At 49.5% G+C, this 70,601-nt stretch overlaps 4 protein-coding genes across 6 annotated transcripts; 3 read left to right on the forward strand and 1 right to left on the reverse strand.

Annotated features, from left to right (window-relative positions):
- Positions 1 to 18,810: 18,810 nt before the first annotated feature.
- On the reverse strand, positions 18,811 to 20,675 carry LOC112899402 (glyoxylate/hydroxypyruvate reductase HPR3-like). Of its 2 annotated transcripts, none has more exons than XM_025967855.1 (3): positions 20,548 to 20,675; positions 19,727 to 20,294; positions 18,811 to 19,637 (listed from the first exon to the last, which is right to left on the reverse strand). In XM_025967855.1, exons 1-3 carry the CDS (start codon positions 20,607 to 20,609, stop codon positions 19,113 to 19,115), a joined length of 1,155 nt encoding a protein of 384 aa, XP_025823640.1. In that variant the 5' UTR covers positions 20,610 to 20,675; the 3' UTR covers positions 18,811 to 19,112. The 2 variants fall into 2 exon arrangements, with proteins under 2 accessions (XP_025823640.1, XP_025823639.1); XM_025967854.1 differs by having other exon boundaries at positions 20,556 to 20,575.
- LOC112899404 (glyoxylate/hydroxypyruvate reductase HPR3-like) lies at positions 20,616 to 24,205 on the forward strand. 2 transcript variants are annotated; one of them, XM_025967858.1, is made up of 2 exons: positions 20,616 to 21,086; positions 23,413 to 24,203. In XM_025967858.1, exons 1-2 carry the CDS (start codon positions 20,649 to 20,651, stop codon positions 23,932 to 23,934), a joined length of 960 nt encoding a protein of 319 aa, XP_025823643.1. In that variant the 5' UTR covers positions 20,616 to 20,648; the 3' UTR covers positions 23,935 to 24,203. The 2 variants fall into 2 exon arrangements, with proteins under 2 accessions (XP_025823643.1, XP_025823644.1); XM_025967859.1 differs by lacking the exon at positions 20,616 to 21,086 and adding an exon at positions 21,096 to 23,253 and having other exon boundaries at positions 23,413 to 24,205.
- A 15,071-nt stretch (positions 24,206 to 39,276) lies between these two features.
- LOC112899405 lies at positions 39,277 to 42,580 on the forward strand. Its single transcript, XM_025967860.1, has 2 exons — positions 39,277 to 40,208; positions 40,285 to 42,580. The coding sequence occupies exons 1-2, from the start codon at positions 39,864 to 39,866 to the stop codon at positions 40,339 to 40,341; spliced, it is 402 nt and encodes a 133-aa protein (XP_025823645.1). The 5' UTR covers positions 39,277 to 39,863; the 3' UTR covers positions 40,342 to 42,580.
- Positions 42,581 to 45,451: 2,871 nt separating this feature from the next.
- LOC112899403 lies at positions 45,452 to 48,640 on the forward strand. The gene is made up of 4 exons (XM_025967856.1): positions 45,452 to 46,074; positions 46,156 to 47,865; positions 47,948 to 48,136; positions 48,217 to 48,640. The coding sequence occupies exons 1-2, from the start codon at positions 45,852 to 45,854 to the stop codon at positions 46,932 to 46,934; spliced, it is 1,002 nt and encodes a 333-aa protein (XP_025823641.1). The 5' UTR covers positions 45,452 to 45,851; the 3' UTR covers positions 46,935 to 47,865; positions 47,948 to 48,136; positions 48,217 to 48,640.
- The last annotated feature ends 21,961 nt before the right edge of the window (positions 48,641 to 70,601 follow it).

The raw sequence follows: 70,601 nt of genomic DNA on the forward strand, positions 1-70,601 counted from the left end.
GCACATTTGATCATTGTATGCCTCGTATATGGGAGCAACTTCAAATGACAAAGTAAGTACAAGCTAGATTGCACGGTTACCTGCTGTTTGAACCAATGAATGAAATCGAGCGCTCCATTTCCAGCACCCTGGCTAAAAAGGGTATCACATTCCTGTTGTGTAGGTTCCCTTGATTGATGCCAGAATTCATGAATAAATTGCTTCATGTACGGCACCACCTCGTCAAGGTTGGTCAACACATATAGCATTATCTGGTGCCACTCTTGATGTGTCAATGTCTTGGTGGTCGAACCACTTGCACTTCCGAGTTGCCCTAGGAAAAGGCTGAGGTTCGAGTCATTTTCACTAGCATTGTAACAAGGGGGTGGATTGTGCACACTAGGGAGGTTGTCACCATAGTATGTTGTTGTGAAGTTCGACACCTCCTCCAGAATGTATGCCTCTGCAATGGAGGCCTCGATTTTACATTTATTTCCACATTTCTTCCGAAGAACCTTTAGAGACCTCTCGATTGGATAGCACCAACGACCCTGAACGGGCCCCCCCATTCGTGCCTCATACGGGAGGTGCAATATCATATGCTCCATCAGATTGAAGAAGCCGGGTGGAAAGATCTTCTCCAACATACAGAGCAACACCGGTGCAATTTTCTCCAAGTCTGCCACCACGGTTCGAGATAACTCCTTGGCAAAACGCTGGCGGAAGAAATAGCTCAATTCTGCAAGCACTAGCCAGACATGCTCAGGGACATAGCCTCAAACCATCGCCGGAAGAAGCCGCTCAATCCATATGTGGTAGTCATGACTCTTCATCCCTAAGACTCGCATAGTAGATAAGTTGACCCCCCTACTCAGATTAGCTGCATACCCATCAGGGAACATCAACCTCTTTATCCATTCTAGTACTTCCCTCCTTTGGGGCTTGCTCAATACGAAATCGGCCTTAGGCCTTCTCCATGTCTTTCCGCGACCAGGAGGCTTCATCTCTAGGTTCGGGCTATCGCATAACATTGCTAAATCCACTCTAGCCTTAACATTGTCCTTTGTCTTACCGGGAATGTCCATGATTGTTGCCCAAAGTGCCACAACGACATTCTTTTCAGTGTGCATCACATCAATATTGTGTGGAAGGAGAAGATCATCATAATAGGGGAGCCGAGTCAAGCCTGACTTATGAGTCCACATATGTTGCTGGCTATATCCCACAAAGCCACCTTCTGGATTCAGCACGAGGCCATCTATCTGCTGACGAACTGCGGCACTAGTCTTCATAGGAGGTGCAAGGTCTGTCACTACGACACCTTTCATAAAGTTTTTGATGTCTCGTCTGAATGCATGATCAAGAGGGAGGGATTGCCGATGTTTATCAAACGCTGAATACTTGCCACCCTTCTGCTACCAAATGAACCTAAGACCTTCCTTGCATACCGGGCATGGATACTTCCCGTGAACACACCAGGCGCTGAATATCCCATACGCCAATAGGTCATGAAGGGAGTATTGGTACCAGACATGCATTTTGAAGTTTGTCTTTGTAGCCCGGTCATATGTCCATACTCCTTCCTCCCAAGCACGGACCAATTCATCAATTAGAGGCTCCATGAACACACCCATGTTATTCCCCGGGTGTCCAGGAATAATCAACGACAACAATATGTTCTATCATTGAAAGCATACGCCTGGAGGGAGATTGAGGGGGATAACGAATACTGGCCAACATGTGTATGTTGCAGCCATCATTCCATAAGGATTGAACCCATCTGTTGCCAGCGCAACACGTACATTATGAGACTCTCTGGCTTTCTCATGATGAATGCTATCAAAGTGGGTCCATGCTTCACCATCGGACGCATGTACCATCTTATCACAATTGTATCGTTTTCCATTTTTGTGCCATGTCATCTATTTTGCGTATTCCTCTATCATGTATAACCGCTGGATCCTCGGTATGAACGGAAGATGACGTAGGATTGTCACGGGGATGTTGTTGTCGATCGAAACCCACCGGCGAGCAGCGACAGGCAACACGAGGAGCCGGGAGGCTTTCGGGACGGCTGGTGGGCCCCGGTCCCTCGGTCAACGGCCCAGCGATCTGGCGCACACCCTGGCTTGGAGTTGCTAGGCGTGCCACCTGATCCTGTACCTGATCAGGAAGGTGTGATTTGTGAAATTCCTGTAAGCACAGACACTTGTAAAAATCAGTCCGAGCCGTGATCGGCTCATCACTCCTCCCCGGTATCGGCCATAAGGAGCCGATTGCATCATTACCGGATCGGATCTTTGGGTCAGACAACATATGTATATAATAATGGGATAAAACTTGCTTTAAAGATATTAATCTAATCCAATCTACGACAGCTAAGCCCTCACTACACAATCAGAACGTCCTACACGTGATTGAGCCTAACGAATACGCAAAGCATCAGAACAAACACCCAAACAGAGACCCTAAGAACAGCTAAAGAGCCGATTCCTTAAGGAACCCTCTATGCAGACTAAGATCCGATACTATCGTATTGCCGGAACTTTCAACTCGTTTGCAAGGCCTAATCATACATATATCGAGCTAAATCCCTAACAAGTAGGAACTAGCCATAACAGATTGGATCTATCAATAAAAATAAAGCAAGACGCGATCATTGCATCCATGAACGGGTGCAATGATCGCGAAGCACGCAAGAACAATGAACAGAGCAAGATCATGACATAAGAATAACATTACTCTATGCGCGCTATGATAACTAATGCTACTCGCCATCTACAAGGCTTCAGAACGAGCAACACATAAAGCAACAAGCAAGAGCAATGCGCCCCCGATCACGCGAAGCGTGATCAGGGGGCAACACGGCACTTACCCGATGAAGAACCCTGGAACAGGGGAGGCGATGCGCCGTGAGTTGTTGATGAATGAATCTCTCCTCTTGTTTATTCATGGTACATATTTATAGTCCGTAGACTTGTTCCCCTTAACTAACCCTAACCAAACACAACACGAATCCTAACTGCCTAAGCCTGAGTTTACACGGCCTTACTGGCCCCAAACACCCGTACAGGACCCGATCTGTAATCCTACCATCACCTTTCCCTAGGCCTGTTTTGCTCCTTGGCCCACTTTTGGCCCGTCCAGAATATGGCGATAACACATGCCTCCCTGGTTTCGGCAATGGTAGTTCCGAAATCATTTATTTTAAAACCATCTCGACCCTTCGGCTTCCAATCTGTATATGCCTTTTCGACTTCCAACCGATATGACTGCCCTGTACCAATCTCCTCGGGAACTGTCACAACACCGATTCACCTTTCTCCCTATTTTACCTTTATAAGCTTACCCACCGTGACTTCCCCGGTCATCTTTTCTTACGGCCATATCAATTATACTGCCTCTCTTCTTCCACCATGGCTTCTTCTTCCTCTGCCTCTTCCACCATTTCTTATGAATCCGAGTCCTCTCGAGAGCCAACCCCGGAATACGACCCAATCGCTGCTTATGAGGTCCGTGCTCCCCTGCATTGGGACACAGAGGAGTGGGACTTCCGTTACCAGTCAGAGGATGATGAGTCTCTGACTGATGGTGAGGACCTCGCACTCCTCCTCGGAGCCGAGATGGAGGAAGATGAAGACGACACGTCTTGGGGGGAGGACCTTTCTTCCTCGGAGGAAAGAGCCGATTCCTTCTCCTCCGAAGAAGATCCGATGGCAGGTACTTTCCTTCTTGGCAGGTCATCGGACGATTCCTCCGACAGCAGCGCAGGAGCCGAAGGCGACGACAGCTTCACCAGCAACGATGGCGGGGACGACGACAACAGCGGCAGCAACACCGACGACAGTGGCCCAAGCATTACTCCGTCGCCCAAGCGCCGCAAGACTTCCGGCGTGTACTGGTGGTAAACTGTAGTGTCCCCGTTAGGCCATCTTTAGGAGCAACTAACTCCTCTTTTGTATTTGCTGTCTCGCTATGAATAAAGTCTACTTTTGTACCAGCAATTCTTTTTGTGCGTAATTGTCTATTTCGAGAGCCGATGGCAACGCATTGGCTTCAGAGTAACCGGTCCGGATTTGAAATAGCCCTTCAATTTACTTTACCCTTCCGCTGGCCTTTTACCTGACACAAATCTCCAAGGATCCTGGGATCCAGATCAACTCCGATCCCCTTTTCTCACAAACCCTAGCCGCAAGGTCCTCCCCGGTCCTTGAGACACATATCCGATCTTGCGCCACCAAACCTAGATCCTCCCTCCAAGATCCCGATTCAAAATCCCCGATGGAGGAGTCTTCGCGCACCGCCGCCGATGTCTTTGGTCTGAAGGTAAACTCCGACCCCCCATTAATTTTAACACAGCATCTGCAAGTTTTACTGCACGGTTGATTAATTCCTCCTTCGGCAATCTCGTTTTTCTTGGGGTTTTTTCAGGCTTCCGATATCTTCTTGCCACACCCTTCTTCCCCCAATTCTTTCTGCCTTGGGCCTCGTTCCTATGAGAAACCCATAGATTTGATCTCTTGTGAAGCCAATCGGATCCCCTTTGTGAGTCAGGATATAGACCTGGAATCTTGGTCGGATAGCCTCCGCGCTTGGCCAAATCCACCTGAAAACTGGATAGTTTGGTACAACAGAGTAGCGAGCGCTTACCAGCCCTTATGGGAATCCATCGGGATAGCCGATGCTCTGTCTCTGTCTCTCTCTCCCCTTGAAAAAGACGAGAACCTTCTGAAGACCATCGGCTATTTCTGGTCTGACGCCTTGAATTGTTTTCTCTTCGGACACAGCCCATTAGCACCAACATTTCTAGATGTTATGATGATTACCGGCTTGGACATATCATCAACCTGCCCCTCTGCTTACAGCCTCCCTGTGGTCCCTTATAAACTGTCATCCAAAACCGAGTGCACTAACTGGAGCACATACTTGAGCCAACACCAGAAAAGCAAGGGCCCTGTATCTGAGAAGGAGCACACAGCCTTTCTGAACCTATGGCTCGAACATTTCCTCTTCTGTGGCCCTTCTCTTGCTCCAACCAAGAACTACCTCTCCTTGGCTTATGAGCTGGCCAGGGGTCAATCTGTTGGCCTTGGTAAGCTATTTCTCGGGGAACTTTACAGATATCTTCATTTGATGACTTCTAGCCTTCTTTCTCAGAAGAAAATCAGGACCGGTGGCCCATGGTGGTTTGTCCAGTTGTGGGCTCGTCTTTATTTCCAAAGTTCTGACCCTGATTTTCCTTCCTTAGTCGGCAATTCCTTCCCTGACCTGAGTGGGAGACAGATTAGGTGTACTAGTTTCGGGCAGGCCTTGTATAGTCTCCCTGGCGGGAAACTGAACCCTCTAGATGCTTCCCGATGGTTCCGGATTTTCTACAAAGGCCTTGACAACCCAAACTTCCTTCCTTATGCCGATTCCAAGCTCTTTGAGAACCCGGCTACCTTCCGACTGGCCGACATTGCCTATGACGCCGACACCAGGCACCTTTACTCTATCATGGTTCGGCCCTGTCTCCTCCCAGTTGGCATGAGCACCTCCAACCGAATCCTCAAGCCTGGTTATGAGTTTTACTAGCCGGTCGTAGCAGCCCGGCAGTTTGGTCTTGCACAGGTGCCTCCCCACTTCCTTCTTCACCTGTTGACATCAAGCAGGGTGGACCTTCCTGACGCCTTAACCACCCAGAGGTGCTACAGTCTGTTCATAGACCTTCCCTTGTCTGTTCCCACCAATCTTTCCTTTACTTCTTCGGCCGTCGACTTTGAGGGATGGTGGTCGATGTGGAAAACTCACGTTTTCCGAAGAGCTCTAGGCCCGATGCTGCAGCAAATCCATCCCGGGTATGATATCCCGGCTGGAGAGGTACTGCCTTTGATTGGTATTTCTTCTTTTAACCTTTACTGGACCCCTTCTGACACCATTTTCTGCTTCTGCAGCAAGAAGACGGCCCAGAGCCGATGAACGATGATGGCTCGCCCTTCTGTTTTCTGGCGATTGATCCTGTGGTTCTCTTCGGTAAGAATGCGCCTCCTCCCTCAAAAAGCGTGATGCAGATTCAGCCGAGCACTGCTAAGCTGACCCCCAAGCGAAAACGGCTTTTGGAAGCTGTTGCCCCCCGAGCTCGTGCCAAAACGAGGAAAATTCTGGTCAGAAAGGTCCGAAAAGAAGCCACACCGTCTTCTCCTGTTCCGTCATCTCCAGTCGTCGCCCAGGTTTGGCCCCCCCTCTCGCTTTGCAATCGGGCCTTCGTTCATGTCTCCTTTAACGGTACTCTCTTCTCTTGCAGCCTGCCGTTGTAGAAGTCTCCAGCGGGGAGGAGCCCCCATGCCAGAAAGGTTCATCTTTAGAGGCGTCAGAGGACGTGAATGCGCCTATCAGGGCCCTGATTGCTCTCCGTGATCCGGGCGCAACAACCTTGGAGGATCCTTCTGCGTCAGCTGTTTCCCCAGCTGCCTCACCAAGCCCGCAGGCGCCGATCGTGACTCCATCCTCTGCCGGCCCCTGTTTGGAAGGACCCTCTACCGCTTCGGCCACCGCCGATTCCCCTGCACGAGAGGTACGTCCCGCGAAGCCGATTACCATCTCATCGGCCATCCCTCTCGCGGAGCCGACTGTTGCCCCGTCGGCTGTTGCCTCTTTTCCTGAGGGTGCGGTTCAGGCGACCTCTGCTGCTATCGTTTGTCCTTCGGAAAGGGTGCACCCCCGGGAGCCGATCGTTCCTTCGTTGGCCATCGCTACTTCCTTCTCAGGACAGGTATGACTTTCCCTTTTCCTTTGCAATTGCTTTGGTCTCCTCCCGCAATATCTTGCTTACCCTCTTTTCCTCCAGAACCTAGATCTTTCAGAACTCCTTGCGTTTGATCCTGCCACGATTGGGTCGACCATATTGGAAGCCGATGGCTCTTCCTCGGGTCTGACCGGTACTGGCGATCGGCTCCTCCGCGTGAAGGAGCTTCTGTTGGGTCCGATCTCCGCGCTGATTCAAGACTCCAGTGCGGTTAAAAAGATCCTTGACGAGGTCAGTTCCCAGCTCCCGGTGAGTCTCCAGGCCAAGCTCTTGCCGGCTGGATACCTTTCTTCCTTCCAAGGAAAAGTGGCAGAAGCTCGCCGCAGGATCGAGACTCAGCGTTCCCAATCACTCTTAAGGACCATCATCGCTGAGATGTGTCAGTCGATCAACAAGAAGAAGGCCGCACTCGACGCGAAGGTTGACACATCCGCTTCTGCCCATCGGCTTCGGCTTTTGGAGAAAGAATTGGAAGACCTTGAAGCCAAAGTCCGGGCCACCAAGCAGCGCATCCAGGAGGAGAAGGATCTCATTGCGGGTTCTAAGCAGGAGGCAGAAGCTTTGACTTCCGAGCTGAAGGCGGACTTGGCCGAGCTGAGCAATTTGAGCAAACAAGTAGTGCCGGGGGCGGACGAAGATGATGAGGCGGTACTTGTTGAGGTCGACCGTATCCGTCTAGATGCTATTGCTGCTATAGACGCCTTTCTTCAGTAGTCCTGTTTAGGATAAACCTTGTACCTTTATGTAGTGAACCCATGTAGTGAACCTAAAGTCGATGGCGGCACATCGGCTGTTTGATAATTTGTGATGCTTTGATTGCCATAAGCGAAAGCTTCTAAAGTCGATGGCAGCGCATCGGCTGTTCTAATCCTTTCTACTATCGTACGGGCCGATCAGCGCTCATCGGCCCTTTTCCCGTTTCTTGCCTTGCCAATGCTAACGTCGTCGACTCAACCTTCACCCCCCTACTTAACCTGCTGGTTGCATCGGCTTCTTGCCTGATGGGTGCCATCGGCTTTACTGTTCGTCAGCCCACATACTTGGGAAATATTTCTTAAGGTGTTGGCCGTTGACCGCTACCGGAAACTTGACGCCGTCCAATTCTTCAAGCATGTATGCGTTCCCGGGTAGGACCTGGTCAACCCTGTACGGTCCATGCCAATTTGGGGACCACTTGCCATAGGTTGCATCTTTGGTTCCCAACGGTAATACCGCTTCCCAAACCAAGTCTCCTACCTGGAATTCCTTTGGCTTGACCTTTTTATTATATGCACGGGCTACTTTAGCCTTATTCTCCTTAATCTTCTCTAGTGACCATAGCCTGAGTTCCGTGAGGTCCTCCACATTATCACTCATCAGAGTAGCGTACTCTTCAGCGGATAAATCATTCTGGAACTCTATGCATCTGGACCCAGCTGTAACCTCCCACGGTAACACGGCTTCCTGCCCATAGACCAAATGGTAAGGGGAAGTTTTTGTCGCCCCGTGACAAGATATGCGGTATGCCCATAATGCTTCCGACAAGACTTCGTGCCAGCGTCTGGGATATTCGTCGATCTTCCTCTTAATCAATTTAATAAGGCTCTGGTTGGATGCTTCGGCTTGCCCATTCGCCTGGGCATAATAAGGAGATGACCTAATCAACTTGATACCCATATCGGTAGCAAACTTCTTGAATTCTTCTGAAATAAAGACCGAGCCACCATCTGTTGTTATAGTCTGCAGAATCCCGAATCTGTGAATAACGTGTTCTTTGACGAACTGAATCACATCTTTGGATGCTACTGACTTCATTGGGACAGCTTCTACCCATTTGGTAAAATAATCCGTGATAGCTAAAATGAACTGATGACCCTTGCTAGACGGAGGATTGATTTTGCCGATCATATCCATGCCCCAGCCTCTGAACGGCCACGGTTTAACAATGGGATTCATCACTGACGCTGGCACCATCTGGATTTTTCCGAATCTCTGGCATGCCTGACACCCTTTATAATACTTAAAACAATCTTCAAGCATAGTGGGCCAGTAGTATCCTGTCCGTCTGATTAGCCACTTCCTTCGTGAACTTCATGCAGGAGCCGATTGGACTCGGTCGGCCCTAGACATTTGAGCAGCAGCCCCTCCAAGGTCCTGTAAAACATATCATCTCCTATCAGGACGTACCTCATGGCTTTATATCGTATCTTCCTGGGTGCCCCCCGAGCCGAATCCTTCAAGTAGTTGAAGATATCGGCTCTCCAATCTCCCTGGTCCAGGAAGTATACCTGATGTCCGGGCCCATCGGCTTTGTATCCTGAAGCCAGCTGCGCGAGATCATTGGCCTCTGCATTCTGAGCTCTAGGTATCCAATAAAAATTTATATACCTGAACTGGGCTATCAGTTCCTGGCATTGCACCCATAATGGAAACAATAACTCACTTTCACACCTGTAGTCCTCGGTGAGTTGAGAAATTACCAACTTGGAGTCTCCGAAGACCTCTACGGCTTCGGCTCCAGTTTCCAGAAGCAACTCCATGCCTTTACGCACCGCCTCATACTCTGCAAGGTTATTAGTACAAGTGGCCGGTAACCTAATTGAGAAAGAGTATGTTGCCCCCCGAGGCGATACCAGCAGGATGCCGATTCCACATCCATCTCCACAGACGGATCCATCGAAATACATGGCCCAGGCTCGTATGGAAAGCGTTGCTATGTTGGTATTAACCCTCTCAGCAATGAGATCTGCCAGTGCTTGCCCCTTAACTGCCTTCGCGGGTTGATATCGGATGTCGAATTCTGATAATGCAAACATCCATTTGCCCAATCGGCCTTTCAACACAGGAGCCGATAGCATATGCTTTATAACATCCGATTTACAGATGATGATTACCTCAGCCGACAGCAGGATGTGACGAAGCTTGGTGCATGTAAAAAATAAACAAAGGCAAAGTTTTTCCATGTCAGAGTACCTCGTTTCGGCGTCCAACATCCTTCTGCTGAGATAAAATACCACCCGTTCCTTGTTGTCGTATAACTGCACTACCACCGAAGCGATAGAGGTGTCACCGACCGATAAATATATGTAAAATGGCCTGTCTTGTTGCGGTGGCACCAACACGGGTGGTCTCGACAAATAGTCTTTGATTTCATCGAATGCCCGTTGTTGTTCTGCCCCCCAGCGGAACACTTCATTGGTCTTGACTTTTACCAGTTCCATAAAGGGCTCAATTCACCCAGATAAGTTAGAGATAAACCTCCTGACAAAGTTAATTTTGCCAATAAGTTGTTGGAGTGCCTTCTTGTTGGTGGGCGGCACCATAGTACGCACGGCCTCCTGACTTTTTAGGCCGATCTCTATTCCTCTTTCATGGACCAGGAAACCCAAGAACTGCCCAGCTGTTACACCAAAGGTGCATTTTTTCGGATTCATCCTGAGCCCGAATCTTCTGGTTCGTTCCAAAACTTGCCGTAGATCGTCTAGGTGCCCTTCGACCGATGCTGACTTGACCACGACATCATCGATGTAGATCTCTACCAGATTGCCGATTAGGTCATGGAAGATGTGGTTCATGGCACGCTGATACGTTGCTCCGGCATTTTTTAATCCGAAGGTCATAACCACGTACTCGAACAGTCCCACCGCTCCGGGTACTCTGAACGCCGTTTTGTGTATGTCTTCAGGAGCCATGAAAATCTGATTGTACCCAGCATTACCATCCATAAAGCTCAAAATCTTGTGGCCGGCAGCTGCATTGATTAATATTTCCGCAACAGGCATCGGATATTCGTCCTTCGGAGTGGCCCTATTAAGATCTCTGAAATCCACGCAAACCCGCCACCGGCCATCTTTCTTTTGCACGGGTACGACACTTGAAATCCATTCAGCATATCTGCAAGCCCTGATAAATCCGGCTTCTATCATTTTTTCTATTTCCTTTTTTACTTCGACCAAGACATCGGCTTTCATCTGACGTATCCGCTGTTGGAATGGTCGAAATCCACTTTTGAGAGGGAGCCGATGCTCCACTATGCTCCTATCGAGCCCAGGCATTTCCGTATAATCCCAGGCAAAGCAATCGGCATATTCTTTCAATAGGGTTATCATCGGCTCTCGAAATGACGGATGTAATTTCTTACTAATGAACGTTGGCCACGGCTTATCCCCGGGACCAATATCGATCTCTTCAAGTTCGTCAGCCGATGTGAAGCCATATCCTAACTTCCCGTCTTCTGTTAGATCAATGCTGCAAATAGGAAAAGAAGATAACGAAACGATCTCCAGCCGATCGGTGGTATTGGTCGGTACACATATTTCACTACTTTCCAAGTGTTTAAGAAAAGAATCAGGCCGGCTGTCAAAGCTGGCCATCTCACAACAGCTACGTAAAGCACCTATCACCAAAAATTCATTTTTTGGGGGCCGATTGCGCGAATCGGCCTCAATGGGTATATTATTGTGACTTCCTTCATGCAACTTTTCTACTCTGTAAGGCCAGTGGATAAGACCAGCCTTACTCCGTTTTTTGTAGCCTCGATGCGGTCACACCCTTCTAAGCTTATCTCTGAAATCGGCTCTTGGTCCTCCGCATCCCAGATGCTCATGGCAGCATGCGAAATCTCGATTGAATCGTCTGCCTGGACTACCTCCACTTCGTCTCCATCCCACTGGATCAAGCATTGATGCATTGTTGAGGGGATACAACAGTTGGTGTGAATCCAGTCCCTGCCGAGTAGGATGTTATAGGTGCTTTTGCTGTTGACGACGAAGAAGGAAGTTGGGACGGTCTTGCTCCCGACGGTGAGATCTACACTGAGGACACCCTGAGCTTCTGAAGTCTGCCCATTAAAGTCACTTAACGTGACATTAGTCTTGATCAAATCCCCGGTGGATCGCCCTAATCGGCGCAGAACTGAATATGGCATAATGTTCACCGCCGCTCCCGTATCCACCAGCATTTTATTAACGGGCTGACCATTGATATACCCTTTGAGATATAATGCCTTCAAGTGCTTGTAATTCTTGGCTTGCGGCTTCTCGAATATCACCGGCCGTGGTCCCAAATCAAGCTGGGCTACGGATGGCTCCTCGTAAGCCTGAGCATGGAACTCTGCAGGAAGCACAAAAACCATGTGTGCGTCAGCCGATACCTTCTTATCGGCTTTTGTCGGCTTGGGCAGCCATTCTTTCCTCGAAGCGCGCGGCTTCTTTTCCTGCTCATAATGAACTTGTTCTGCCAGATCCGGTCGCGCTTTTCTCAATGTCTCGATGTATCTGGCCTCGGCTTCCTCCAAGCTCCGTAGCCTCTGAACTCGACGCTTCTGTGAACGATTTAGTCCATCCGGGCACCAACGTGGGCGATGATACCTATCCCCCTCTTCATATTCCCCTCGTGGTAGTTGAACCCGCCTTTGCTGAGTTGGCGCAGGTCCTAATCTCTCAAAAACTGATTCCCTTGCCTCTGTCTTCATAGGTGCACATTCTGGGCAGTCCCTAACAGTAGGCAATCGGCTCATACCGGAATCCCAACAGTACCTGAAGAATGGGCAGTACCAATGATCACGAGCATCCTCGTGCTTCTTCAAACGCTTTCCGGTGCGATGCTCATATTCTTCGTCTTCAGATTCCCGCTGGAGGCGCTGTTGGTACTGATACTCATATTTCCTGAGAAGGTCAGAAGAAGTTGGACGTTGATTCCTTACATACCTTACTCGCTCTTCCGTGACATATTCTTTTTCCTCTTTTTGGGGCCGATTGCTGGAACCAGCCTTCACATTTTTGGCCTGATGTCGCGATGCTATCCCTGCCATGTTGATGCCGAGCGCGAAGTTCAACTGCCACCTTGCAGACCGATCATTTTGTTCTACCATGTTTACACCAGGAAAAGGCTGAGTATCTACCTTCATGGCGGTCTTCCCCAAGATCAATCGGCCCTGTTCAATAGCCGACTGTATTTGCCGACGGAGTTCCTTGCAGTCACTCGTGCCATGGGTAAAGGAATCATGCCACTTACAATATAATCTCCCTTTTAACTCCTGTGCCGTGGGAAGCTTATGTCCCTCTGGAAACTTCAACTGTTTTTCTTTCAGTAATAAGTCGAAAATTTGTTCGACCTTACTCACATCAAAGTCAAACCCTTTTGCCGGACCAGTTTGCTTCAGCCACTTACAGGGTACAGGATTTGCACCACGAGCCCACTCAGCAACCAATACCTCCAGTTCCTCTTCGGAATCATCGGCTTCTTCCGTTTCGGCTACTGCCACCTGACGCATGCATTTTGAAGTTTGTCTTTGTAGCCCGGTCATATGTCCATACTCCTTCCTCCCAAGCATGGACCAATTCATCAATTAGAGGCTCCATGAACACACCCATGTTATTCCCCGGGTGTCCAGGAATAATCAACGACAACAATATGTTCTATCATTGAAAGCATACGCCTGGAGGGAGATTGAGGGGGATAACGAATACTGGCCAACATGTGTATGTTGCAGCCATCATTCCATAAGGATTGAACCCATCTGTTGCCAGCGCAACACGTACATTATGAGACTCTCTGGCTTTCTCATGATGAATGCTATCAAAGTGGGTCCATGCTTCACCATCGGACGCATGTACCATCTTATCACAATTGTATCATTTTCCATTTTTGTGCCATGTCATCTATTTTGCGTATTCCTCTATCATGTATAACCGCTGGATCCTCGGTATGAACGGAAGATGACGTAGGATTGTCACGGGGATGTTGTTGTCGATCGAAACCCACCGGCGAGCAGCGACAGGCAACACGAGGAGCCGGGAGGCTTCCGGGACGGCTGGTGGGCCCCGGTCCCTCGGTCAACGGCCCAGCGATCTGGCGCACACCCTGGCTTGGAGTTGCTAGGCGTGCCACCTGATCCTGTACCTGATCAGGAAGGTGTGATTTGTGAAATTCCTGTAAGCACAGACACTTGTAAAAATCAGTCCGAGCCGTGATCGGCTCATCACTCCTCCCCGGTATCGGCCATAAGGAGCCGATTGCATCATTACCGGATCGGATCTTTGGGTCAGACAACATATGTATATAATAATGGGATAAAACTTGCTTTAAAGATATTAATCTAATCCAATCTACGACAGCTAAGCCCTCACTACACAATCGGAGCGTCCTACACGTGATTGAGCCTAACGAATACGCAAAGCATCAGAACAAACACCCAAACAGAGACCCTAAGAACAGCTAAAGAGCCGATTCCTTAAGGAACCCTCTATGCAGACTAAGATCCGATACTAACGTATTGCCGGAACTTTCAACTCGTTTGCAAGGCCTAATCATGCATATATCGAGCTAAATCCCTAACAAGTAGGAACTAGCCATAACAGATTGGATCTATCAATAAAAATAAAGCAAGACGCGATCATTGCATCCATGAACGGGTGCAATGATTGCGAAGCACGCAAGAACAATGAACAGAGCAAGATCATGACATAAGAATAACATTACTCTATGCGCGCTATGATAACTAATGCTACTCGCCATCTACAAGGCTTCAGAACGAGCAACACATAAAGCAACAAGCAAGAGCAATGCGCCCCCGATCACGCGAAGCGTGATCAGGGGGCAACACGGCACTTACCCGATGAAGAACCCTGGAACAGGGGAGGCGATGCGCCGTGAGTTGTTGATAAATGAATCTCTCCTCTTTTTTATTCATGGTACATATTTATAGTCCGTAGACTTGTTCCCCTTAACTAACCCTAACCAAACACAACACGAATCCTAACTGCCTAAGCCTGAGTTTACACGGCCTTACTGGCCCCAAACACCCGTACAGGACCCGATCTGTAATCCTACCATCACCTTTCCCTAGGCCTGTTTTGCTCCTTGGCCCACTTTTGGCCCGTCCAGAATATGGCGATAACACATGCCCCCCTGGTTTCGGCAATGGTAATTCCGAAATCATTTATTTTAAAACCATCTCGACCCTTCGGCTTCCAATCCGTATATGCCTTTTCGACTTCCAACCGATATGACTGCCCTGTACCAATCTCCTCGGGAACTGTCACAACACCGATTCTTATAAATTGAAGTTAAAACATACGATGCTTATAAATTGAAAGCTCTTCAAAAAGATATATGATTTCATGTGATATCCGATTAAGTGTTAAACATCGTAGATGTCAAACTTTCACGAAATCTTATACAAATTTTATCATAGTGTCCTCACATGATAACATGACATCTCGACAAGTTTCATAATTTTCCGACCAAATTTATCTTTTATACAATTTAAACACGATTTGAACATAATTTAGTCGCCATGTTTTGTGAATAGTAGGTTTGAAATTTGTGGTCCTTTCTTCGTTAAGGCCTCAAAGCATGCTCATTAACATGAATAACAATTTTTCATATATTTTTTCCACTATTCAAATGACCACGCAGTTCAAATTTGAATTATTCAAGAAATTCACTACAATAAAATAAATTATCGAAATATAGCAAACACTTGGATAAAAGAATCTAAATTACATATCTTGTTCAGGAGACTGTAGGAAGACAATAGAAAAAATTTTAGAGAAATTAAAGAAAAAAATTTTATATATTTTGCCGAGTGTCTGGCCGCGGCACTCGGCAAAAGCTCTCTTTGCCGAGTGTCTTGGACCAGACACTCGGCAAACAGTCACGGCGTGACCTACCGTTATTTCCTGACGCCTGTTTGCCGAGTGTCATCCTTTGCCGAGTGCGCGGCACTCGGCAAAATGTTCTTTGCCGAGTGTTTTTCTTTGCCGAGTGCCCGACGCTCGGTAAAGGATGAGTTCACCGTGTGTTTTCTTTGCCGAGTGCGGCACTCGGCAAAGCATTTGGCGCTCGGCAAAGCATTTGGCGTATATTTACGCACGTGCAAACAGTCTCTTTGCCGAGTGCCTGATATTTTGCACTCGACAAAGCATTTAGCGCTCGGCAAAGTGCTGGTTTCCGGTAGTGCACGTGCACGTGGGTAAATATACGCCAACGACAGCACAAAAGATTCGATGGAGCTTTACTGAGTCGTCGGCGTCGATCACGTGAGCTAGCTCTACTGAGCGCTAGCCGGCCGGCCGGCCGGTGTGGCCATCACGTTCGTGGTTCGTCGTCTGTGATGATGGATATCAGGATATACTTCACATGCTGGACTCCTCATCACGAGTCTATATATCTCGCTGCCACCTCAACATATACCGGAATGCATGATGTATGCTGTTGCATGCACGTGCACACGCAACGCAACACAACAACCCGGCAGGCGGCAGCAGCTCGACGACTCTCGGTCATGGTATGTGTCCACGTCACTAAAATTCGTCTTCCGTTAGTAGATTTCTTTTTGAAGAAAATTATATGCTCACACGAACTTTCAAATCTTTTCTCTACACGGAATACATTATGATATGTGAATTAGTGTAGCTCAAATGGTAAAATTTTTTATGGTGTAATTCAAGTTCTCGATTTGGCATATATGCTCGTATTTTTCTGGATTACTTTTAAAATTTAACAAACACAAATTTTTCGACATCAAGGTGCATGTGGTGACTTCATCAATCTCGAGATATATACGCTGGCTCAATATTTCGGAGATGTGTGTATTCATAACAAGGATGAGTGTGCGTAAGCTAGCATCTACTCATGTTTCGCAAAAAAAAATATTTTGATCTGCTCCGTTGATCATGCATGCACGTGAGCTTGGCATCCATGATCCATCCATAGAAACGCTCGTTCCGCTCATCATGTGGATGATGGACGACGTGGGATGAACTAGACATTTGAGGTACGAAAGTACAGCAGCTCACATGGACGATCGTCATGGTGATCACGAGTCTGACGAGCTAGCTGCTGGCTCAACATACATACAGAGATCGTGTGCTAAAAGAACTCACAATAATGTTTTGATGGCTGGGATGGTGTGGGCCGCTGCAGGCCGTGCAGGCATATCTGGACGGGGGGACAAAGCAGGATTCAGGAAGCAGCAGCGTGCGAGGCGTGAAGGGATTCAATGCTGGCTAGCTGTAGCTGCATGCATGTAACTGAATTACATTCTTCCCGCTCTATTATGGGAATGCACTGCAACAGTGCCTGTATTATATGGGTGCAATGCAACAGTGCAAAACTACATCGCTTTGTATATCTACAAATAAGGCGAGAGAGAGACAAAGGCGTACACATGCATGGAATTCAGTGCCTGCATACTGATGGGAATGCATGCATGAGCGAGCTAGCATGGCTCCAAATCAGCTCGTACCTGTGAATGGATCGGAGTTGTTAGACCCACAGCAGGTCAGCAGCAGCAGCAACATGTACGCTGCTGGCGGTGCCGGTGGGCGGCCAATTCAAGCCCGTCCAAACGATGGAGCCTCTGCGTGCCGGCTGGTCCATCCATCGTCTCATGCATGCATGCATTGTTCTGCTGGCCGGTGCATGCAGAGGACACTTTTCGCTTCCATCTCGCGTATGAATGCCTGGCTGTCGATCTGCATGCCATGCACCGGAAAACAGACTCTTGTCTCTGCTTGCACTGCCTGCTCGTCCGGATCGCATTGATCGTCGGATGCAGCTCATGCTGATCTATAGCGCGCGTCTTAGGGGTTGTTGATGCAAAGGTACGGTACGGTCTTCCTAAATCGATTCGAAGTTCCAAGTTTAAAGCTTTTTTTTTTCCGAACGAATTTATTTCAAAGCTTTCACAAATTTGTTTACTACTAGTAAGAATTATTAGTAACACACTAGGTAGTGATCAAAATGCTGAGCTGAGGCAGACGGCCGGCAGCTAGCAGGAGTGGCAGAGGGCAGAGGCCATAGGCAGGGGCGATCGAGGGGGACAGGCAGCGCGCGACGCGTGAACGGATTCAATTCCACTATTTATTCCAGTTGTTCTCAGTCCCATCGGATCCACATCCAGGCCAAGGAGTTGCAGCGGCCGCGGCTAAATTCCCGCGCTCCTGAGTCCCTTCCTGCATGGATTTGCGTAGCTGCACCGACCGCGCTGCACACTACTGCTCATGCACCAGCAAATTAAAATGCGTGCCAACAACCTTAACTGCCATGACTGCATGTCGCCATCGAGAGAGAGAGAGAGAGAGAGAGAGAGAGAGAGAGAGAGATGGCCATCTTGTTGATCAGTACGTACTAGCTAGTATGGAGCGAGATTAGTTCTCGATCTAATAGTTCACGGCATAACCTGTTGAAAACTCCTGGAACAAAGGGATGACTGCATGCAGCAGAGGATGCTGAGCAGAAGAACAAGCAGCTAGTGTGAGATGTGCGACTGGATTTACTGATCGATGTTTTAGAACTACAGGTCGCAGGCCTCTCTCATTTTCTTTGAAAACAGGACTGTAAACTGTTCACAGTTCAGTGCAAAGCGACAGTCTGCTAAACTGCCAGGACAGCCAATTTCTTTTACATGGTATCGCTGACCGTGTTCAGACACTACAACGACTTGTATTTTTTTTTAAAAAAAAGAGATATTATTGCTGTGTTCTGACCCAACGCACCAGAAACTTTATTACATCGGAGAGCCACCAAACACCTGCGCTTGTACCAACTTCAAAACGACACTTCGTTAGACTTCATTTACTTGGTCAGCGGCTAGACTGCCTCGAGCTTCTTTTACATGGACGTCATCTTCAGCGGCATCTTGATTTGGGTATCCAGAAACCCACCAGCACAGCTCCATCTCTCTTACAAAAACATGCCCTTCAGGTAGATGCCAGGCACGCCCTCAGACTCTTTACCACAAGTCTTTACCACAAGTCTTAGCATCAGTAAGTGATGGATGTCGCACTTGCAGCATCTGTCGATCTCAATTCGGTCCAGCCAGCATATTGGGTCCACCTAATTAAATTAGGTGCCTGCATGCATTCGCTGCAGTTCAGTTACCAGCAAATTAACATACCTAAACAAATTCAGCAGCAGCTGTTACCTGTAGCTGCTGGTGAAGAGCTAGTGTGGCAAAGGAGCTTATGGATGCTAAGAAGCTGGAAGCTGTGCAATCGGGTTCTGTTCTGATACAAATATATATTTGGTTTTTCTCCTCATTATGTATTGGCTGGATACAATTTCTTGGAAACATATACACACACACCGTGTGGTGCCGTGCCTCTGCACTGGACTTATTCATCATCTTAAACACATTGTACTACCCCATTGATCACAAGTTCACAACTGAAACAAAAGTGCTACAGCTTGTAACTACCTAGTTCGTGTAGCAATACCGAAACACAATAGGATCTGTTGGGTCATGAACATTCCGGATGGTGCTTTCACCTTACACTGAAACATAGATGCAATGCACTCCACTTGCAGTAAAATAGAATCAACTCGTGGAGTCTCGAATGGATCAGTTAGCTATGTATACTAGCTATGGAAGAGCCACGGGCGTCAGCAACGGTTTCCCGGAGAAGAAGGCCTCCAGGTTCCCGATCATGAGCTCGCGGAGGTCAGCGGTGGACTCCTCGGTGAACACCGCCTCGTGTGCCGTCAGCACGACATTGTCCATGTCTCGCAACTCCGGCGGCACATGCGGCTCGTTCTCGAACACGTCGAGCCCGGCGCCGGCGATCCTCCCTTCCTGCAGCGCGGCGATGAGCTCCTGCTCGTCCACGTTCCCCCCGCGCGCGACGTTCACCACCACGCCGCCCGGTCCCAGGGCGTCCAGCACGCGCCGCCCCACGATGCGCCGCGTCGCGTCGTTCAGCGCGCACGCGACGACCAGGGCGTCGGAGTCCGCGGCGAGGGCGTGCGCGTCGGGGAAGTAGCGGTAGGGGACGGAGGCCTTGGGCGCCCTCGAGTGGTAGGAGACGACGCAGCCGAATGCCTCGAGGCGCTTGGCGATCAGCCAGCCGATGCTGCCGAGGCCGATGATGCCCACGCGCTTGCCGCTCAGCTGATCGATCGTCAATTGGAGTGGAGAGAAAAAAAGATTGTATTTTTGTCTTGCTGTTCTACATCCAAAAAGATGCCAAGAAATCGAACCTTGGAGGTAAGTGGGTAGTCCCCTTGAGCCGGCCAGAGCCCGGCGCGGACGTAGCGGTCGGCGGCCGAGACGCGGCGGAGCACGGCGATGAGGAGCCCGACGGCGTGGTCGGCGACGTCGACGGAGAAGATCTTCCCCGCGCCGGCGACGATGACGCCGCGGCGCGCGCAGCCGGCGAGGTCGACGTGGTCCACTCCCGCGCCTGTGGTGACGACGCAGCGGAGGGAGGGCACGGCGTCCATGAACGCCGCGTCGACGAGGACGGCGCCGCCGGCCACGACGAGCGCGGCGCGCGGGGGGTCCGGCTCCGCGGCGGCGGCGGCGAGGAAGGCGCGGAGGGGCGCGCCCAATGCGTAGAAGTCGTAGACGCGGTAGCGCGCGCGCAGCGCCGCGGAGAAGGTGGCGTCCGTGCGGCGCAGGAGGAGGAGCCCTGGCCTGCCGACCGGCGCCGCCTTGGCAGCCATCCTGATCCCGAGGATTGGGTTCGGGCTGCGGTGGGCGGTGGATCTGGTCCCACTAAGCAGAGCAGGCCCGCACGCTCGCCGTCGGATCGCGTGCCAACGGTCACTGAGGATCGAAATAAAGTAGTAGCAGTCAGCATCAAGATTTGCAGTTGCAGCTCATCAGTTGAATATGCCGTCAGTTCTTGAAAATTGTTGACACAATTCGTCCTGATCCTTGCAAGATCCATAGCATAATCGACCATTTGCAAAGGAAAAAACTTGTAGCATAATCGACCATGATTTTTTTTAAAAGATCTCCTTACTAATAGACAACGAATAATTAATTGATCGGTTCTCACTGAATTATCATCACCCACCCACCCACCACATCACCATCAAAAAGGACTTCGCGATTCCTGGACTTCTTTCCTCCCCCCATCAGAGCCTGTCCTCTCACCGATCCAAGGGGAACGGGAGGATGCCGCCGCCGGCGACCACCGCGAGCGCGGACGACAAGCCGCTGGTGCTCCTGGCGCAGCCGCTGTTCGTGGACTTCGCCGCGGCGCTGGAGGGCCGGTACCGCTTCGCCGTGCTCGAGGACGCCGACGAGGCCACGGCGGCCGAGGCCAGGGTTCTGCTCGTGCCGGGGCTCAAGGAGGTGACCGCCGAGCTCATCGGCAGGCTCCCCGCGCTGGAGCTCGTGGTGGCCACCTCCGTCGGGCTGGACCACGTCGACCTGGACGCCTGCCGCCGCCGCGGGCTCGCCGTCACCAACGCCGGGTGCGCCTTCTCCGCGGACTCGGCCGACTACGCCGTGGGCCTCGTCATCGCCGTGCTGCGCAGGATCGCCGCCGCCGAGGCGTACCTCCGCTGCGGCAGGTGGGCCACGGACGGCGAGTACCCGCTCGCCTCCAAGGTTAGTTTGACTTGTCAAACCACGCCACTTCCTGCTTGTTGACCACGTCAGAGACAATCTAGGCCGTTCAGTACGCTGAGAGAAATTCGGGATAGCGCTGAAGAATTTTTAGTTTTCATTTCCAGGAGATATACATGTAGTATAACGTAGAAATTCGTATCTAGGACCATAGGAATTTCTAATTTCCTCTCCGAGTTATGATATTAATTCTGATTACCAAGGAGATGTCAGTCAACTCAGATCCATCTATGCATAACCTAATGAGTGCCCAATTGATGAGAGGTACTGTACGAGCAACAAGCTTTAAGAAAACTTCTGTTTTCAAAAATATATAAAGCTAGTAAATATAAAAAAATTCTATCACTACTAGAAAACAAGCTTTACATTGGTCCACCCCAAATATACCGGTATGAATTGAATCCAGTACTAATAGTAGTAGAATTGAATCCAGTACTAATAGTAGTAGCATTAGCACGGGATCTAATGCTTACCGGTATATTTGGATGTGGACCAAAGGGTCTGGGCACCAATTGGTACTAAAACCTTTATATTAGTATCCGTTCGTATTTTCACCGGGTAGTTAATGCTTCCCCCCACATTAGTACCAGTTGGTAACATCAACAAATTTTAATACCGGTTGGTATTTCTACCCGGTAGTAAAAGATCCTTCATGAGTTACTTTAAAAGAAAAGTATCTCTTTTTCAACCACAACTGTTGTGTAGGTGAGATGGTAAGTAAGGTACACGCGAGGCAAGAGGTCCCGAATTCAAATCCCATCCACAGCTGAAAAATCATATGACTTGTGAATTGGGACGAGTGTGCGGGCCTCTTTCCAGATTTAAAATATTCTTTTAACCCAAAATGCTTTAGCATCGGGTGGAAACATCACCCAATACTAAGGGTTCTTTTAGTATCGGATCATGCAACCGGTATCCGATACTTGAGACTTTTAATTCCGGATGCGTAGTACCGGTTGTATAAACTGTACTTATAGCGTTTTTCAACCGGTGCTATAAGCTTTTCTAGTAGTGTATTGGTGTTTGAACCTGAGAAAAAAAGCAGAATATCTGATGCAAGCCTAGTGGTGAGCGTCGAGCGAGATGGATGACAAGAGGAGACGTGATGGCGGAGAACTGGAGATTGGCTGCGAAGCATAATATGTGGTCAAGCTAGGTGTCCAAGTTTGAGGAGAGGATTAATAGGGCCTTCGATCGTTGGGTGTGAAAAATAATTTCTTTTCCAAATATGTAGGAGAGATGCTTATCGTTGTGTTAAGTAGAAAGTGAGAAAAAAATCAATTACAAGCCCAACGCTGAGCGAGGACGCACACCACTCAGTCCAGCCTCAACGGCAAAGCGAAGAAAGGATTCCAGCCTAGCGATGCAAAGCTACTCGCATTTCGGATAACTCGGGGGCGAAGCCAGCCGGGAACGGCGCCGGGGTCAGCTCCATCGAACGATGGTGTCAAGATATAGATGAACGGTAAATAGCTAAGGAATTGTAGAATTTCAGCTGACCACCCATGAAAGCCTCTAGATGCGCCCCTGAGACAACCTAGTCTTGTGGAGTATAAGATCTACCACCATGGAATTGGAGGTGACCACATCATAGCTGATGTTGCTGCAGTAGAAGGTCGCAATCTTCCCCGGGATTCCTGAGCTAATTCTTTTTGTTGGAACTTTTGGCATAAAGGTTTAGCTCTGAAATTTTTGCAAAAAATAGAAAAGATAAGCTTGGAAATGGACCTCTCTGGGCCAATCTCTGTGAGCTTTCTTGCTTGCGAGAAGAGGCTGGGAGTGGGCCATTGGGAGTGCTAGTAGTAAAGGAAAGAGAGGAGCCAATGGCCCTCTGAGCCCAATAAGGGTGAGCATGCGGCCCATGAGCGGCCCACTGCGTCTTTTTCACTCGCTTCGTCGAGTCGACGCTTCTGGCTGCTTCCGAGACCGCGACAGAAAACGCCGCCGGGCTGGGAATTGGGATAAGGGTACTGGGGAGTGTGCTGCCGTCGCGAGAGGAGATGGCGCCGCCGACGACCCAAGAAGCCGCCGCTTCCGGCGACCAGGACGGCCCCTGCAAGCCGCTGCGCTCCGCCGCGTTCCCACCGCCGACGCCTACGTCCGGTGCGGCGGCTGGGTGGCCCACGGCGAGTACCCGCTCGCCACCAAGGTTCTCGATCGATTTACTATGCTAGAATAGAGAATTGCACTGATTTTTTCTGCCAAGAGCTGCATTTCCAACCAATCAAGACCACGAACAGGGGTATCATCAAAACAAAACAGAAAAGAAAAATAAGCCGCAAATTTTGAGCTGATTCGTTTGCTGCAGGTGAGCGGCAAGCGCGTAGGGATCGTGGGTCTCGGCCGCATCGGCTCGCTGGTGGCGCGTCGCCTCGCGGCCTTCGGGTGCCCCGTCGCCTACCACAGCCGGTCGCCCAAGCCGTCGTCGCCCTACAGGTTCTTCCCCACGGTGCGCGCCCTGGCCGCGGACAGCGACGTGCTGGTGCTGTCGTGCGCGCTGACGGAGGAGACGCGGCGCGTGGTGGACCGCGAGGTGATGGAGGCGCTGGGCAAGGGCGGCGTGCTCGTCAACATCGGGCGCGGCGGGCTGGTGGACGAGCCGGAGCTGGTGCGGTGTCTGCGGGAGGGCGTCATCGGCGGCGCTGGGCTGGACGTGTTCGAGAACGAGCCGGACGTGCCAGCGGAGCTGTTCGCCATGGACAACGTGGTGCTGTCGAACCACCGGGCCGTGCTCACGCCGGAGTCCATCCGCGGGGTCCTGGACATCGTCTCCGGAAACCTCGAGGCATTCTTCGCCGGGAGGCCACTGCTCAGCGCCGTGACGCTCTGAGCTCGATCTGAATCCACACATGGCGACACCTGATGGTCATGTTCACCGAATGGAACCGAAACGGGAAGGACCAACCGATGACAGGTCCAAAGCGATCTGATGTTGGTGGGAAATTCCAGTTCTATCTCCCGGATTTTCCTGAGACTCACCTGTTTCTTGTGCTCCTCCGACAGACAGGACATAGATCCACCACAGATTGAGCTTGCCACACTGCTTGAGACATACAACAACCAATAATGAAAGAGAGAATAATAATATCCATTACAAAACATTTCCGAAAATTTCCTTAGCGTAAACTGACAAAATAACGGCATTCAATGGTTCCCAACCTAACAAGACCAGTAAAAATTGTGTTTTTCTTTAAAAGACAATTGATATATGGGTCAAAGTTTTTGTTTTTGGAGGGAAATCTTATATAAGAAGAACATTTTGGACCCAAAACACTTCAAAAATTTCGATCCCAAAGTGGGTCAGCGAATACAGTTTTTTGATGTTTATAGAAATGAGAGCAGAGCATACCTAGGTTGTTTTGCATCTTAGATTCTTAGTTTTATCGTGTTCACCTGTATTCGAGCTGTGGATTTGGCACACGTTCCCCTTGGATTTATGCTCTGGGGAGCAAATAGTATATGTATATGGACTGACGTGTGCTGTCATTGCCAGCATATATAGATGTACACTTGAATTTTGAAAAATCTTTTCTTTAGCTGAAGTTGATGAAAGTGTTTTTTTTTTTCGCGACCGTGCTTGAGCCTATTTTTCATTAAGAGAAGAAGAATTACTGACGGAAAGTACCATGGTACCTCAAAGTGCGGCCCTTAAGGGCCTAAGCAAATATTAGCCGGCCGCTGTCAGGTGGCTCGGCCTACCAGGACGGAATCGCGGTTAGCACCGGCCCATAAGTAGGAAGAGGCGCAAATGTCAACGTTCTGGGCATGTGGCGCCTTCCCGACCCACAACGTAACCATAGGGTCGGGAAGGCCGAGCCGACCCTAGAGAGGAACCCGACCTTGAGATCTCTCGGGGAAGGAGCAAGGAGGCATTACTACGCTAGATTCGACGCGCCCCTCGCCCGATAGCCGGGGTAGGGGCACCACCTACGGACTGGTGGACCGGCGGGGACACCCCCGATCTCTCGGGCCATCATGACCCCGCGACCGGCACTCACGCCGGCCGCGCCCCTCTCCGTCAGCTTGACAGGACAGTTTGTACCGGGCCACCCTCCGCCGTCAGGCGTAGGGCGAGGCGGGCGCGCCAAGCTAGCGGTGTCGGTGTTTTACCGCCACGCCCACAACGGAGGGATACCCCCGAGGTGGTGAGTTTGTTGGTAGGGTGTCGCTGAGATCAGGAACTCGAAGGTGCAAAGGAACATAAGGTTTTAGATAGGTTCGGATCACCGAGAGCGTAATACCCTACGTCCTGTGTGGATTGTATTGCCTTTGATGATGATTGTCCCTGAAGAGGTCCCTGTCCGCCCTTATATAGTCTAGGAGGATAGGTTTACATGGAATTCCTAGTCGGGTATAAGCCCAGGAGTCCTACCCGAGTACTTCTCGGGTAGTTCCCTACCGTGTCCGACTAGTTTCACTACTGCCTACCGTGTCCGACTAGTTTCACTACTGTACGAGTAATCCTACTGCATTACGAGTAGTTATAATAGATGTAGGGCATAAGCCATGTCCCATCCCGTATCCTAGCAGAAGTGTGTCACGTAGACAGTCCCGTGTGCCCGGGACTGACAAGCCCCCGAGCCCTTCGTAGTCGAGTACTGCAGGCGTCCGAGTACTTCAGAAGGCGTCTTCGAGTTCTCCCGAACATCATCTTGAAGGTGTCCTCCGAGTACTTCCCTAGCTGTGTCGAGGCTGTGAGGTGCTCATGCCCCGAGTAGTCGTCCAGTCTTCTTTATATGGGGTGCGATTAAACTCGCACTCCATATGGAGTAGCCTCCGAGCCTTAGGTTGACTCGTAGAATCAGGCTGCGGGTCAATTTAATCTTGAGTCTTCTGTCCTTATCTTCCAGCAAATTTGAAAAATAAATCGTTGATGATACCTATCCCGAAGCCCCCGAGCATTTAATCCAAATTCCCAAGTTTTGGAATTAAGGATTCAAAGAATCGTGGCATGCAATATACGACGGTAAAAATTTGATGGTGAACATGGGCAAATTGGTGTAGTAAATTTCAAAATCTCTTTTTTTAGGATGAATTCACAAAAAATGGTTAAAAAATAACATCTTGAAAAACACCCAAAATTACCTCTCAAATCAACTTTGGTGCCCTGAACCAATGACTAAATAAGTCCCCTAGGTAATAATTTGAACAAACCCCTTATTTTGGAATAAAATCTCTGAAATAATTCTTAACAAACATCTACCCAAGATAAATCTTAAAAATCCTCTTGGATCGGGTATTGTTGAGTAATTGTACAGCATCCAGCATAGAAACATGAGAGCTGTCTCTTGAGGCACACTGAGTGACTTGTCCCATCAAGCCCCTGAGCCAGGAGCCAGATGATAAGCATAAAGTAGCCGTAGCAGAACTATGGCGCTACCCCCCGGAGTCCAGGCATTGGGCAAATAGCCGCTGAGGTATGAACAATTGATGAAGCCATCCAACCGGAGTTGGTCCCGACTAGGATTGTAGTCAAGATGAATAGCCGAAGTAGTCAAACATGTGTAGAACATGTCGTAAACTAGTAGATTTCTTATCATGGGAGCGAGACCCCTTCAATAACATAGTGTACAAGTTGAGAACAAGTAATATGTTACTGGAAAATAAGGGAGCGAGACCCTTTCAATAAACTTGCGCGTAGTAGCAGTCATAAATAATTAGAACGGTGTTGTACTGGAAGTATGAGCACAAGGTCCCATCAGTAACCTAGGAAACTAGTCAGAAACTAGTAATTAATTACTGGAAATATGGGAGCGAGGCCCCTTCAGTAAACTTGCGCGTAGTACCAGTCGGAAACCGGTAAAACGGAGTTGTACTGGTAGTATCAATCTCCAGGCACCAATAGAAGATGTCCCCAGTTGATCAAGGATGAAACCGACGTAAATGTTCAATATTCCAAGAATTTGGTACCTCCTGGCCATCCGAGTACTGTAAGCAACAAGATCCAGGGCCAGTAATCTTGTGCACAATGAAAGGTCCTTTCCATCGCAAGTTTAGCTTGTGTAGCCCAGTATCATTCTGGATTCGCCGAAGAACCATATCGCCAACACTGAAAGAGCATCATTGAACGTTCCTGTCATGGTAACGACGAACTCCTTGTAAGTAGCGGGCCGACTGGAGCAATGCATTGCATTGGATTTCCTCAGCTGAGTCAAGCTCGAGATGTCTTGCATTGTCAGTCTCACCTTCTTCAAACATCTCCAGTCGTGGAGACTTCCACATCATGTTAGCTGGTAATATAACTTCAAACCTATAGATGAGAAAGAAAGGTGACTATCCTGTAGCTTTGCTTGGTTGTGTGAGAAGCCCCCAGACTACCGATGGGATCTCATTGATCCACTTGCCGCCCTTTTTGCTGTTCGCGTTATGGAGTCTTTTCTTCAATCCATCAAGAATCAAGCTGTTGGCGTGCTCAACCTGGCCATTGGCCCGTGGGCGAGCAAATGAAACATATTTGACTTCAAATGGAGCTGCGTTCGTAGAAATCCCAGAACTGATGTGAGTGGAAATTGGATCCCAAATCTGTAATGATAGTGTTGGGAAAGCCAAAATGATTTAAGATGTCGCAGATGAAAGTAATCACTCGATCCGTCGTGAGCGTTGCAATTGGCTTATACTCGATCCACTTGGTGAACTTTCTACCAACACGTGTGTAAAACCTCCTGGCGCAATTGTTAACGGCCATATAATGTCCAGGCCCCAGAATGCAAACGGCCATGAAGGCGGTATGGTGATGAGGTTATGAGCCGAGACATGAGGCTGTTTGCCAAAGAATTATCAGTTGGCATACCGGTGAACGAGTGCTTCGACATCTACCAAAACAGTTAGCCAGTAGAAACCAGACCGAAACGCCTTGCTGACTAGTGTGCGAGAAGCCGCGTGGTTCCCGCACATGCCTTCATGAATCTCTTGGAGTATCTTTTTGCCCTCCTTACTGACACGCTTCATGAGTATGCCTAAAGCTGATCCACGTTTGTACAGGTTACCCCCTGTCAGACCCGGGGCCACGGGGCTGTGTACATCAAGTAGTCCATATTGGGCTAGGGGATAAGATGTGTCCTGTACCTTATTTATGTTGTATTCTACCCGCATGCGGAGTAGAACTAGTCAATACAGTAGGAAACTACTCGAGTTGTACTTGAGTACGATTCCTGAGCTAGTATCAGGCTAGGATTCATGTAACCCTGTCCCCCCGGATATATAAGGGCGGGCAGGGACCCCTCTCAGAACATAAGATCACCGGATCAACATCAAGGCAATACAAACCATCATACAGGACGTAGGGCATTACGCATATTGCGGCCTGAACCTGTCTAAATCTTGTGTTGTCTGCAACTTCGAGTTCCTGATCTCGGCGCATCCCAACCTAAAACCTACCACCTTGGGTATACCCCTCGGTGGGCAGCCGGATAAAACCCGACAGCTGGCGCGCCAGGTAGGGGAGCGCATCAGAGATCCGCTGGAGAACTCGATGGCTATTTTCAAGTTCCCCAGTCCCGTGCTCCCTGAGGGCACGACCTTTGTTTTTGGCTCGTGGGTCTGCGTTGCCAACGGCGCAGGCGGTTTCCGTCGGCACATTGTCGACGACACCATCAAGCTAAAAACACTCGCCTCAAGGCTCGATGACTTTGTCGACAGTCTCGACGAGTGTCGTTCTTTGATTCTGCCAGGGAAACCGAGGTAGAATCTGTCACTACTGTTCCTTTTTCCATGTTGGAAAAGGACTTGGACTCTTTGCTCCAGGCTGGAGGCTCCGAGGCCACCGTGTGTCGGGGGGCTGAGGATCACCTGGCCACTTGTGGGCTGATGATCACCACCACCTCCGAAGGATGAATCGTTCATTGGAAGGGGATGGATCTGTCCGATCTACTCGGACATGAGGACCGCTTGGTAGCCCACCTTGAGCCTTTGCCTTTTCAGGAAGGCAGGGCGCTGGCTACCATAACCGAGGGCTCGACTGAACTAGTCGAAGCCCCCTCTGAAGAACTCGCAACTCGCCAAGTTCTGATGGCGGAAGAGGGGGACGATGATGCTCTCATCCCCATCGGCGCACTTGACGGGATATCAGAAGATGAAGACACCGCTGAAGCTGTGGACGAGAACGACGCCGAGCGCGATGCACGACGTGCAAGGAACAGAGCTCGTGCGGTTCGTAGAAGGCGGGCCAACGAGCGCATATGTTCTGCACAGCGCGAACTCGACCCTGAATTCGCCGCGGTGGATGAACAAGGCTTCAGGACTCCTGTGGCCAACATTGCTCGGGTAACAGCAATGACCCCAACGTTCGACAAGCGCTCCTCTACGCCCAACGGGCGTGGGCCCAGCTGGACCAGCAGGCTCCGGCATCACTCGTCAGGGACGAGCACGTCGGAGACAGCCGAAGCCAGGCCCCAAGTCGAACAACAGGTAATCGCCCGCGACCCCAACGCAGCAATAACAATGACGGTGTGGGTGGGAGTCAGTTCACCGGTGGGAGGCGGCAGCCACCCCCGGCAAACAACCCGAGGCAGCCCAACCCTTCACGTCAACAACCAGACCTTCGCTAGAAGATTAATGAGGGGCGCGATGCCCGGTCAGTCCTCAACTCGAGGCGACGGGAACACGAGGTAGCCGAGCGAGACGATGCTGACTGCAGCGATCGTTTTCCTGCGTTCACTACAAGATTCAACAGCTATAAGTACCTGGAGGGTTTCAAACCGATTGGTATTACCAAGTATGACGGTAAGCAGGACCCCAACAATGGCTCCGCTGTTACTCCACTGCCATTGAGGTGGCTGGCGGCTCCAACACTACCAAAGTCGTCTACTTTCCGATGGCTTTGGAGCCTGCACCGTTGACTTGGTTGGAAAGCCTCCCCAACGGCTCCATCGACTCCTGGGAAGGCCTCAAGAAGGTTTTCATCGGCAACTTCCAGGGGGCGATATCCCGAGCAGGAACCCGGCACGACCTCGCCCAGTGCAAGCAAGAGCGTAATGAACTCCTCAGATCCTACACCCGCCGTTTTTTCGATGTGCGGGCCACCATCGCAAACATCTCGGAGGAGGACATCATCGACTGCTTCTACAACAGCCTAACAGACCCAGGTATATATCGTGATTTTGGGCATAACAGGCCGAAAACGGTTGCAGGACTACGCGACATGATGCACGACTGGTCTGAACAAGAAGAAAAGATGCGCGAGAGGTTTCCAAGACGCACCGACCTCAACCAGAAGCGCAACAACGACAACCGGGCTGACAAAGGCCAGCGGGACTTTTCGGGTTCTTCCCGAAAACGCAAGCCAGACGATCTCGTCGCGGCTGTGGAACGTCCTTCGCGGGGCAAGAAGTCGACCACGCAGGAGTAGTTTGAAAAACTCCTGCAGAAGAAGTGCCCGTGGTGCGTCAACTCCAAACACGCAGCGATCGACTGCTTTCAGCTCAAGCGCACCTTTGGCTCTCCTGGAAACGGCAAGAAGAACAAGTCGACGGGCAAAGAGCCCAAAGACGAGGAACAGGAAGACAAATCTGAGACGCCCAAGTTCTAGGATGCCTCCAAAACCGTCAATGTCATCTTTGGTGGTGATGAAGATTTTTGCTCCAAGCGGGAACAAAAGTTGCTGCTACGGGAAATTCTATCCATTGAACCGGCGGTACCACGACCACTCCGATGGTCGGAGGTCCCCATATCATTTTCCCGTGATGACCAATGGACCAGCTTTTCTGAGCCTGGGAAGTTCCCACTGGTGCTGGATCCAGTGGTCGCAGAAGTCAAGCTTACTCGGGTTCTTATCGATGGTGGGAGCGGACTTAATCTTATCTTCACCAGCACGCTGAAGAAGATGGGTCTGGACCTTACCAACAAGCTCACTCCGAGCAAAGCTCCTTTTTACGGTATTGTCCCTGGCAATGCCGCGCACCCGCTTGGAACAGTCGTTCTCCCAGTCACTTTTGGGACGAGGGAGAATTACCGAACCGAGTTCATCAAGTTCGAGGTGGCCAACTTCGAATCTTCCTACCACGCTATACTGGGGAGGCCGGCGCTCGCCAAGTTCATGGCAGTGCCGCATTATGTTTACTTACTTCTCAAGATGCCAGGACGTAGCGGCGTGCTCACGCTCCGAGGCGACTTGAAGAAGTCCTATGATTGCAACCAAGAGGCCATCCAGTATGCATCGACTTCCCGCGTGCCAGATGCTTCTGCAGAAGTACTCGCGGCCGCACAGCAACTTCTCAAGCCGAGCTGGACATCCCGACGAAGAAGGCGAGCCAATCGGGCATCAAGTCGACGGGTGATATGGCTCTCAAGACGATCCAGCTCCAAGAAGGTGACTCCTCCAAGACAGCCATTATCGGCGCTGGCTTGGGCGACAAATAGGAACTCGCGCTCATCGGTTTCCTGCGGGCTAACCGAGACATATTCGCATGGAAACCATCGGATATGCCAGGGGTGCCCAAGGAACTGATCGAGCATAGTCTAAATGTGTACCCACAAGCTGTACCAAAGAAGCAACGACTTCATCGTTTTGCCCCTGATAAACGGGAGGCTATCAAGCGGGAAATAGCTAAACTCCTCGCGGCTGGATTCATTAAAGAAGTAATCCACCCAGAGTGGGTAGCTAACCCGGTTCTTGTATTGAAAAAGAATAAAGAATGGAGAATGTGTGTCGATTATACCGATCTCAACAAGCATTGCCCAAAGGATCACTTTGGGCTCCCTCACATCGATCAGGTAGTCGACTCAACCGCAGGTTGCGTATTGCTATGTTTCCTTGATTGTTATTCAGGGTACCACCAGATTGCTCTCAAGGAGGAAGACCAGATCAAGACCGCGTTCATCACCCCGTTTGGGACTTATGCCTACAAGACGATGTCCTTCGGGTTGAAGAACGCTAGCGCTACCTATCAATGGGCAATTCAGATGTGCTTCGCTGATCAGTTACACCGGAACGTGGAGGCCTACGTGGACGACGTGGTTGTGAAAACCAGGAATCCCGAGGGCCTGATCACGGATCTGGAGGAAACTTTTGCTAGCCTAAGGAAATACCGATGGAAGCTCAATCCAACCAAGTGTGTTTTCAGCGTCCTATCGGGTAAATTGCTCGGGTTCATAGTCAGTAACCGGGGCATCGAGGCCAACCCTGCAAAGATTACCACCATCACTGATATGGAGGCACCTGCCACAATCAAAGATGTGCAGAAACTTACAGGGTGCATGGCAGCTCTCAACAGATTCATCTCCCGGCTCGGGGAGACAGGACTACCTTTTTTCCGACTCTTAAAGCGCCAAGACAAGTTTCACTGGATAGAGGAAGCCGAGCGGGCCCTGCAAGATCTCAAGCAACATCTACAATCGCCCCCGATCCTCATAGCTCCATTGCCGGGTGAGACCCTTTTACTTTACATTGCGGCAACTACCCATGTTATTAGTGGTGCCATTGTTGTCGAACGATCCGAGGAGGGCCATGCTTTTGGCGTGCAGAGGCCCGTGTACTTTGTCAGAGAGGTACTCTCGGAGTCTAAGGTGCGGTACCCGGTGGTCCAAAAGCTTCTCTATGGCATATTGATCACCTCAAGGAAATTACGCCACTACTTTGAAGAATACCAGATCACCGTGATCACAGACTACCCGTTGGCGGATATCCTCCACAACCAGGACGCCACGGGTTGTATTTCAAAATGGGCAGTAGAACTGGGGGCTTTGTCGATCGACTTCAAGCCACGCACTGCAATCAAGTCCCAAGCTCTAGTCGACTTCATGGCAGAGTGGAGGGAAAATCAAGTTCCAAATCCAGTCGACAAGCCAGAGCATTGGACCATGTACTTCGATGGTTCTCTCAAGCTCGATGGCGGCGGCGCTGGAGTTTTATTCATTTCCCCAAGAGGTAAACAACTCAAGTACGTCCTCCAAATCCTCTGGGAGGTATCCAACAATGAAGCCGAGTATGAAGCCTTGCTTCACGGGCTTCATTTGGCGATATCACTAGGGATCAAACGACTACTTGTATACGGCGATTCACTTTTGGTCGTTCAGCAAGTCAACAAGGAGTGGGACTGCAACAAGGAGACCATGGAAGCCTATGTACAAGAGGTACGCAAGCTAGAAAATAAATTTTCGGGCCTAGAAGTTCATCATGTGCTGCGGGAGCACAATGTCGCTGCCGATGCCTTATCTAAGCTGGGATCAACCCGAGCACAAGTCCCAGCAGGGGTATTCGTACAGGAGTTGAAGCAACCATCCATCAGCCTTTCACCACAGGTCTCTACCAGCACTGGCTCTGTACGGCCAGAACGAGAGGTCATGCTGGTTGGCGAGGATTGGAGAGGACCCTTTATCGACTTCATCCGAGATCTCATATTATCGGCAGGGATAGACCCCAAGAGCGCTGCTACCGCCCGCCTCACGCGACGGAGCAAGGGGGTCATCCTAGTCGAAGACAAACTTTATCGGCGCGGCGCACGATCTGGAGTACTCATGAAGTGCGTCACAACAAAAGAAGGTCTGGACATATTGCAGGAGATACACGAGGGCGTGTGCGGTAACCACGCAGCGTCAAAGTCACTGGTCGGCAAAGCATACAGAGCCGGTTTCTGGTGGCCCACCGCCGTGTCTGACGCCGAAGATCTGGTGCGAAGATGTCAGAACTGCCAGTTCTTCGGCAAGCAAACTCGTGTCCCGGCCCACACCCTTATTACTATACCACCTTCCTGGCCGTTCGCTTGCTGGAGCCTCGACATGATTGGGCCCTTCGCAACGGCGCCAGGAGGTTTTACTCATGTTCTGGTGGCTATCGACAAGTTCACCAAGTGGATCGAGTTTAAACCGATCGCCAAGCTTACTCCAGACAGGGTGGTCGACTTCATCTCTGACATCTTGCATCGTTTCGGCTTCCCCAACACTATTATCACCGATTTGGGTTCAAATTTCACGGCCAACTAATTCTGGGAATTCTGTGAACACTCATCCATCGAGGTCAAGTATGTTTCGGTGGCACACCCAAGGGCAAATGGGCAAGTCGAGCGGGCAAATGGCTTGATCATTGACGGCCTCAAGAAGCGACTCTACGACGCCAATAGTAAGAAGGGCGGGAAGTGGATTCACGAGTTGCCACATGTCGTCTGGGGGCTCAGGACTCAACCTTCCAAAGCCGCAGGGCAGACCCTGTTCTTCCTTGTCTACGGCTCCGAGGCAATTCTCCCAGCAGACATCATGTGGAAATCCCCAAGGGTCGAGATGTATAACGAAGGCGAGGCGGACGAAGCAGACAGCTGGAGCTGGACTCTGTCGAAGAGGCTCGCTGCTCTGCTCTCATTCAGTCAGCCCGTTACCTACAGGGAATCCGACGATATCATGATCGCAACATTAAGGAACGGTCGTTTAGCATAGGCGACCTCGTCCTTCATCGCGTTCAGGATGAGTCGGGTTTGCACAAGCTTAACTCAAGATGGGAGGGACCGTTCATCATCAAGAGGGTTACAAGACCAGGATCTTATCGACTACAATATCCCGATGGTCAGGATGTACCCAATTCATAGAATATCCAGCACCTGCGACGGTTCTACCCCTAAGCAGACTCGTTTTCAATTTCTGTATACGTCAAGGGCAAGTTTTTCTTTTCTGGGTCGATTTGGCGGCTTTATGCCACATGATCCGAAATGTAAATTCTTGACTACAAATGCGGCGGCTTTGGCCACGCTCAAGCTTTATACAAATCGACTACTTGCTAGTGGCACATGGGTCGTCGCGATGATAATCGTGTTTTTCCAAACTGGTTAGGCCCGTCTGGCTCGGGTTCTGTCTAACTTGTTTGACATGTCCGCATGTTAGGCTAGTCCTGCGGTTATTACACTTAAGGGTAGTTTTCGACTGTTTGCCATGGGCATCCTAGTCGTCGCGCCACAAACCGCGCGTTCCGGGCACGATTGGATTCCTTCGGTTGGATCTTATCTAGCTCACCCGATGGGCTCACGTGAAGAGCTAAACCGACTACTCTCCGAGTCGCTGCACTCAGAGGTAGCATGTCCCTGTTCCAAAGCAGACGGGGCTCTTAGACTTCACATAAGGCTGCAAGAGAACAAAGGTGGTTTCTTATATTACAAAAGTCATTCACACTAACGGTTCAATCCTGGACCATGTTTCCCACAATTTTTTCAGCTATTGGCCGGACCTCTAGCAAATACTCGCGGAAGTTTTCATCAGTACAATCAGCAGCTGCACCCTCCGCGAGTACTTCCAGCCGAGCCTTTGGCCAGAAGGACTTCACAAGGCCCATAGCATGACCCACGTATGATGTGGCCGCCTCGATGACAAAGTTGAGGATCTTTTGTGGCGCCCCGCGAAGTCGATCCAGTAGTGGTAGCCCATTTTCAGCGTCGTCTTCCTGAGGGTCCACCATCTCTACGAGTTCCTAGGCCGCCGTCTTCAAATCATCGAGTTCCTTCTGGCGCTGCTCTTTCTCCTCGCCCAAAGTCTTGATCTGCTGGAGACAGTCGACCAACTGCTTCTCCGTGTCGGCCATCATTTTCCGCAGACTCTCGACTTCATCTGCGTGGCGATACAGCATGTTCTTCAAATCAGTAAGCAATCCCTCTTTATAATTTACGAGTTTTTTAAGTTCTACGATGATAAGCAGGTTTAAGACCATGAAGTTATCGACTACGGGTACAAATTCGGGAATCGAATTCAACGTACCTTGATGAGTTTTCCGTTGCTCCTTGAGTCGGCCTTGGAGCTCGGTGATGGTTTGCTCGAAGCCGGCTCGCTCCTGCATCAGCTCGTCGATACGCTTGGTGGACTCTTCCAGTTTCACTGCAGTTTTTTGGTTCATATCCTGCGCGTTCCCGGATGTCAGCGACAGACGACTTAAGCATACAGTTACCAGCGATTTCGACAAGTTTTACCAGAGCAAACGTGTCGATCGCCTTGATCATTTGACGCAGGCGGCTCAGGTCGTCCCTTGGGAGGTACATCTCTTGGAGGGTATCATCGTTCTCTCCTCCAGGGGTTGACAGCACGGTTGCTTCGCTAGAAGCACCCGCACCCTCCAAGGCTGACGGCTGTGGGGTCTCTGCAAAGGACAAGTGTTTAACACAGCGATGATTACGGCAGAAGGCAGCGGGATCATTTACCTGCAACTTCGACGGGTACGGCAACGGCGGCCTCGACTTGCTCATCGCCAGGGGCTTCGAGTTCCGCGTGCTGGAGCTCGGGCAGTGGCGAGTCAGGCAAGGCCACATCTGCCCTCTCTGCTGGCTCCGGCGCGTTGGCTTGCCCGGGCGAAGGCTCGGGGGCTAGTGGAGCCAACTCGAGTTCTGGCGTCACCGCAGCTGTTGACCTGCTTAAGACAACAGCACAACACTTTTACTGTGATTTCCACACATGGCTAAGGGCAGGGTCCAAAGCGTTACTTACACCTGGGATCGGATCATTGTTGGCTTCCTCCAAACCAACTTCAATGGCTTCCTCACCACATCACTCGTGGCCGGAGGTGCAGGTGTACAAGGCGAGGGGGCTGGCCGCACTGGCGTGGCGATGGCCGCGGCACTTACTGCTGGCGGCGGAGCTATCTCAGTCGAGGGCGTCTGCTGCCCCGATACAGTGCCCGCCACGGCGATCGTCACATCATCTGCAAGAGAAGGTGACGGGTCCGCCCTATCGACTTCTATGGGTCTAGCTTCTGGTGCATCTTTCCCGGTGGAGGGCATTTCGGCTACCCTCTGGCGCTGGGGGCTGGGCAAAGAAGACGAAGGACTGCCAAACAGAGTTGTTATCAGTATTCAGCAAAACAACTCGACACTTTCTAGTTTGACAAATATTTACCCGGCGAGGTCAGCGGTGCTGGCTTTGCGTTTCCGCATCTCCCGGCGCCGCCGGGGAATTAGAGGTGCGTCGTCAGATAATTCCGCGGATGATCCGGAGGAGTTGTTTGCTTGCACCCTCTCCCCAGTTGCCCGGCTGCCCGCGGCCGACTCGCTGCCAGCAATTCTTTCTTTCTGTGCCTTGGCTGCAGCGTTGGGCAATGTATGATAAGGTCGAGGCAGATCGGGTTGCGGCGGGTAATTCCGATACAACGCTGTTGAATCCTATGATAAGATAATCAGTTAGTCTTAACTCTTCAGATCAAGGGAGAAGTCGAGAAGTCGAACACTCACCGATGGTGGTCGACTCTGGGCTGTAAATCCCGCTGGAACATAAGGGACGGCATCCACATCCAGCAGAATTCGCTTGACACGAACAAGCGCAGCATCGTCTCCAAGCTCTTCTGCGCACATACGGGATGGGTCTTCAGTACCCATGTACTCGAATCCTAAGGTATGGTGTTGTTGGATGGGTTGAATTCGGCGTTTGAAGAATGATAACATCACAGATGCCCCGGTTACCCCCATCTCTTTGTGGGCGGCAATCAACTCAAGCAGCTCTTTTACTTGGTCCATCTCGGCTTCACCGGGCTCCAATGTCCATTCGCCGCGCTGAACAGGAGGCCTGCCTGACCGCACAGGGAGTTGGGGGCGTGGTTCGCAATGTAGAACCATTGCTGTTTCCACCCGGGGATATTGGAAGGAAACTTGTAAGATATGTATTTTTCACTAGCGTGTTGTCTAAGCTGGATACCAGCGCCCCCTATCGCAGAAGGATTTTTTGAGGTGGGCTGGGGCTTCACGCGGAAAAGATAGCGGAAAAGAGCCCAATGGGGCTCAATTCCGAGGAAGGCTTCACAGAAGTGGATGAAAATGGAGATATGGCAGATCGAGTTGGGGTTGAGGTGTTGCAGCTCAATCCCGTAGAAGTAGAGAAGGCCACGGAAGAACGAACAAGTGGGGAGGGCAAATCCCCGTTCAGAAAAAGAGCAGAAGGAAACGATCTCGTCGACGCTTTCCATGGGGAATGGATCACGAAAGGGAAGGCGCCAATTGATGAGATCTCTCTCCTGAAGCAGACCTCCCAACACCAAATTTGCTAGATTATGGCGAGAACACTTACTAATTGACCACTCGCTGGTTGCTGCTTGCGCTTCTTTCAAGTCCTTCTGGTCAGTCTTCTTCGGCGCCATTTCAAATCTGTTATGCCACGAGTTGTTCGCACAACGCTCGGGGGCTATGGTGGCGGGCTCGGAGATTTTCGACTATGCAGGGCGGCGGGAGGGCGATGGCAGGATAAGCTCTAATTGGGGTTTTGTTTTTTCTCTGGCGGCGGCGTTAGATCTGAAGGCACAGGAAAAACCCTAACTGACTGCGGGGTTAAATAACCAGCACTCAGGCAGTGGTTTACTGTGTGAAAGGTGTAGCGTCGCGCAAGGGGACTAATTGGACATGGGCAGTTTTTTGGTGGATTTTTTGGGCCGTTACTTGACTAACCATTTTTTCAGGGTTAATTGTCCCGAAAAAAGAGGTTTTTTGAGTTTCGAGTTCAATTTCTGCAAATTACCTCCTCTTAGAATATATTTTATCAAAAGGGAGCATTTTTGCCACGACCTTTGGGATCCTTTTTTCCAAAACATTTGGATTCAAGGCTCGGGGGCTGTGAGACACGTGGCATCGACTACTTATTTTTCGAAAGTACTCGAAGGATAAGAAGAAAAGATTCAAGACTAGTTTGACCCTCAGCTTGATTCTTTGATTCAACCTAAGGCTCGGGGGCTACTCCATATGGAGTGCGATTATTCATCGCACCCCATACAAAAGAAAGAATTCGGGGCATGAGCACCTCATAGCTTCGATGCAGTCAGAAGAGTACTCGAAGAGAAATTTCAAGGCGGAGCTTCGAAAGAAGTCGAAGACTATTTCAGAAGTACTCGAAGAGCCTGCAGTACTCAGCTACGAAGAGCTCGGGGGCTTGTCAGACCCAGGGCCATGGGGCTGTGTACATCAAGGAGTCCGTATTGGGCTAGGGGATAGGACGTGTCCTGTACCTTATTTATGTTGTATTCTACCCGCATGCGGAGTAGAACTAGTCGATACAGTAGGAAATACTCGAGTTGTACTTGAATACGATTCTTGAGCTAGTATCAGGCTAGGATTCATGTAACCCTGTCCCCCCGGATATATAAGGGCGGGCAGGGACCCCTCTCAGAACATAAGATCACCAGATCAACATCAAGGCAATACAAACCATCATACAGGACGTAGGGCATTACGCATATTGCGGCCTGAACCTGTCTAAATCTTGTGTTGTCTGCACCTTCGAGTTCCTGATCTCGGTGCATCCCAACCTAAAACCTACCACCTTGGGTATACCCCTCGGTGGGCAGCCGGATAAAACCCGACACCCCCGACTAGAACATACCCTTTGCTGCGCCGCAGGATGTGGGTTGCTTCAACGCTCTTTGGGTCGATGCTGGGGGATAGTTTGTACTCCTGGATGTAGTCGATGAAGGCCACCCTCCAGTCGACCTCGATCATCAAGACCTCTCGGTCGGGTTCCTTGGGACCCTGAGCGATGGAACTTGGGTCTGGTGCCCTGATTGAAGGGTCATGCAACTCATGAACGAACGCATCCTACGTCTAGAAGCTCACTGGCTGCACAACGCGGGCTTCGTCACCCTATGCGAGGGTTTCCTTGGGATAGATCCGCACGCGAATCTATTCCGGGCCTTCTTCTAGGAGCAAGCCCTGTTGGTGAAGGGGGATTCCGGAGCTCCCGCCGGTCGGGGCCTTTGGCCTACAAAAGAGGGCTCGCCGGTCGGGAGACTACCCGGCGTACACCCCTGTGGACTCGAACCGGGGGTAGCATAAAGAATGGTTCTACATCAGGAACCCGGCAGGGAACCCATTCCCGTTGTTCATGAGGGTGCGCCCCATGAGGAAGGACAACTGGACATGGGGGCGCCCTGCCGCGGAGAAGGAGTGCGTGGAAATTATCGAGAAGACACTATGGAAGCGCATCACGGAGGATGGCCTCAACGGGGTGCGGCTTTTCGGCACCATGTTCTCCCATCGAGTTGTCCCATTGGCCGTTAGGTTGACCAAGATGTGGGAATACACTGGCCTCACAGATCCCGATAGGGTATCAATGACGGCGGTGCCCGACGATAAGGTGTGGTCATGGCTTGATATGGTCCTCAAGGTGGGGAACCAGTGGGTCATCAAGGGTCTGCCGGCCTTCAGCGAGGAGCACCCGCCGAATTTGGTAAGTCCTCTTCTCTCCTCTTTCTTGCTGGTCTTCGGGTGCCCGATCATCTCCTGACTTTGCCTTGCTTTTCCAGGGGCTTGGTCGTCCCCAATCCCGCCCCCACCTCCCAAAGGGGGCTTGCTCTGGCTGAATGAGTACTTTGACGTTATTCAGATCAATGGTGTGAACTGGAAATGGTGTTTTATCAATCTGCATCTCAGGCAAGACCAATCGTCCTTCATTAATGGCCGATTGTACCTGTCGACGGAAAACATTACAATCATTAGTTGCATGAGATGAAAAACTATGCCACTTGTAGTATGCACGCCGCTTCAACTCCTCAAGCGGCGGTATGGCATGAGATAACTTGATGTTTCCATTTTTAAGCAACTCATCAAATATACGATTGCATTTAGAAACATCAAAGGTAAATCGCACTTCCTCTTGCCGATTCTTTTGAGTCGGCTTGAGTGATGAGCATGAATATGATTTGGCCTTAGATGGCCAAACAAACTCGGCGGCGTAAACTTCTTTCTCCTTATCGTCTGAAGAGTTGGATTCGCAATCAACAACATGTGTGTTGGACCGATGAGTTTTATAAGTATCTTTTGAATTTTTAAATTTATATTGCAAACTCAAGGCTCTAACTTGCACTTGATTAATCCAAAGAAAATCAAAGCCCTCAAGTTTCTCTTTATAATGCGAACGCAAACCACCAAAAGCCAAATCCACCAAATCCTCTTCAGAAATTGATAAACTAAAACAACGGTTTTTTATATCTTTGAATTTCTTAAAATAATTAGTCACAGATTCATCTCTACCTTGCTTAACCGATGTTAAGTCAGTCAATTTCGCTTCATTATCCCACTATAAAAATGATCATGAAACTTATGTTCCAATTGATTTATAGACTGAATAGAATGGGGCCAATGAAGAAAATCAAGAAAAAGCAGTTGCAGTCAATGATAAAGAAAATAATCGAACATATCACTTAAACTCGCTTTTCCAAGTTGAGCAATGTATTGGCTAGCATGTTCCCAAGTAGTTCTATTATCATCACCGTAAATATACGCCAACGACAGCACAAAAGATTCGATGGAGCTTTACTGAGTCGTCGCGTCGATCACGTGAGCTAGCTCTACTGAGAGTTAGCCGGCCGGCCAGCCGGTGTGGCCATTACGTTCGTGGTTCGTCGTCAGTGATGATGGATATCAGGATATACTTCACATGCGTGGAGTCCTGAATTCCTCATCACGAGTCTATATGTCTCGCTGCCGCCTCAACATACTGGAATGCATGATATATGCTGTTGTATGCATGTGCACACGCAACGCAACGCAACAACCCGGCAGCAGCTCGACGACTCTTGGTCATGGTATGTTTCCACGTCACTAAAATTCGTCTTCCGTTAGTAGATTTTCTTTTGAAGAAAATTATATGCTCACACGAACATTCAAATCTTTTTTCTACACGGAATATGTCAGATCCGAGCTTACAGGATTGCGCAGATAAAGGGTGGGACCTGACCCACGCTCTACACCAGTTGTAACTGCTAGCGTAGGAAAGTAACTTATACAGTAGTAAAACTAGTGGAAACGTAAAGAAAATACCTTAATACTATTCGGGTTGGACTCTGAGCTCATATTTGATTAAGACTTCCATATAATCCTATTCCCCAGACTATATAAGGGTGGGCAGAGGCCTCCTCCAAACAACAGACACAACGTCAACACCTAAGGCAATACAAACCTATGCTCTCGGCGGTCCGAACCTGTCTAAACTTTTTATTGCTTGTACCTTCGAGTTTCTGATCTCGACGATACCCTACCTACAAACTCACAATCTTGGGGATATCCTTCGGTGAGCGTGGCGGTAAAATACCGACGGAATATATTGTGACATGTGAATGATTGATTTGTGATTGTAATTGATTTTGTGATTGCAATTTTGGAGAAATATTTGGATTTGGAGAAGTTGGTCCGCGTACAGGAGCTGGCAAACTGATTTTTTTTATTTCTGAAAAATTACATTAGTCCCAGTTGAATAGCGGCCCGGATAAAAAGATGAGGCACATTAGTCCTACATTGCTGGTTCCAGTTGGGAAACCAGGAGTTCTGTAGTAATGCAAGAAATCTTAGCGTCCGTGGAAGACCTTGCCTTTTACCTTCCGCTGCCGACGTCTGCTTCTTCCACGATGGCTGACAAAAGGCTCATCGTAAAGAAGACGGCGAAGGACCTCTCACGGACCTGAAGCTCCGAATCCAGATCGGTCCAAAAGCTGCAGAGCTGCACCATGAGAGGGATGTGGAGCAGTCCTAAGGCAATCCTTGGGCATGTCGATGACTTCGTGCCGTGTAAAATCCCTTAAGAAGCCTGACTCATCGACCATCTTATAGGTGTGAAGTTTGTCCAACCTTATGCTGGAGGTGTAGTAGTCCAACTCCCACGATGGATCCTGCTCGGCGTCGAGGGATCCGCATGATTCAGAGTGGGAATAGGGGAGATTTTGAAGAGGACGAGGAAGATGGAGAGACAAAGGCCAACCTGCAGCCTGAGCGGAATGCCCATCACAGCATGCAACTTCCTCAGCACCGTCCTTGTGTCATGAGTGTGCGTGCCTCTCCCTCAAGCTTTAACTTTGTTGTGGTTGCGGACTTGGAGTGGATAGACCATATGGAGAACCTCAACTCACATTGGTTCTTTCTTTCGGAAGAAAAAGCATTCTGTTCATATTAATCTCGATCGGCTTTCTACCACAGCCATGTAATACTAGCCAGATTCCAAAAGCTGTTTCATGACAAATTAAAACAAAAATTAAAGTCATCGACTGACGGGGTAGACGAGCGGGGCGGCTTTCACTGTTTCACATTTCCTTTTTAGTTTAGTGCTCTTTCTTTTTGGCCACCTGTTGTACTTGTACAGATTTTTTTTACTTTTCTGTACAGTTTCTTTTTTGTTTCCCTACATAAAAGATCAAATCAGTAGGGTAGATGACCCTCCAGTTTCGTTAAAAACATCTTCATATTTAAACTACATACTATTGAAAACCATCTAAATAACACCGGATTATTTTAGAGGTGGTTTTGCTAATGTGACATATCTCATGGCTGCTGACTGGCGTAGAGGAGGGAGGGAGGGAGAGAGAAGAGAAAACGAGAGTTGTCTTCTTCCTAATGACTTTACCTTAGGAGGTTGTATGCCTATGCACCAGTTTTGCGGTGGATAATTATTGTGGGGTCCTAAAGGAAAGTGATAAGTTGCTGAGTCACCATCATGACAAATAGTCACGCAATGTATGTCATCCGCAAAACCACATCTAAAATCACCTAGGGTTAATAAATACCCAGTTTCATAGGTCACGGTGGTATTAAGTACGCGTACCAGTATATATAGTTGAAGAGGTGAAATAGACTTATTCTTTTGAGAAAATTCCCTATTTGACACTACTAAAGTTACTAATTCCTTCTTAGTCTTCCAAAGTTAAAAAATTCCCTATGTAACACTAGTTCTTAATTTTGTTCCCAAATTAACAACTATTGTCAATTCTTTAGAATTTTCCGTTAGCAAGTGAGCAAGTAGTCCAAATTACCTCTAATTATAGAAGACGAAAAAAAGAGGGATGGTCCAGGCTTCCGTGAGGCTAATTTGCCTTTAGTTGGACTAATTTGTCTTCGTCAGTAGGACTAATTTGCCTGCCTGTTTAACTGAGATTTTAGATTTAAACTGACGATTAACTTACTGTGTTGAATCTGCTTCGCTATGTTAGTAGTAAGAATAAAGCGTTGGGTTTTGAAATTGCATGGAGAAGAATGCAGCTGACTGCAATTGGAAAAATCAGTAACTTGGTATTGGTATCCAGCTTCAGCAATAAGTCCATGGAGGACGGTGGCGGCTGGCATCCACAAAGGAAGGGCACGGCCGCACAGACTGCCCAGGGCTGGTGTGTTGGGTCGACCCATTGGGTTAGTTGGGTCAGGCGCCGTGATTTGCCGGGCCAACCCAAAACCAAAATTAGGTTTGATGGGTAGTTGGGTCATGGAACTGGTTGACCCATTCTCGACCCACCTGCCATCCTGAGCCACACCCTCCTTCCTATTGGTGGAGGGTAGCCTTCACAACGAAGAAGCACCACAACAGCTCCAAACTGCACCGAGACGGAACAAGACACGAGAGAAACAGCCTCGAAATAGGGAAATAGTATTTAATTTAATCGGGATCTGATCTCCCATCAGTTATAGTTTCAAGGGTATTTATAGGGAGCGGTTCAACTACCCTCCGTAATTACACCATTTTACCCTTCAACGTCTATATTCTCTAAATATTCCAATGGTATACAGTAATTTCCCCTCTAACCCTTTTTTACAGCTAATCACACCCGCCTAGCCTAGTCCCCGTCGACGAAGAACCCTTCGGCTTCTGGCCTTCATCCTTCATGCGCAGGTGGGAACTTAGGGCGCTCGGTCGGCGCTAAGTCACTTCTCCCGAGTTTCGTTATCTTGAACTTCGAGGCCCTTCGTGCAGGACTCTTTCGGCGGAAAATCGAAGCCCCTCTTCACTTGAGCTTCCTGGTTGAAACTTGTCATAGTCTTCAGCTCATGGCCTTCGGTTGGATCCGAAGGGGCATCCCCAACGGTAGCCCCTCGAGGATGAGGGCCTTCCTCGGGAGGCCCGAGCCCTTGATATCTTGACGCGTGTAATGCGACCCAAAGCACCTCCCTTTGGATCCTCTGCCACGGAACCGAATCACCATGGTATGATCCAATTACCTGTCCGCTAAAGGATGTGACTGGTGGAGGAGGCGTGAAATGTTAGATAATAATAATAAAGTCCTGGAAAAAGAAATATTTGGTTTAAACTAAAAAGACTTGGAGATTCCCTGTACGCCCCGCGTAATATTATGATTTGGTTTGACATGAAGGTATATTTTTGGGGGCAAGATTATCTTTTGCAGCCAATCCTGGTTCTCAGGCTATATAAGAGCCACCCTTCTGTCGCGATCGTTAGTCGCTTTTCTTGCCGACTCCTTTGGAGCTCTCCTTTCCTTTGTTTTCCCTATACCCTTCGCCTCCCTTTCGTTCATTTGCTCTGCTTAAACATCCCTACTTACACCTTCATGTTCAATTGTCTAATGCTGATGGCGCCGACGGCTGATCGCCCAAAACTTCACCCAATTACTGCTCTTGACCGCAGCAGTATGACCGAGGGCTTGATCACTAATATGGTTAGCCTAGGCATGCTTCAGGAAGGTGATGGCCGAGCCCCTCTGCCTGAAGAGACTTCGGCTCATCTGCATGATGATGAGGTTGTCGTGTTTTGTGACTTCTTCGTTGCGGGCCTTCGGTTTCCTATGTATCCCGTTCCGGTGGATATCCTTCGTTTGTATGGCATTTTCATGCACCAGCTGACACCGAACTCCTTCGTCGGCTCAAACTTGCATTTCTTGTTGGCCAAGACTTGTCGGCTGATGAGGGTGGCTCAGATGGCGAAGCCCAATATGGCTGTTATAACTTTGTCTACCGTGACTTCATCTTTGGTCCGGTGACTGCTTACAGAAACAAATGGGAAGACTGGATTTCGTTCTGATTCTATCACAAGGTTCCTCTTGACTGCTCGACCGGGACTCACCCACTCGTGGTGAAGGACATTCAGAATTTGCCTGCCATGTGTCCTAATGTGGATGTTGAAGATATCGAGGACCGCCGGGCCTTCGAAAGTATGCTTTGTGAGGTGTCGAAAATCTTCAGCACTCGTGACATCACGGAGGAGTTTGTTGCATGTAACTGCTGGCCCATGAAAAGTGGTTGGTGTATCACCTCATGGAAGGAGAACCTTGGAAAAGTTCCTGTCCCAGACTTCGGATCTTGCTTCAGATTGACCAAAGAAGGTATGCGTTACTTCGCATTTTCCTTGTTACTTCGCATTTTGCAACCCTCAATTCTTGCCTAATTTAAGTTTGCTTTCACAGCAATTGTTCCTGGCTCCATTGAGCATCGAGCAAACGATATCCTCGGCCCAGAGACTTCCAGTGAATACAAATCTATTAAGCAAAATCTCGGCGGGACACGTGCCAACCGAGTTTTTCATGCCTTCAGGGTCAAAGCCCCTCCACGCATTGCTACCACGAGGCACAAGGCTGCTGAAGATAAAAAGAAAAGCAAGCGGTCTTTCACGGGTATGAAGACCCCTGAAGGTGGCAGTGGCGGACTTGCTACCTCGCGTCTTGAAAAGGAGAAGAAGAGAAAGAGCGGTGCGACACCTGGACGTGGATGGAAATGTGCCCGCTTCATGAAGACCTTGTTTTCCGCCTCTCCCTTGCAGTCTAAAGGGGATTCTAAAGACGCCGCTGAGGAGACCCCAAAGCCCATCTCCGATGCTCCTATCTCAAAGATAGCACCCCCTCCAGCCCTAATGCTTTGGAAATCCGTGAACATGGAAATGAGCAAGCAGGAGCCTAAAAGTGATGATGGAACAGAAGGGGGTGGAAAAATTGAGGTTGCTGATTCCACGACTCTTACCGCAAAGCCTCACGAGACTGTCATGCTCAGTGCTCGTCAATCTTCCTTAGGGTCTTCGAGTGCTGGCTCCTCCTCGTCGTCGTCAAATGATAGCTATGAGAAAGAGCAACAGGCCAGTGCCGACAAGCCCGCCACCGATGTCCCCAATGCTCGCTGGGCTTCGGTTATCGGCAGAGTCTCCAAAGGAGGCGGCAGTCAGTCTGAGAGCGATGCTTATTTCATGAGTTAGGAGGACCTTGCGGCCGTTGCTCCTGAACTGAACGCATTGGGGGCTAAACTGATCGGCGGTAGCATCCTTGGAAGCCTTCGGTTTGAAAGCGGTGATTGTGAGCACCAGTTTCTATCTGAAGCGGGGGATCATTTTGCCTTCCGCTGATGGAGAAGGAACTGATGAAAACCGGTGCTTCAAATGCGCTTCACTGCGCTGGGGACTTGGCCATGAAGACCTTCATCGCAACGCGCTGTGCTGCTCGCCAAATCGAGGCCCATGGGTCCCCTTCATCCTAGATGGTGACTCTCGAGGAGAAAGTTGCCAAGCTGGAGGAGGAGAAAACAACCCTCGCAAAAGAACTTGAATTTGAAAAATCACAGCATGCCTCGGTGGTCCAGACATCGAAGGAATTGGAAGATCAACTGAAGAAATCCCGAGTAGAAATCGTCGAGGTAAAAACTGAGCTTGCGACAGCCACCGAAAGGCGCCAAAGGATTAAGGATAAGCTCAATGTCTTGCATCAGGCCCTCGGTACTACCGTGGAGACGGTTCTTCGGGAGATGCCTAGCTTCACGTCGTCCTATGGGCTGACTGCTCTGGAGCTTGCCGTCGACAGCTTGGATGTGAACCAGTTTTTCGATTGGCTTCGGATTTGCCTTGCTATGTTAGACGCTGGAGTTGTATGGAGATTTCAGCACCGTCGTCGCCGCACAGACGCTGGTGGCTTTGGTGTGCAGTTTGCTGCCCACAGAATTTGACAGTGCCTATATCCAAAACTCAGCTTTGGACTCTTCGGAGCGCTTCATTCGCTTGGCCTTCGGAAGAGGCTATTCATCCCAAAAACCTTCCTCCTCCACCGAAGAATATTGCCAAGAATTTTCTCAAGTCTTTTTTCAAGGGCCAGAGAACAGAGCTCGTCCAGCGTGAAGGGCTTCGCGTACGTGACCAGGTGCGTCAAATTGTGTTCAATTATTGCATTTTGGTCACTTACTCTGATGGTGAGTACTAACAGCTATTGCTTGTTTGTACAGTTGCAACGGAAGGCCGAAACTTGTGCCGAGGAATTCCTTCGAGAACATGGAAGCCTGACGTCTGAACCGGAGGGCTCTGTCCCTATGAACACTAATGGACCTTCTAGTGCGGAGGTCGAAGCGAAATAGGGTGAAATGGCTCCTGATGGCGATGGCGACGCGCCTGGCGCTCTTTCGAATACCAGGGAGGTGTGAGGAGGGTAGAATATTTTAATTTGGGACTAAGGTTGTAATATTCTTTTAATACTAACACCTTCGGCCCTGCGCAGGATCCTGCGGTGAAACCTGCGTGGGTTACTGAAGGTATTCTGCCTGTCACTATGAATCGCGATGACTTCTTCATGACTGGGGAAAGCTGGGCAAAATTTCATTCTTCGCATCCCTCTAATGCCTTGGATGATTTTTGGATTATCAAGCTCCGTAGTTATGAAAAATGCAATGCTGCCGTGAAGGCCTTTTTTATTGAGTTCGAAAGTGAACAAGTTAGGTGCGGAAATATCCTTGCTGATCATGCGCTTTGTCGTGAGATCCGAAGAATCTGGAATAGCTCGTCGGTGCCATATACCCCACCTGAAGGGCTTAAGGAGCCGAAACCGGAGCCCATGGAAAATGAAAGTGCCTCTTTGGAATTTATGTATCATTTCGAAAGTGATTGCAAGGAAGAAACCATTTAACCTCCTGACTCAGCGCTATCTTCGGCTGCAGGAATGCCTTCAGGAGATATCCTTCGTCGAATGGCTGAAGGCATTATGAATGTTGCTGTGAGGAGATTAATAAATGAAATAGATCATGCTTTGTTTGATGTAGATTAGTGATTCGTTGGGCTTCTGCAAATATTGGATGTAATTCACAGTGGTTTGTGATGCTATTTAATGCCTTCGGCGTACTGTAATTTGTGTCCGAAACTTTTGTTGTAAAACATTTGTATCTGGATGATGTTTTTTAAGATTTGTTATGCCATGTGACTCCCTTCGGCCTTTTCAAACCATCTGTTTCATGCCCTTCTTCCACAACAGCGCGACGCCGTGGTTAAGCATAAAAATTATAACGAAGCGCCACCCCCTCCCCTTGCTTGACCAGGGCGTTGAGGTGGTGAAATTTCTTGTTTCGACTCGGGTTATTATTGTGCACAAACAAAATTTGCGAAGCCACCCCCCCCCCCTTCACTTGATTAGGGCGTCAGGGTTAGGTGTGCTTTCTTTGCTCATTTTTACTATTGCCTTCGGCCTTTTTCTCGAGAGGGCTTCATTTTTCATTTCTACGAATGCCTTTGGCCTTTTGCCCGAGAGGGCTTCATTTTTAATTTCTACGAATGCCTTCGGCCTTTTGCTCGAGAAGGCTTCAATTTTCATTTCTACGAATGCCTTTGGCCTTTTGCTTGAGAGGGCTCCATTTTTCATTTTCAAGTGAAGCTAAAGGGTGCTGAGCCTATCCTGCATCGGCGACCCGTGCTCACTTATTTTCCAACATTTTCTAAATGCTGTGTGCTGATGACAACCCCGCTTTGGTCATTGCGGGTAGTTGCTTCGGCTCATTCCCCCCCTTTGGGTGCACATCTTTCTTGGGGGATCCTTGTTTATATTTCACAAGGGGTTACACAGGAAACCCGCCTCATTAAAAACCTCACACCTTCGGTGACCATGGTGGCCGCCGCGAAGGCTTCCCCGTGAGGAAAGAGTACGGGTCCTTGGTACATGATGAAAAAAGAAACTCTAAAAAGAAAGTACAAAAGGAAACATCTACAAGCTCCTTCGGTTATTTTTCCTCCGGTGGCCCTTACATTTTGCCTATACAAAATACTTCTGCAACATGTCTTTGTTCCATGAGTATGGGTCATCAACCCCTTCAAGCGTCCAAAGCCTGCATGCCTCCGGTCTTGACATCTTTGTTACTAGGAATGGTTCTTCCCATTTATTGTTCTACTTAACCTTCATTTTCCCCTTCGGTATATGCCTTAGCACGAGATCTCCTTCTTTGATCTCTCTTGGCTTCACCTTCTTGTTCTTACATCTTTGGGTCTCATCTTGGTACTTGCTCAAATATTTTTGGCTGCTTGCAACTTCACTGTCTCTATGATGTCGATGGTTGCCGCCATGTCTTCGTGCGTGTTGTTCTCCGTTCGCCAGGAACCTAGTTTAATCTCCTCTGGGGTCATGCACTCTTCTCCGTAAAGAAGCTTGAATGGTGAGAACTTTGTGGTTCTGGATTCTGTCATGTTGTGTGACCAAATGACCCTCGGTAGCTCATCCACCCATTTGCCCCTCGGCTATTCTGTGATGTTCTTCTTGATGCCTGTGAATATGATGTCGTTGGCTCTCTCTACTGCTCCATTGGATTGAGGGTGATACACCTAAGTGAAACACAACTTTGTTCCAAGCTGATCACAGAATGCTCTGAAGGTGGCGCAGTCGAATTGTTTGCCGTTGTCCACTGTTACCTCTCTCGGAACACCGAAGCGATAGACAATATTTTGCCAGAACAATTTTTGCAAGGCTCCGGCTATGATGTCCCGAAGGGGTTTCACCTCCACCCATTTGGTGAAGTACTCTTCTACTATGGCTACGTATTTGTAATTGCCAGGTGCCGTTGGTGGGGGCCCAACAATATCAATGCTCCATAGGGAAAGAGGCCACATCAAAGGTATGAGGTGCACCTCTTCAGGTGGAAACTTGTTGCAATGTGCATGCTTCTGGCAGTTGGAGCATGTTCTGACTACTTCTTGAGCATCTGCCACTGCCGAAGACCAATAGAAGCCTTCCCTAAAAGCTTTGCCCACCTCTTGTGCCAATATGAGATGAACACATTCCAAAATGGAATTCATTGATGAGCTGTTTGCCTTCTTCTCTGGATATGCATTTGAGGAGCGGTGCACACCCCCCCTTCGGTACAGGTCTTCATTGATGATTGTGTAGTTTCTAGCCCGAAGGGCCATCTGTCAGACCCGGGGCCATGGGGCTGTGTACATTAAGGAGTCCGTATTGGACTAGGGGATAGGACATGTCCTGTACCTCATTTATGTTGTATTCTACTCGCATGCGGAGTAGAACTAGTCGATACAGAAGGAAACTACTCGAGTTGTACTTGAGTACGATTCCTAAGCTAGTATCAGGCTAGGATTCATGTAACCCTGTCCCCCCGGATATATAAGGGCGGGCAGGGACCCCTCTAAAAACATAAGATCACCAGATCAATACCAAGGCAATACAAACCATCATACAGGACGTAGGGCATTATGCATATTGCGGCCTGAACCTGTCTAAATCTTGTGTTGTCTGCACCTTCGAGTTCCTGATCTCGGCGCATCCCAACCTAAAACCTACCACCTTGGGTATACCCCTTGGTAGGCAGCCGGATAAAACCCGACAGCTGGCGCGCCAGATAGGGGGGCGCATCAGAGATCCGCTGGAGAACTCGATGGCGATTTTTAAGTTCCCCAATCCCGTGCTCCCTGAGGGCACAACCTTCATTTTTGGCTCGTGGGTCTGCGTCGCTAACGGCGCAGGCGGTTTCCGTCGGCACACCGTCGACGACACCTTCAAGCTAAAAACACTTGCCGCAAGGCTCGACGACTTTGTCGATAATCTCGACGAGTTGCCGTTTTCTGACTCTGCCAGGGAAACCGAGGCAGCGTCTGTCTCTACTGTTCCTTTTTCCACGTTGGAAAAGGACTTGGACTCTTTGCTCCAGGCTGGAGGCTCCGAGGCCACCGCAAGTCGGGAGGCTGAGGATCACCTGGCCGCTTGCGGGCTGATGATCACCACCACCTCCGAAGGACGAATTGTTCATTGGAGGGGGATGAACTTGTCCGACCCACTCGGACATGAAGACCGATTGGTAGCCCATTTGGAGCCTTTGCCTTTTCAGGAGGGCAGGGCGTTGGCTGCCATATCCGAGGGCTCGACTGAGCTAGTCGAAGCCCCTTCCGAAGAACTCGCAACTCGCCAAGTCCTGATGGCGGAAGAAGGGGACGACGACGCCCTCATCCCCATTGGCGCACTTGACGGCATATCGGAAGATGAAGACACCGCAGAAGCCGAGAACGAGAACGACGCCGAGCGCGACGCGCGACGTGCAAGGAACAGAGCTCGTGCGGTTTGCAGAAGGCGCACCAACGAGCGCATACGTGCTGCACAGCGCGAACTCGACGCCGAATTCGCCGCAGCAGATGAATGTGGTTTCAGGACTCCTGTGGCCAACATTGCTCGGGTAACAGCACTACTCGAGCGAAGCAACGACCCCAACATCCGACAAGCACTCATCTACGCCCAACGGGCGTGGGTCCAGTTGGACTAGCAGGCTCCGGCATCGCTCGTCAGGGACGAACACGTCGGAGACAGCCGAAGCCAGGCCCCAAGTCGAACAACGGGTCATCGCCCGCGACCCCAACGCGCCAACAACAATGATGGCGTGGGTGGAAGCTAGATCACCGGTGGGAGGCGACAGCCACCTCCGGCAAACAACCCGAGGCAGCCTAATCCTCCGCGTCACCAACCTGATCTTCGTCAGAAGATCAATGAGGGGCGCGATGCCCGGTCAGTCCTCGACTCAAGGCGACGGGAGCGCGAGGTAGTCGAGCGAGACGATGCTGACTGCTGAAAGGATCGATGGACCAAGAGGGGGGGTGAATTGGGCCTTTTTCAATTTCTAAAACAAGATAAAGCAACCTTAACCTATGCAAAACTAGAAAGGCACCAATTCACCAACCGGATAACTAAACAACCTACACAAGCTAGATAAGATAAAAAAGAGATAAAGCCTAGGAAGGTAGAGCTAACTAGTGATCCCTAAATCAAGCACATGAATGAATTGCATGAAAGATAATGCTTGAATAAGTAAAGTGGACAAGGGACAACCGGATTTTTCCCGTGGTATCGATGTGTTGGCACACACCCCTAATCCACGTTGTGACACTCACAAAGAGTATTGTCACCTCCCAAGTCACCAAGACGAGGGCGCTCACTAAGAGTCTCCGTTCACCATCCCGGTGTGGTGGAGATCAAGCCACGTACAAATCTCTTCTCCGGGCTTCCACAATCCTTGGCAAGCTCCGCGAGAATCACCTCGATCACCAAGATCGCCTAGGTGATGCCAATCACTAAGAGTAACAAGCTAAGGCCTTCACTTGAGCAAGAACCAATCACAAAGAATGGATGCACACAAGCTTCTCTCTACTCAAGTCCTTAATCTTGCTTCTTGAATGATTGAATGAACAAGTGTATGAAATGATGAAGCTCAAGGTGGCTCTTGACTATAGTATGAGTGTTTTAGTGTTGCCTGGTGTCAAGAGTAGTAGAATGACCCATTGGAGGGGTATATATAGGCAGCTCACACGAATAGAGCCGTTGGAGAAAAAGCTGCCAGAAAACTGCGTAGCGACGGTTAATCCGACGTCCCTCCAATAGCCATCGTCGGTTTAACCGGTGAATGTAAACTTTCCTTTCTGAAAACTAGCCGTTACTGTTTGGGAAGATTAACCGTCGTACCATCGGTTTAACCGGTGAGTGTAGTCATCCATTGATCAACTGAAATACCAAGTCTCTGGACAACTGCACCGACGTCCAATTTTAAATGTCGTCGGTTTAACCGGTGAGTGTAGTTGTCCACTGATCAACTGAAAACCAAGTCTCCGGACAACTGCACCGACGCCCAATTTTAAATAACGTCGGTTTAACCGGTGTATTGACTTGTCCAGACCTGCTGACCTTGTTTAACCGACGTATAGAGAACTTGATACGTCGGTTAAACCGGTGTATAGGATTTTTCTGATTTTGCCTTTTCTGACTTGAGTCTTGAATGAAATCCAAATATTTCTTGAGATATAAGTTGAGAACCACTTATTTGAGCTTCTAGAAACCTGAGTGACCATTGTGTGCATCCATTTTCAAATGACCATGTCCATGCTCAAGTTACTAAGCCTAAACCCCTCTTAATAGTGCGATCACTACAAAACTATAAAACCTATACTAACCTAAGTGTCCTTCTCAACCTTATGACACTTAGGACTAGAAGGATCCTTAGTCTTGACGTATTATTGAGTTGAATACCGAGATCGCCTTTTTTTGAATAAGGAAAGTTAGGGGCCTCTTTTGACATATAACCAAATGAGCGATAATGATCTATAAAGCTGCACAAACTCATTAGTCACAATAATGGTTGTCATTAATCACCAAAACATACCTTGAGGGCCTAGATGCTTACAATCTCCCCCTTTTTGGTGATTGATGACAACATAAACATAGATAACGAGAGAGCGAGAAAGATAAAGCACGAATAAACACAAGCAAACTCGAAAGGAGAGAATCAAGGAACTCAATGGCTCAAACGAAATTCATAGATATGTCTCAAAAGCTCAGCATACTCAAATGACAAATGTACATATCCATGAACTAAAACCAAATATAAAACAATACGAAACAACAAAGTCCTGAATCACGAGCTCTCTCTAATGCTACCCTGCTACCCTCCCCCTGACACTCACTCCCTCTCCCCCTTTGGCATCAAAGCACAAAAAGGAGCGAGCTAGGGATCCAGCTGACGTGGTACGGCAAGGAAGCGATCCGGGTCATCGTCGTCGTCGTCGTCGTCAGATGGTGGATCCTCAGTGACTGACGGTAGCTGCTGATCTGAAAGGCCTGCTGGTGCTGAGCTGACCGGAGGTGTAGCTGTCGTCGAGGCTGTCGTCGAGGCCCTGGTGCTAGCACTGCCGGGGAGAGGATCCGTGGAGGTAGTAGCCGGCTCAGCAGAAGATGTGTCAACATCTGAAGTAGTGAGCGCTGATGCTGCCGGCTGTGACGACTGCTGAAGTAAGGACACCTCTCCGCCTCCCCCTGAAGGTAGTGGTTGTGGTACGACGGGGAGGCCAACTGACTGCACAGCTGAGGGTGACTCCTGGAAGAGTGAGGTCGCAGGCAGTGGGGAGAAGAGAGGACGACTCGCAGACCCAAGTAATGCTGACATCGAGAACATGATCTCCGGGGTCGCGGAAGAGGCTGGAGCAGTGGAGGCTGGAGCTGGTGTGACTGCAAGTGGTGGTGCTCCAGCGCCCTGAAGGCCTGACTGTCCTGGCTGGTGTGGGGCGAGTCCGGTGCGAGAGTATAGCTGTGAGATCATCCCGAACATCGCCATCATGCCCTGCTGCATCTGCTGAAACTGAGCGTCTGTCCTCTGGGATACTCTGTCAATGAGGCCGACAAAACGCTCCTCTGTAGCAGCACGCTCTCGGGCGGCCTCTCTCTGTATCTCTGCAAGCTGAGCCTCATGGGCTCTCCTGGCCTCCTCCTGTGCACGGCGGTCCTCTCTCTGCTGTGTGACCAGCTGCTGCAGAAGTGCGGTGAGCTCAGACGGCTGAGACACCTGTGACTCTGAGACTGTAGCGGCAGCAGCTGTCACTGGAGCTGGCTCTCCGGATCCCCCTGCCTCATGATCATGACTCGCTGGAGCAGGTGCAGGGAAGTACTCCTCGTCCTCGGAGGAGTCTGACTCAAGGTCTGACCAATGTATCTCATCATCTCCTCCGGGAAGCTGTGCCTCAGCGGCTAGCAGTGCCTCGTCCTCCTGGGCAACACGGGCCTGAACCTCAGGTGACAGCCGTGCCATGGCAGCACGATCTGCCTGTCTCCCTCTCCTCCTGTCTGAGGGTGCTGTCGGTCGGTAAACTGGAAACCAGGGGACCTCGTCCTGCCTGTAGACTGCACTGATGGGTGACTCAGCTGGCACAATCATGGAACAGATGAAGCTGATCCAGTGAGCATAAGGAAACTGACGCACGACTCCCATCCCATCAGTGATGACATCCTCAATCTCAGCCAGAATAAAGTCAACAATATCAAACGGCTCGTGAGTGAGAATGTGAAGCAGTAGCAGCTGCTGCAGACCTGTGAACCCCTCTGGGTAGCCACTCCTCGGGAGCAGAGTCCTCCGGAGTGCCATGTGAACAGCATAAGCCTCTGGGGTCAGCAGGCTGGGGACCCTGGCGTAGGAAGCTGGAAAGGGCTGGCGGAAGCACTGTGAGATCGCCTCGTGTGAAGGTGCAATCCCGCCAATCATGGCCCTGCGAGGTGGATCTGCATCACCATATACCATCTCGTGCAGGGAGACGTCAACCAAATCAACTCCTAGAATCCCTGCGAGTGTCGCTCTGGACAAACCAAACACCTGCCCTCCGAACATGAAGTGAACAGCTCTGCGCTCTGGGGCTATCCAAGCTGTGGCATAGAAAACTCTGACCCAGTCCTCAATATATCTGTTCCTCTCAATCGAGAGCAACCTGGGCAGACCCCTGAAGTGATCAAAGTGTTCCCTGACATCGGCTCCCCCTGCAGCTGTCCTCAGTGAAACCCAGTCGAGAACTCTGTGAGGAAAGATCCTGTGGCCCCGCCGCTGATAGGTCTCGTAGAAACTGGCCTGAAGGAGTGTCCAGAATCTACGATCGACCCTGCTGTCTCGTGTCACGGGAAACCACTCCTCCTCCTGTACACTCCACCTGAGCCTCTTGACCTTTGCCGCATTGGCCTTGGTCAAGTTCTGGAGCAGCACACCTGGCTCCAGACGCACGACAGTGTCCATGCGGAACACTGCGCGCTCGGCCGCTAGGGCCTCGGCTCGACGAGCTGCTGCTGCTGCTGCTGTGGACCTGCGAGGCTCCTGTGGCTGGTGACCTCCTCGCGTCCTAGGTCCAGTGCGACGCTCGGTCGCAGGTGAAGTCTGCTCTGCGGGGGACGTCTGCCGGGTGCGGCCAGAACGTCGTAGAGCTGGTGACTGAGTGTCCTGCCCCTGAGACTGCTCGGACTGCGCTGTCTCTGAATCTGAAGCTGTCTCCGACTCTGCCGCTGAATGTGACTGACCAGACTCAGACTCTGCTGCTGCTGCTGTCACGGCTCTGGTGGCCCTGGCACCTCGGACTCTGCCCATACCTCTGCCTCTGCCTCTGCCTCTGCCCATGGCTGGCGGATCTCTGATCGCGAACGGACGAGCACGGCCTGACGCCTGCTCCTCGGCGGCCTTAGCCACCATCTCGGCCCTCTCGGCCTCTCTCGCTGCGCGAGTCCGCTTGCGCGCGGGCTCCTCAACCACGATCTCCTTTCCTTTCCTCTTGTCACGACCCATCTCGACAAGTAACAGAAAGCGGTGCGGTGACGGTTTTGCGCGGGTGGCACAAGACGATGACGCGGAGGTGCGAGGGCAATGTACGGTCCGCAAGCGACGCAATGCGGTGCAGGTGATGCGCGGAGCAGCAGTGGTGGTGGAATGGTGATGAGCGAGTGGCACGGTGGCGCAGGGTTTAGGGTTTGCCCGGGTGCAGGAGAGGATGTGGCTGCGCGTGCACGCGGGCGACAGACGGTGGCGGTACAGAGAGTGCGGGTGGTGGTGCAGCAAGCGGCGGCGCGACGGGCGGCTGAGCGACGGCGGTCGGCGCGGGAATGCGGCGGGCGGCGGCGCAGAGAGCGGTGGAGCAAAGCGGCAAGCGGGCGGCGCACGGCGCGCAGGTGACGGTGCGTGGACGCGGACGGGTGCGGGCGCGGGAATGCGGCGGACGGTGAACGGCGGCGAACGGTGGCGCGGGAACGGGAGCGGCAGTAGGTGAACGGTCGGCAAAAACACGAGCGGGAGTGAGGTCGTGACCGGTCAAGAGAGGAATATGACATGTGGACCCCGCAGTTTTTCTTATCGCCGGTTGATCCGACGCTTAGGTTTTGAACACCGGTTGATTGCGTCGGTGTAGTTTACCAGAAACCTTGCCAAATCTGTATCTGTACGCCGGTTGAACCGATGATCTGAAATGTGAACTCGTCGGTTGAATGATGCAAATAACAGTTGATTTTCAGGTCAGAATTGTATTCTGTTCATCGGTTGATCCGATGCTGCAAACTTTGTATACGCCGGTTGAACGCCTGAAATGACTGCGCTGTGGCTGACACTTAGTAACGCCGGTTAAACCGATGGGTATAGATCCATTGAACGTCGGTTTAACCGGTGAACCCAAAAACCCTCTCTCAGCTCACTTTTCTATGCTAAGTCCAATGAACTTATAAGATTCAACTAAACTCAAGTTAATGGACTTGCATAGGCGACTTTACCCCTCAAAGTAAATAGGATAGTTTAATAACTTAAATAGGTTTTCTTTTCAAAATCAAGGAAAAGTCGCAAGAGAGACAAAGCACCAAATTAAAATGTGTGAGCCATGTCATAGGAATATTGAAGGAGGAAAGCTTCAAACTCACCATGACATTGCTCACTAGGCAATAACGCACCTAACACTTTACTCTTTTCACTTCTCATGAATTAAGATCTTGCACGTAAAACAAGTCTCATTTTCATCAAGTGATCTCCTTTGTGACCTTTACGCATGCAATGATAATGCAAATTACAAACACATGCGAAAGAAAGGTAAACATGAGATGCACAACTATATGACAAGAAATGCATAGCGAGAATTTAAGATCTACTTGTCAAATTTGATCCCACGGAAAGCTTCATCATGATGAGCCTTTCTACAAGCCTAGAGGAAAACAAGTGGACCACCACCTCTAGCTAAACCCTTGCTCATCACTATCTTACCATGGTTAGACAAGTGTCCTATATGTATGCATTTTTCTATATGACATGGCAACTTACATGACGTTTGCCGCATCTAACACATTTAACTCATTTCTTAGCCTAACAAAGGTACTCTCGTCTAAAGGTTTTGTGAAAATATCCGCCAATTGCTCCTCGGATCTCACACCTTGAAGGGAAATGTCCCCCTTGGCTTCGTGATCACGCAAGAAGTGATGGCGAATATCAATGTGCTTTGTGCGAGAGTGTTGAACCGGATTCTTGGCAATTTTTACGGCACTTTCATTGTCACAAAGGAGTGGTATTCTTCCTAGTTTCACACCAAAGTCCAAAAGGGTTTGCTTCATATATAGAATTTGGGCACAACATGCACCGGCAGCTATATATTCCGCTTCCGCGGTGGACAAAGCCACGGAATTTTGCTTCTTACTTGACCAAGAAACTAGAGAACGCCCAAGCAAGTGGCAACCCCCGGAGGTGCTCTTGCGATCGACACGGCTTCCGGCAAAATCCGAATCCGAGTATCCCAAGAGATCTAAGCTAGCGCCTTTGGGGTACCACAAGCCTATGCTAGGGGTGTGCTTGAGATACCGAAGGATCCTATTCACAGCAGAAAGATGTGATTCCTTAGGGTTAGCTTGAAAACGGGCACACAAGCACACGCTAAACATTATATCGGGCCTAGATGCGGTAAGGTAAAGCAAAGACCCTATCATTGAACGATAGAGGGATTGATCAACAGGTTTACCGTCCACATCCAAGTCGAGATGCCCATTTGTAGCCATAGGAGTCTTGATTGGCTTACATTCATCCATCTTGAACTTTTTCAGGATATCTCTAGTATATTTTTCTTGATAGATGAATGTCCCTTCCTTCATTTGTTTGACTTGAAAACCAAGGAAGAAAGTCAATTCACCAATCATGGACATCTCGAATTCCCTAGACATCATGGTAGCAAACTCATGGCTTAGTAAATCATTAGTTGAGCCAAAGATAATATCGTCAACATAAATTTGACAAATGAAAAGACCCTCGTTGACGTCTTTTGTGAACAAAGTGGTGTCCACCCTCCCGATCTTGAAACCTTGCATGATTAGGAAGTCACGAAGCCTCTCATACCAAGCCCTTGGTGCTTGTTTGAGTCCATAGAGTGCCTTGTGCAACCTATAAACATGGTTAGGATTCCTCGGATCTTCAAACCCGGGAGGTTGCTCAACATAAACAAGTTCGTTAATGAAGCCATTTAAGAAAGCACTTTTCACATCCATTTGATATAACTTAATATTATGATGTGAAGAGTAAGCAAGAAGAATGCGGATAGCTTCAAGTCTTGCGACCGGAGCAAAAGTTTCACCAAAATCCAAACCTTCGACTTGAGAAAACCCTTTTGCCACAAGTCTTGCTTTGTTGCGTACTACCACCCCATGTTCATCTTGCTTGTTTCGAAAGACCCACTTTGTGCCGATGATGTTCTTGTCTTTCGGAGGAGCTTCGAGGACCCAAACTTCATTGCGGGTGAAATTGTTCAATTCTTCTTGCATGGCTATCACCCAATCCGAGTCTTCAAGCGCTTCCTCTATGCTAGTGGGTTCAATACAAGAAACAAACGAGTGATGTTCGCAAAATGAAGCATGCTTAGAACGAGTTCTTACTCCTTTGGAAGGACTACCAATGATTTGACCAATTGGATGATCCTTGGAGATGCGACCATGCTTCACTAGCGGTGCTTGCGTGGATGCTTGTTGGGGTGGATCATGAGTGACTTGTGCTTGTGGTGGAACATTTTGCTCTTCTTGTTCTTGGACTTGGGGTGTCGGAGTTGACACATTTTCTTGAGGTAGTGGATCATGTTTTTCTTGATCTTCATCCACTTGGGGTGCCGTGGAGGTGCTTGGTGTAGATGAGGAAAATCCTCCCCCTTGATCATTGCCTTCATGCACCTCTTCCGGCTTGATATCCCCAATGGACATATTTTTCAAAGCTTCTTCAATCTCTTCATCACCTACATTTTCATAGCCAACAACCTCCTCTTGGGAGCCATTAGATTCATCAAAGTCCACATCACAAGTTTCTTCAACTAACCCGGAGGTTTGATTGAATACTCTATATGCTTTGGAGTTTGATGCATAACCAAGAAAGAACCCTTCATCACATCTACTTTCAAACTTACCGAGCCTTTTCTTCTTATAGATGAAGCATTTGCAACCAAAGACCCGAAAGTATGATATATTTGGTTTCTTCCCGGTGATGAGCTCATATGGAGTTTTCTTGAGGAGTCGGTGAGGATACACACGGTTGGATGCATGACACGCCGTGTTGATTGCTTCCGCCCAAAATTTCTCGGACGTGCCATAATCATCCAACATTGCTCTTGCTAGGGTGATGAGTGTCTTGTTCTTTCTTTCCACCACACCATTTTGTTGGGGCGTGTAGGTGGCGGAAAACTCATGTTTGACTCCTTCTTCATCGCACCATTCTTCAATCTTCATATTTTTGAACTCGGTGCCGTTGTCACTCCGGATCTTCACGATTGGGGAATTGTATTCCCTTTGAGCTTTTCTTGCAAATGACTTGAAGATTTCTGGAGTTTCACCCTTATCGTCTAGAAACATGACCCAAGTGTAACGTGAAAAATCATCAACGATTACTAGGCAATAGAGGTTACCACCAATGCTCTTGTATGAAGTTGGACCAAAGAGATCCATGTGTAGTAGCTCGAGCGACTTGGAGGTAGACAACATCGTCTTGATAGGATGATGAGTTGCAACTTGCTTCCCGGCTTGACATGCTTTGCATAGCTTGTTCTTGTCAAAAGTGACGTCCTTTATGCCGGTGATCATCCCTCTCTTGTGGGCTTTCTTGAGGTTGCTCATGCCAATATGAGCAATTCTTCTATGCCAAAGCCACCCAAGAGACGACTTGGTGAAGAGGCAAGTCATGGTGCTTGTTTGCTTTGAAGAGAAATCCACCAAATAGATATTGCCATGCCTAAACCCCGTGAATACCAATGACTTGTCTTTTTCATGAGTTACTACAACACCATTCTTGTCAAAGGCACACGTTAGTCCAAGATCACACAGTTGAGCAATAGAAATAAGATTAAAACTAAGTGCTTCTACAAACAAAACATTTGAAATGGATAAATCTTTTGAAATTGCAATTCTACCCAAACCTAAGACTTTCCCCCTTGAGTTATCACCATAGGTGACATGTTCATGATCGCCGGGGTCTTCAAGTGAGGTGAACATGCTATCATTGCCGGTCATATGTTGAGAGCAACCGCTATCAAGTACCCAATGTTTTCCACCGGCTTTGTAGTTCACCTACACACATGAGAATTTATTTTTGAGTTTTCGGAGCCCAAACAAGCTTTGGGCCTTGCACATGTGTGACAAGAGCTTTTGGGACCCAAAGTTGCTTGGGGAGCTTCTTCTTCGACTCCTTAGCAATTTTGCCAATGAACTTGGCCTTCACCTTGCCCTTCACTTTACTCAAGAGAAAATGATTATTTTGGAACATTGATGAGTAATTCTTGGGTAATTTAGGAAGAGGATGTGATGGTAAAGTGCACTCCCTAGTGTGGTGCCCGGTGACTTGGCAATGTTGGCAATATGAGCCAACTTCTTTGATGAAGCTTGTCTTGATCTCCGGAGAAGGAGTTGTAGCCACATTTGGCTCCGGAAATGAACCAAGACCTCTCTTACCATAGTCACGGGCATTGTTAAAGAGAATCTCCTTGTGGATGTATTCTCCCCTTGAGAGTTTCTCCACACTACTCTTGAGGCTTGCCACTTGATCCATCAATTCCTTTTCCCTAGAAGGAGCAAGCTTGGGCACAATATTAGTGGCATTTGCATCAATGAGTAGGTCATCACATGAAGTAGAAGCATTGACCTTATCAAAAGTTTCATAATCAAGTTTCTCAAGACTTGGGTCAATAGCTTCATAGGCAAATTCAAGTTCTTGATACTTGTGAGCCAACTCCCTATGCTCTTGTTTGAGCTTTTTGTGGCTCTCTTCAACTTGCTTAGCAAGTACAAGTGACTCATTGTGCTTTTTGAGCAAGTCATTGTACTTACTAAGTAAGTCGGAGTGGGCAAGCTCTAACTTGGCATGAGTGCTCTCAAGAATTTTGACTTTGCCTTTTTCCCTCTTGATGACGGATGTATACTCATTGATGAGGTTAGTGAATTCATTAGGATCAAGCTCTTCATCACTATCATCTTCACTATCCATCTCACATACCTTGGTGTTACCTTTTGCCATGAGGCACATAGGAGGCGGTGGTAGAGATGGTTCTTCATTGGTGAGGGCGATGGTGACAATATCTTCTTCATCACTTGAGTCTTCGCTTGATGAGACATCGGTCACCCACTCTTGTTTCTCCACCAAGAAACTTTTCTTGGTATGCCCTTTCTTCTTCGGGAAGAGCTTGGTCTTCTTGTCATGGGTCTTCTTCTTCCCAAATCTCTTGTTTTTGTTCTTTCTTTCCTCTTCTTCATCATCGCTTGAATCATGGCGATGCTTACTCTTGTTGTCCTTGCTTCTTTTGTCCGGCTTGGGGCAATTTGGACGGATGTGTCCTTTTTCGCCACAATTGTAGCAAATCTTGTTCTTGACATCCATTGGCCGGAACATTCCCTTCTTGGAGTCAAAGTTGAAGCCCTTCTTATTGATCTTCTCATTCAAGCGTGTGAACTTTCTCATCATGAGAGCAAGTTCTCCATCATCTTCAACATCGGATGAGCTCTCATGATGATCATCTTCTTCATTGCTTGAGCTTGAGTCTTGTTTGACCATCTTGAGCTTGCGGGATTTGTTAGTCTTGGTCTTTAGAGCAATTGACTTGCTTGATGTCGGCTCTTCGGACATACCAAGAATGCTCATTTCATGAGCGCGAATTTCCCCCACAAGTTCTCCTACTTCCATTGTGGCGAGATCCTCCTTTTGAAGCATAGCATTGATAATGTTATACTTGGGCTTCGGGAGGAGCATGAGGATCTTGCGATTGATGGATGCACTGTCAATTTTGGATATTTCAAGTGCATTAATGTCCTTGACAATGACATTCAAGCGAGAATACATATCATTGCAATTTTCATGAGCTAGCATTTTGAAGGAATCATACTTAGCTCTAAACAAGTGATATTTTTGCTCACGAACTTTGGTGGAACCTTCATGAATCTCAATGAGCTCCTTCCAGATATCACTTGCTAGGTCCATGCCATTTACTCTAGCAAAGACCTCCTCACTAATAGCTTCGAAAATTGCATTTCTAGCCCTAGCATTCCATTTTAATTGGTCGGGGGTGGGATCTCCGGTGAACCCGACTTTAGTTGCCAACCAAACTTCGGGGGCAATCGCATCAAGGTATGCGGCCATGCGAACTTTCCAATAGGCAAAGTTCTTGCCCTCGAAGTGAGGTGGTGAACCACCCATCTTGGCCATAGCTCTAGGCGGTGAAGCCTAATGATCCAAATGAGCAACGAGGCTCTGATACCAATTGAAAGGATCGATGGACCAAGAGGGGGGGTGAATTGGGCCTTTTTCAATTTCTAAAACAAGATAAAGCAACCTTAACCTATGCAAAACTAGAAAGGCACCAATTCACCAACCGGATAACTAAACAACCTACACAAGCTAGATAAGATAAAAAAGAGATAAAGCCTAGGAAGGTAGAGCTAACTAGTGATCCCTAAATCAAGCACATGAATGAATTGCATGAAAGATAATGCTTGAATAAGTAAAGTGGACAAGGGACAACCGGATTTTTCCCGTGGTATCGATGTGTTGGCACACACCCCTAATCCACGTTGTGACACTCACAAAGAGTATTGTCACCTCCCAAGTCACCAAGACGAGGGCGCTCACTAAGAGTCTCCGTTCACCATCCCGGTGTGGTGGAGATCAAGCCACGTACAAATCTCTTCTCCGGGCTTCCACAATCCTTGGCAAGCTCCGCGAGAATCACCTCGATCACCAAGATCGCCTAGGTGATGCCAATCACTAAGAGTAACAAGCTAAGGCCTTCACTTGAGCAAGAACCAATCACAAAGAATGGATGCACACAAGCTTCTCTCTACTCAAGTCCTTAATCTTGCTTCTTGAATGATTGAATGAACAAGTGTATGAAATGATGAAGCTCAAGGTGGCTCTTGACTATAGTATGAGTGTTTTAGTGTTGCCTGGTGTCAAGAGTAGTAGAATGACCCATTGGAGGGGTATATATAGGCAGCTCACACGAATAGAGCCGTTGGAGAAAAAGCTGCCAGAAAACTGCGTAGCGACGGTTAATCCGACGTCCCTCCAATAGCCATCGTCGGTTTAACCGGTGAATGTAAACTTTCCTTTCTGAAAACTAGCCGTTACTGTTTGGGAAGATTAACCGTCGTACCATCGGTTTAACCGGTGAGTGTAGTCATCCATTGATCAACTGAAATACCAAGTCTCTGGACAACTGCACCGACGTCCAATTTTAAATGTCGTCGGTTTAACCGGTGAGTGTAGTTGTCCACTGATCAACTGAAAACCAAGTCTCCGGACAACTGCACCGACGCCCAATTTTAAATAACGTCGGTTTAACCGGTGTATTGACTTGTCCAGACCTGCTGACCTCGTTTAACCGACGTATAGAGAACTTGATACGTCGGTTAAACCGGTGTATAGGATTTTTCTGATTTTGCCTTTTCTGACTTGAGTCTTGAATGAAATCCAAATATTTCTTGAGATATAAGTTGAGAACCACTTATTTGAGCTTCTAGAAACCTGAGTGACCATTGTGTGCATCCATTTTCAAATGACCATGTCCATGCTCAAGTTACTAAGCCTAAACCCCTCTTAATAGTGCGATCACTACAAAACTATAAAACCTATACTAACCTAAGTGTCCTTCTCAACCTTATGACACTTAGGACTAGAAGGATCCTTAGTCTTGACGTATTATTGAGTTGAATACCGAGATCGCCTTTTTTTGAATAAGGAAAGTTAGGGGCCTCTTTTGACATATAACCAAATGAGCGATAATGATCTATAAAGCTGCACAAACTCATTAGTCACAATAATGGTTGTCATTAATCACCGAAACATACCTTGAGGGCCTAGATGCTTACAACTGCAGCGATCGTTTCCCCGCGTTCACTGCGAGATTCAACAACTACAAGTACCCGGAGGGTTTCAAGCCAATTGGCATTACCAAGTATGACGGCAAGCAGGCCCCCCAGCAATGGCTCCGCTGTTATTCTACTGCCATTGAGGTGGCTGGCGGCTCCAACACTACCAAGGTCGTCTACTTTCCGATGGCTTTGGAACCTGCACCGTTGACTTGGCTGGAAAGTCTCCCCAGCGATTCCATCGACTCCTGGGAAGGCCTCAAGAAGGTCTTCATCGATAACTTCCAGGGGGCCATATCTCGAGCAGGAACCCGGCACGACCTCGCCCAGTGCAAGCAAGAGCGCAATGAACTCCTCCGATCCTACACCCGCCGTTTCTTCGATGTCCGGGCCACCATCGCCAACATCTCAGAAGAGGACATTATCGACTGCTTCTACAACAGCCTCACTGACCCAGGTATATATCGTGATTTTGGGCGTAACAGGCCAAAGACAGTTGCAGGACTACGCGACATGATGCACGACTGGTCCGAACAAGAAGAAAAGATGCGCGAGAGGTTCCCAAGACGCACCGACCTCAACCCGAAGCGCAACAACGACAACCGGGCTAACAAAGGCCGGCAGGACTTTTCGGGTTCGTCCCGCAAACGCAAGCCAGACGATCTCGTCGCGGCTGTGGAACGCCCTTCGCGTGGCAAGAAGTCGACCACGCAGGAGCAGTTTGAAAAGCTTCTGCAGAAGAAGTGCCCGTGGTGTGTCAACTCTAAACACGCAGCGATCGACTGCTTTCAGCTCAAGCGTACTTTCGGCTCTCCTGGAAACGGCAAGAAAAACAAGTCGACGGGCAAAGAGCCCGAAGACGAGGAACAGGAGGATAAATCAGAGACGCCCAAGTTCCAGGACGCCTCCAAAACCGTCAATGTCATCTTTGGCGGTGACGAAAATTTTTGCTCCAGGCGGGAACAAAAGTTGCTGCTACGAGAAATTCTATCGGTTGAACCGGCGGTGCCACGACCGCACCGATGGTCGGAGGTCCCCATATCTTTTTCCCGTGACGACCAATGGACCAGCTTTTCCGAGCCTGGGAAGTTCCCACTGGTGCTGGATCCCGTAGTCGCAGAAGTCAAGCTTACTCGGGTTCTTATCGATGGTGGGAGTGGACTCAATCTTATCTTCGCTAGCACGCTGAAGAAGATGGGTCTGGACCTTACCAACAAGCTCACTCCGAGCAAAGCTCCTTTTTATGGTATTGTCCCTGGCAATGCCGCGCACCCGCTTGGAACAGTCGTTCTCCCAGTCACTTTTGGGACGAGGGAGAACTATCGTACCGAGTTCATCAAGTTCGAGGTGGCCAGCTTTGAATCTTCTTATCATGCTATACTGGGAAGGCCGGCGCTCGCCAAATTCATGGCGGTGCCACATTATGTCTACTTACTTCTCAAGATGCCAGGACGCAGCGGTGTGCTCACGCTCCGGGGCGACTTGAAGAAGTCTTATGATTGCAACCAAGAAGCCATCCAGTTTGCATCGACTTCCCGCATGCCAGATGCTTCCGACGAAGTACTCGCGGCCGCACAGCAACTCTCTCAAGCTGAGCTGGACATCCCGACGAAGAAGGCGAGTAAATCGAGCGTCAAGTCGACGGGCGAGGTGGCTCTCAAGACGATCCAGCTCCAAGAAGGCGATTCATCTAAGACTGCCATCATCGGCGCGGGCTTGGGTGACAAATAGGAACTCGCGCTCGTCAGTTTCCTGCGGGCTAACCGAGACATATTCGCATGGAAGCCATCGGATATGCCAGGGGTGCCCAAGGAGCTGATCGAGCATAGTCTTAATGTGTACCCACAGGCTGTACCAAAGAAGCAACGACTTCGTCATTTTGCCCCCGATAAACGGGAGGCTATTAAATGGGAAATAGCTAAACTCCTCACGGCTGGATTCATTAAAGAAGTAATCCACCCAGAGTGGGTTGCTAACCCCATCCTTGTATTAAAAAAGAACAAAGAATGGAGAATGTGTGTCGACTATACCGATCTCAACAAGCATTGCCCAAAGGATCACTTTGGGCTCCCTCGCATCGATCAGGTAGTCGACTCAACTGCAGGTTGCGTATTGTTATGTTTCCTTGATTGCTACTCAGGTTACCACCAGATCGCTCTCAAGGAAGAAGACCAGATCAAGACCGCGTTCATCACCCCGTTTGGGACTTATGCCTACAAGACAATGTCTTTCGGGTTGAAGAACGCTGGCGCCACCTATCAGCGGGCAATTCAGATGTGCTTTGCTGATCAGCTACACCGGAACGTAGAGGCCTACGTGGACGACGTGGTTGTGAAAACTCGAAGTCCCGAGGGCCTCATTGCGGATCTGGAGGAAACTTTCGCCAGCCTAAGAAAGTACCGATGGAAGCTTAATCCGACTAAGTGCGTTTTTGGTGTTCCGTCAGGAAAACTGCTCGGGTTCATAGTCAGTAACCGGGGCATTGAGGCCAACCCTGAAAAGATTACCGCCATCACTGATATGGAGGCACCTGCCACAATCAAAGATGTACAAAAACTTACAGGGTGCATGGCAGCTCTCAACAGATTCATCTCCCGGCTCGGGGAGAGAGGATTACCTTTTTTCAAACTCTTAAAGCGTCAGGATAAGTTTCACTGGACAGAGGAAGCCGAGCGGGCTCTGCAGGATCTCAAGCAACACCTACAGTCGCCCTCAATCCTCACGGCTCCATTACCGGGTGAGACCCTTTTACTTTACATTGCGGCAACTACCCACGTTATTAGCAGTGCTATTGTTGTCGAGCGCTCCGAGGAAGGCCATGCTTTCGGCGTGCAGCGGCCCGTATACTTTGTCAGTGAAGTACTCTCGGAGTCTAAGGTGCGCTACCCGGCGGTCCAAAAGCTTCTCTATGGCATATTGATTACTTCGAGGAAATTACGCCATTACTTTGAGAGTACCAGATCGTCGTGATCACAGACTACCCGCTGGCGGATATCCTACACAACCAAGATGCCACGGGTCATATTTCAAAATGGGCAGTGGAACTGGGGGCTTTGTCGATCGACTTCAAGCCACGAACTGCAATCAAGTCCCAAGCTCTAGTCGACTTCATGGCTGAGTGGAGGGAAAATCAAGTCTCAACTCCAATTGACAAGCCAGAGCATTGGACCATGTACTTTGACGGTTCTCTCAAGCTCGATGGCGGCGGCGGTGGAGTTTTATTCGTTTCCCCGAGAGGCGAACAACTCAAATACGTCCTCCAAATTCTCTGGGAGGTATCCAACAATGAAGCCGAGTATGAAGCGTTGCTTCACGGGCTCCGTTTGGCGATATCACTAGGGATTAAGCGACTACTTATATATGGCGATTCACTCTTGGTCGTTCAGCAAGTCAACAAAGAGTGGGACTGCAACAAGGTGACCATGGAAGCTTATGTACAAGAAATACGCAAGCTAGAAAACAAATTTTCTGGCCTAGAAATTCACCATGTGCTGCGGGAACACAATGTCGCTGCCGATGCCTTATCCAAGCTGGGATCAACCCGAGCTCAAGTCCCGGCAGGGGTATTCGTTCAGAAGCTGACGCACCCGTCCATCAGCCCTTCACCATCGGTTTCCACCGCCACTGGCTCCGTACAACCAGAGCGGGAGGTACTGCTGGTCGGTGAGGACTGGAGAGGACCTTTCATCGACTTCATCCGAGATCTCGTCTTACCGACCGGGCTGGACCCCAAAAGCGCTGCTGCCGCTCGCCTCATGCGACGGAGCAAGGGGTTTGTCCTAGTCGAAGACAAACTTTATCGACGCGGCGCATGATCTGGAGTACTCATGAAGTGCGTCACAACAGAAGAAGGCCTGGACATTTTGCGAGAGATACACGAGGGCGTGTGCGGTAATCATGCAGCATCACGCACACTAGTAGGCAAAGCGTTTCGGGCCGGCTTCTGGTGGCCCACCGCTGTGTCTGACGCTGAGGACCTGGTACGAAGATGTCAGAATTGTCAGTTCTTTGGCAAGCAAATTCATGTCCCGGCCCACACTCTCATCACTATACCGCCTTCCTGGCCGTTCGCTTGCTGGAGCCTCGACATGATCGGGCCCTTCACAACAGCGCCAGGAGGTTTCACTCATGTTTTGGTGGCTGTTGACAAGTTCACCAAATGGATCGAGTTCAAACCAATCGCCAAGCTCACTCCTGACAGGGTGGTTGACTTCATCTCCGACATCTTGCATCGGTTCGGCTTCCCCAACACTATCATCACCGATTTGGGTTCAAATTTCACGGCCAACCAGTTCTGGGAATTCTGTGAAAACTCGTCCATCGAGGTCAAGTACGTTTCGGTGGCACACCCAAGGGCAAACGGGCAAGTCGAGCGGGCAAATGGCTTGATCATTGATGGTCTCAAGAAGAGACTCTACGATGCCAACAGCAAGAAGGGCGGGAAGTGGATTCACGAGTTGCCACATGTCATCTGGGGGCTCAGGACTCAACCTTCCAAGGCCACAGGGCAGACCCCGTTCTTCCTTGTCTACGGCTCCGAGGCGATTCTTCCAGCAGATATCATGTGGAAATCCCCAAGGGTCGAGATGTACAAAGAAGGCGAGGCGGACGAAGCACGACAGCTGGAGTTGGACTCTGTTGAAGAGGCTCGCTGCTCTGCTCTCGTTCAGTCAGCCCGTTACCTACAGGGAATCCGGCGATATCATGACCGCAACATTAAGGAAAGGTCATTTAGCATTGGCGACCTCGTCCTTCGTCGCGTTCAGGATGAGTCGGGTTTGCACAAGCTTAACTCAAGATGGGAAGGACCGTTCATCGTCAAGAGGGTTACAAGACCGGGATCTTATCAACTTCGGCACCCCGATGGTCAGGATGTACCCAACTCGTGGAACATCCAGCACCTACGACGGTTCTACCCCTAAGCAGACCCGTGTCCAATTTCTGTATGCGTCAATGGCAAGTTTTACTTTTTCTGGGTCAATTTGGCGTCT

Source organism: Panicum hallii, chromosome 7 (assembly GCF_002211085.1).
Source record: "Panicum hallii strain FIL2 chromosome 7, PHallii_v3.1, whole genome shotgun sequence".
Taxonomy (NCBI): Eukaryota; Viridiplantae; Streptophyta; class Magnoliopsida; order Poales; family Poaceae; genus Panicum; species Panicum hallii.

Bases quoted from the DNA above. Each gene is read 5' to 3' on its own strand.
- LOC112899403 (XM_025967856.1), top strand. From the start codon at position 45,852: ATGTGTCCTAATGTGGATGTTGAAGATATCGAGGACCGCCGGGCCTTC. The intron at 46,075-46,155 runs GTATGCGTTACT...TTGCTTTCACAG, and splicing joins CTTCAGATTGACCAAAGAAG to CAATTGTTCCTGGCTCCATT.
- LOC112899404 (XM_025967858.1), top strand. From the start codon at position 20,649: ATGCCGCCGCCGGCGACCACCGCGAGCGCGGACGACAAGCCGCTGGTG. The intron at 21,087-23,412 runs GTTAGTTTGACT...CGTTTGCTGCAG, and splicing joins AGTACCCGCTCGCCTCCAAG to GTGAGCGGCAAGCGCGTAGG.
- LOC112899402 (XM_025967855.1), bottom strand. From the start codon at position 20,609: ATGGGGGGAGGAAAGAAGTCCAGGAATCGCGAAGTCCTTTTTGATGGT. The intron at 20,295-20,547 runs GTGGGTGATGAT...TTCGATCCTCAG, and splicing joins GATGGTGATGTGGTGGGTGG to TGACCGTTGGCACGCGATCC. The intron at 19,638-19,726 runs GTTCGATTTCTT...ACGATCGATCAG, and splicing joins ACTACCCACTTACCTCCAAG to CTGAGCGGCAAGCGCGTGGG.
- LOC112899405 (XM_025967860.1), top strand. From the start codon at position 39,864: ATGAGGGTGCGCCCCATGAGGAAGGACAACTGGACATGGGGGCGCCCT. The intron at 40,209-40,284 runs GTAAGTCCTCTT...TTGCTTTTCCAG, and splicing joins AGGAGCACCCGCCGAATTTG to GGGCTTGGTCGTCCCCAATC.